General features: G+C 42.0%; 1 protein-coding gene and 1 pseudogene across 1 annotated transcript; one reads left to right on the top strand and one right to left on the bottom strand.

Annotated features, from left to right (window-relative positions):
* Positions 1-7582: 7582 nt before the first annotated feature.
* On the bottom strand, positions 7583-31832 carry LOC147893148 (monooxygenase 2-like). The gene is made up of 6 exons (XM_087387601.1): positions 31560-31832; positions 31162-31308; positions 29253-29315; positions 28937-29102; positions 25695-25920; positions 7583-8341 (listed from the first exon to the last, which is right to left on the bottom strand). The coding sequence occupies exons 1-6, from the start codon at positions 31805-31807 to the stop codon at positions 7770-7772; spliced, it is 1422 nt and encodes a 473-aa protein (XP_087243727.1). The 5' UTR covers positions 31808-31832; the 3' UTR covers positions 7583-7769.
* A 36841-nt stretch (positions 31833-68673) lies between these two features.
* LOC147893149 (UDP-glycosyltransferase 85A1-like) lies at positions 68674-70192 on the top strand (annotated as a pseudogene).
* The last annotated feature ends 1897 nt before the right edge of the window (positions 70193-72089 follow it).

Genomic DNA, 72089 nt, shown 5'->3' on the forward strand with positions numbered 1-72089 from the left:
AAATTTTTTACATTCAAAGCAAGCCCCTGCAAATAATCTCCATTTCAATTTATAAAAAGCACTTCCCATGTCAACATTGTTCACCGTGACTGAATAAGACTCTGGTGTTGGATTATCAGTATCCCAGAGAATACAAAATCGATTTGAGTTGCCATTAGGCCGTGGTGGGCAAACCACTTTGCCTAAAGTCGCTACAATTTTAGACAAGAGTGAAGCCATACATTGCGGGAAGTCTACAACTTCAAGCCAGACCGGACAGCGGTGTCGGATCAAAGCCTGAAAATCCCTCATGGGAGACCATGGCAAAACGTGCACCATTTGCTGTCCATAAAAGAGTGGCAAATTTTCAAAAAGCATTTGCCTGTGAATCTCATCTACCATAATGACCTCAAAAAAACCTCTGGCTGCATAGTGTACCTTCCAAACAAACGAGCCAGCCAGTGTGCGGGTCAACCAATTGCCTACCTCTGCAGCAGGTGGCATCCGCCGACCTGGGAAAAATAAAATAACTGCATTTTTGGCATATTCTCTAATTGGATCCACAATTTCATCCACTTCAACCATGAGACCAATCGAGGGACAGAGTCTTTTCACTCTTTCCTTGTGTCTGCAAATCCTTCATGCATGACATCATAAACCAGTTGTGCTTCAACAGAATCATGCACTGGGTCATGCTGACCTTCAGCCTGCTTTTGCTTTTAACATTGAACTGATCGATCCTTTTGAAAAGTTTTTTCATAAGAGTATTCAGCCATGTCTTCGGAAGAGGATGGAACCCAAAAAGAGGGTACCTGTAAAGTGATAATAGAGGAAAAACAGTCCCAAACAAAAAATTGCCCATAGAGAAGAAAAAAATAGTGTATTTGCAAGGAGAATAAGGGGAAAGAGAGAGGTAGAAGACAAGTTCTGTAGAAGAAAAAGAGAAAAAAACCAGTAAAAGTTCCCAGATGAACTATATTTCAGAAAAAGAGGGGAGAATCTAGCGATGGAAAGAGTACACACGACCCAGAAACCCAAGAGGAGAGAAAGGGGATCAGAGAGTCTTGAGAAACCAGCGTGTAAATGCAGTCCGTGAGCAAAACCCAGCTGTTAGAGGCAGCCCGTAAGTAAACCTGGTAGAATCAGCGACCCAAGAGCAAGAAAAAAGCCGGCAGCAGCAGCTTGGAGAAGGCGGACTGGGCCGTACAGGTCCGTACACCTGTACGGAACTGTGGCGGGCTGTACGACTGTTAATAAATGCTCCAAAACACCGCATTTTTGACACTAATGAGGCACAGCAGGTAGCTGAAGCAAAAGGGCTGGTCTGGAAACGCTAGGGAGCTGATGGGAGGGCTGGAGCAAGGTCTCTCTCTCTCTCTCTCTCTCTCTCTCACGTCTCTCCTCTCTCTCACACACCTACACACACATCACACACACACACCAAGTAGAATCAACAATCTCCTACCACACACTTTTTTTTTTTTTTTCGGTGAAACCAGTAGCTATAAAATTAACATGAAATCAATGTACATGACATTAGACTCCAAAAGAGAGCCTAATGGAAGAACTCAAAAACAGTGAGAAAACACTTCAAGGCTAGTAGCATCCAAGTCCCTCGTAGCATAACTATCATATAAAGATTGCTTGAGGGACATTCTGAAGAAAGCATATGCATGAGGAAATTGTTGTTCCATCCTAAAATGCAATCTCTGTGTCCAAATAGTCCATAGTACCCAAAAACGAGCCGAGTGAAAGAAAAGGAGGAATGGAGACATTTGAGACGAGAAGCATCCAAACATCTAGAAGAGTTTCCCGAATCTGATAGAGGGAAACCAAAGCCGTAGCAAATGAGAGACATGAGTGATCAATATCCGAGAGTGCGGGCAAGACCATAACAAATGGGGAACTGTCTCGCTGTGATGAGAGCAATGAGGGCAGGATGGGGAAGCAATACGACATGCTTTCAATTTCACCCCAATGGAAAAAGCTCCCACTATACATCTCCAAAAGAAAAGCCTTTGTTTCAATGGCAGTTTAGCTTTCCAAATTTTCTTGAGTTTTGATTGCCACCAAGATAAAGGCCTGTCCAAATTCCAAAGAGTGTTGGCATGCTTATCAATCCATGGTGGTGGAAGAAGAAATCTGTAGACCATCGAGGATGTCAAATTATGCATTGAAAGTGAACAGGTAGCAGGAGACAAGGAAGTCAGATTCCAGTCCAGTAATCTGTCCTGTACAAACAGCGGAGGGACAGGAACAAATGGCTGCAACATAGTTGTAAGTATTCTCCAAATGGGCTTATGATGCAGACCCAAGGGGAATGTCCTGCAAGCTTGTGGAAATGAAAGCACATAACCATGTTGATCCACCACATCTCCGACCAATCTTATGCCCAATTTCATAAGATTATATGCTTTAATAGGTGCCTTTAAAGCAAGAGGTGATTCAAACACCTTGCTCCAATGGATGCTTTCCAAACGAAGAGAATTACCATGATGGGAGGAAGCACCTGACCATTTAGCATAAGAGAGAATTCTCTTCCAATCATGAATAAAAGCAGTAGAAACAGGACAGCCAGGAATTTTCCCCTGAAATGTGGACATGACTGCTTCCCAGTGATCTGTAATCCAATGCCCATATGCGTGGGACTTCATGTTTCCACACATAGCTGCTAACATAATAGCCCATGGCTGTTTTTGCTGAAAGAAATCAGCAAGCATAGTGCTCTTTCTTGCCAACATATGAAACTGAAGATTGAGAATATTCAGTCCCCCATGAGTCTTAGGAGAACAAACAGACTGCATGGGAAGTAGTCGCAAAGCCTTTTTGTGAGATTTACTTTTCCAAAATATCTCCATAGCCTGGGACATATAGGAGGCCAAATGCTTAAAAGACCAGTGAAGAAGAGGCAAATAAAATTGCACATATGCCATAATGATAGACTGTACTATCCGAAGTCGAACATGTAGAGGCCAAGTTGACAAGTCCCAGTATTCCAGCTTCTTGTTAATCTTTTGAAGCACCCATTTAAGCTGTTGTTGAGGGGTAACATTCCAGCCAATGGGATACCCTAAATGCCTCACAATGGTATGGGAAGAAATAATGTGGCCTGGCCAGAGAAGTGCATGCCAATCAGCTTCTTTCAATGCTAGAAGATTCGATTTCTGAAAGTTGATATGCAATCCGGTAGCTATGCCAAAATCGTTCAAAGTATGCATCAAATGAGAGAGGTCACTTTGAACATTCCTGGGCATGAAATATGAATCATCAGCATATGCCTGTGCAAGAAATGGCTGTGCCCCTGGAATTTGCAAGCCATGAAGCTGCCCTGTATCTGCAAGATGGTCCATATGCAACAATAACGGATGAGTAGCAATGGCATACAATAGCGAACTAAGAGGGCATCCCTGTCTCACTGAACGGGTCATAGTCCATGTCCTTGACAACCCACTACCAAGGAGACACTGCGCAGTGGCATGAGAATACAACCAGTAAATAACATGGACCAGCCGAGGGCCAAATCCCAATTTATGCATAGTCTGAGAAATAAAATCCCAATGGACAGTGTCAAATGCTTTCGCAATGTCCACTTGCAGAATGAGAACATCTTGTTTAGAATATTTGGCATACTCAATTGCAAGCAAAACATTGGAGATATTGTCAGTAATCTGCCTTCTGGGAACAAACCCATACTGCCTGGGATGAAGTCCTGCTTGCAAGATAAATCGAACCCTCAGGACAATCATCTTGGCAATGAGTTTGTAAATGACTGGCATAAGAGATATGGGCCGCCAATCAGCGATTGTCTCGTATAACCTTTTTTTGGGGATCAATTTGACAAGGCCATGTTTCCAAGAAGGAGGAAGAGATTGTTCTGCCCAAGCATGATTGATCATGAGAAGAAGAGTGTGCTTGAGCTCACCCCAAAATGCACGGAAAAATTCAACAGTCAATCCATCCCAACCAAGAGAGCTACCTTTACGTAAATGACTCAAAGCATCATCCAGTTCATTAAGCATAAATGGCTGCTCCAATGCATGAGCCTGTTCCGGAGACAATATAGGCTGAACATGCATGAGAAATTGAGACCTAGCTGCATTCACTTGCATCGAATTATCAGGCTGAGGAGAAAAGAGATGCTGGAAATGACTAGAGCATTGCGATTCCAATTCTGATTTGGAGTTGGTCCAGGTGCCATCATCCTGCCTGATCCTACAAATATCCTCCTTTCGCCTATCCGCATGCACGCTTTTAAAGAAGGCCTTGGAGGAGCAACCCTTATCCAAGAGGGGTTTCATGCGAGCTCGGATTTGCCACTTTTTTAATTTGCGAAGATCATTTTGATGGATGATATGAACCGCATAAGTGCAAGAATCCTGTTCAGAGGAGGTGAGCTGCCTATAAGAGCTGATTACATCCATTTGTTGCTTGTGAGATTGAGCCCATTTCAGCTTAAGCCTGAGGTTTTCCATGTGACTCCGTCCATAATCTTGAATAACAGCCTGCAAGCAATGGGCAAGACTGATCCAAGCAAAATCCATGTCCTCCTGAGCATGTAAGAGGAGGGGGCGGACAGCCACTCTCACCATGTTCTGAAATTGTTGATGACGCAAATAAGCACTATTGATATGGAGTAGACGACGACCGAAAAAAGGCATATCATCTGTCAAATGTGCTATGGATAATGTCAAGCATACTGGAAAGTGATTAGACAGCAAGAGGGAATGATCAACCCATAATGCACATGTGAAACTAGCATATTGGTGAGCATGCAACAAATACCATCTGTCAAGTCGAGCCCAGTAATGAGTGAATGCATTGTGACGCTATGTATAACCCATATCTCTATCCCTTGTTGAGAGCCATAAATCTTCTGCATGTAAGAAAGAAAGCATATCCTCCCATTGTCGAAGCTCAGTGGGGATCATGTGAGATCGATGAGTGGTGTTGTCTTGCATGGCAGGCGAGTTATTAAAGTCTCCACACAAAAAAGCATTGGACAGCCATGGATATTGCTTGAGGGAGGCCCACATTTGAGCTCTTGTCGCAGAAGTTTGAGAGGCATAAACTGATGCTATTTCATAAAGATCGGCATGACAGATGCATCTGATTACCATCCATCGACCCTGAGGGTCATTGTGAGCAACCGCGGGCTGCATATCATGTTTCACCAGCATGCATACCCGAGAAAAGTGCATTGAACCAGCATAAAATATGTCATAACCAGCAAGGTGGCCTTGCTGGCCAGCCAAGAAGTGTTGATTGTGTTCCTGTAAGGAAATTACATCGGGGTGCATTCTATGTACATAGTGCCAAAAAAGTCTCCACTTATTGACATTGCAAAGACCTTGGACATTGTATGTAATGTAAGTAATTGAAGCAGACATAGAAGATATGTACAGTCAAACCGAGAAACATAGTAAAGGTATAAGCTGTCAGGCCTCAGCCATGACATCAACGTCCACCTGGCCCCCTGGATCAATAGCTCTATCATCCTCATCATTGTCACATACAGGAATGCCCTTCTTGAGCACATCAACCCACAGTCGAGAAGTCAGGCTATCAGCAGGGGTAGAGGCCTGACCAGGGGTGGAAGTAGAGGCATCCCAATGCCGAGATTGTAACGGTCGTGGCTTAAGCGCAAATACCTTTTTGGGTTGCTGCCAGGCACCCTGGGGAGAGGCATTGGATTCTGAAATTTTGCCCTTTCCTTATCCTTTTGCTTGGCTGAAACATGGACCACACTTTCTTTGGGATCTCCTACCACACACACACACACACACACATACTCATATATATATGTGTGTGTGTATGTATGTATACACTATTTTTGGGTGAAATCCATTTGTCATTATATCACAAAAGGCAGTCCCTAAAAGGGACAGCCAGTTACAAGCATCAAAAGATATCATTATATACAAGAAGGCATGCACACACACACACACACACACACACACACATACACACACTCACACACACACATCTCAAGGTTGTTGCCACAGGACATTGAGAATTCAATGGGTCTTCGCTTGGGGTATAGTAAACACAATTTTTTTTGGGGTGAAATTGGGCTATAGTACACACACACACACACACACACACACACACATACACACATACACACATATCAAGATTATTAAGGATTCGACCAGCTTCACCTGGGGTCTGGTAGCAAGGCTGCCAAAGCGGGGTGGCTTTCTCCATAGAGATAATCTCTTTGACCTTTTTGATAGATGGAGATTCTGTCATCATCCAAGATATCCATGATTTCTAGCTCGATGGCACCTAGAGCTTTCATGGAGGGCAATGTCTAGGAGTTGCATGCCAGCATTATGGCCTAGAATATCTGGGTCACACGTTGCAGCCTAGTGATGGGGGGGGGGGGGGAACAGGTTTGGCCTACAACTACCCTCGTCAATTTCAGGCATGACATTATTTATCCCCTTGAGCTATTGGGAAGTAGGGCACTGAGGGTTATAGAAAGACCGTCGAAAGGCATTTCTACAAGGCATGGCCTGTAGATATATCGTACATTTTCATATATTGATCCATCCCTGTTGGTTGTTTCTCCCTCCACACTGCCACTGAATTCCGAGGTACCCTAGGTGCTCAGTTGGTGAAGCAGGCTGCAGGACTTTTTCATTCAGCACCTCATGGACAGCTGCACATTTGTAATGTTTTTCAAGCTTCTAATAAGTGGTACTAGAAAAACAAAAACAGGCACCTTGTGGAGATAGGTGACTCTTGGAATAAAGGTGGTAGTGTGAAACAGATGGCGGACGATTTATTGAGAAAGTAAAGGATTTCTGCCCAGTTATATCTTCTTCTTTTACTAACCATACCCCCTTGACAGTGTCTGTATGAGAGTCGGCTACTTTCTTTATTGGTAGTTAGTTTATGTATTTGCTAGAATACCTAATAGATAGCTGTTCTGTTATAACAATTCCATTGCCCGGCATAATATTTGTCAGCATTTTTTTGTTTTGAGAGCTGGCTTTCTGTGTAGGCACTTACACCCACTAGAGCATTGAGCAATACCAAATAGATAGGTGTTCTGTTATCACAATTCCATTGCCTGTCATAATATTTGTCAGCATTTTTTTGTTTTGAGAGCCGGCTTTCTGTATAGGCACTTACACCCACTAGAGCATTCAGCACTGACATATTATCAATCAGTCTTACTCTGTTGATCAGTTGAAGAAACATGTAACCCCTCACATTCTTCAAAAACAAGAAAGCTTTATTTGTGGTGTGAACTGATATGATTGGAAGGCAGAAGAAATACCAACTAAAGTACTTTTTTAACCAAAAAGGTTTTGTTATGCAAAAGATTGAATATCAAAGAATCCTTAATAGCTTTCTCAATTTAAGAAGGCTTCAGAAAATTGTTAATGAGAGTATAGCTACAAACGAGGTAAGGAAATACTGTTACTGCCTCCTTAACCAATAGAGATTCGTTACCAGCAGATGCTCAGGCACAACCCGATACCAGGATGTTGTGGAAGATATTACGAAAAACAAGTGGGGTGGGGACTAGCTATTTTTTCTCTTGTGATAGCCATTGATTTGGCTGGTTTCCATGCCCAGCTGTTTTGGTACTGTATATAACAATTAGTTTCCAAGGTAGCTAATAAGTTTTCTTTCGAAATGCAGAAAAAGAAATTTGCCAATCAAAATATGGAAAACCAAATCTTCCCAATATTGTAAATGACTCCTTCAGAAATGTATGTAGCAGCACAAACATTAAACAACTTGAAATCATGCCAGATAGCTCTCTAAAACATGGGGCATCACAATGTCCCACAGTCATATATGGTATAGCTAGTGAAGCTTTCCAATCTTAAAACTTTAGGGAGGATCACATCACGTAATGAACAGAAAAGCTGGAAGTCCACCTGTAAGACTGCACCAATGGCATATGCTTGAACAGCAAGAGGAAACATCCGCTGTTGTCTCTCACTTGCATAGGATTCTAAAGCTAACCGAATTCTTTCTCTCTCTACTGATGTGTCTGTTTCCCTGTTTAAATGGCTATCGACCAAGGCATTATTGCTCTTAATGCGAGGTTCCCTTTTCAGAGCTTTAGACAACAAGCGACCAAGGACCACAGCATCTTCAAGAGCAGAACACCCCCCTTGAGCAAGGTTTGGTGTTACTGGGTGCATTGCATCACCTGCTAGTGTGATTCCGTCACTAGATATTTTGGGGCCCACAAAGGGCCATAACCATCGATCAGAGATTGCGGCTCGGCTCAAACTATCCAAGGGGGAATTCATTATTATCTCTGTGAGTACCTCTGACCAGCCTTGAACGAGGCTTAATGCCTCGTCTTTGATGAGCTTAGGATCGCTCACTTTTGTACCTATAAGAAAACACTTTTTAAATAACTCTTAAAAAAATGAGCAGTAACTTAAAAAAGGATTAAAATTTATTTCCCTATCTCAACTACAAATTGAAAAATATTTTAATGTCTCGTGAGCTAGTGACAGAAGAGTAGCTTAGCATGTGTGTCAATGTGATTTATAAAAGATTCATGCATGGAGGTTTTTCTCCCCACCTAGTCTACCCCACCCCTTCCAATCCCAACATTAACTCCTTTCATTGCTTTCTTTTGTTATAACACATATAATTTGACTTTTGTTATAACACATATAATTTGATGTCGTATCATACTACTGATAAAGATACTTATATTTTTAAATTGCGTAGACATCCCCACATGATATCAATGTACAATAATATACACATTATTTCATCAATTACTTGCATGGTGAATCTTTTGCAAGCCATAGTTTAGCAATGGCAAGCACACATCATCATGCAAAATATCACAGCTACTGCAAGCTGTCCAGCTGGCCATGGGCTACATGGTGGGTAGGCATATAGCATGGAGGTGGCAGGCAGAGTATGAGTTAGAGAGAAACCAGCTGTGGTCTGGTATGGCATGGATATTTGTGGAGGGGGGGGGGGGGGGGGGGGGCAGGGTTAATAATTTGGGGGGTGAAGGAGACACTAGAGTGGGAGAGCAATAGGATAGGAGACTAGGGTGACTATGTGGAGTTCAGTTCTGACTTATAGTGGTACCTAGATTGTTAACCACTTGCCTCTATTTCCTACTGAAGATCACGGGAGAAGCACCGAGCTATTCCACCCAGCCAATTCTGCCAAGACTTCCAAGCGAGAGAGCGAGATCTGCATTCGAAATCACGTAAATCACATCCTTCCCTTCTCTCACTAGCCTTAGCAAACCCCAAATCCCTAGATAGATCTAGATGCCACATGTCATCCATATAGGGCCTTCCTAATGCAACATTTCACCCCTCTCTTGGGATGCATTTAATTCCTTGCCCCTAGGCACAATCTTTGCACTAGGCCCTTGGTCTCAGATCTATCTAGTCTGGTGCTATCAGCCCTCACCTAGGACCTGACATTAAATCCCTCCCGATCATTTACATGAAGCGCAAACATATATTTTACAGAGATAGATCCTTTAAGGGAAATGTCGACTGATTCTTCCGAGGTCATGCTACCTCGGCTAGAGCGTAACATTCCTTCCCTCTTCAGACATCAGCGTCCTCGATGATAAAGTCTGGGAACACTCTCCGCAACTGATATACGGATTCCCAGGTAGCTTCGGATAGAGGCTGACCATGCCATGCAACCAACACCGTGGGTATCTTCCGATTTCGTATTTGCATTGTTCCTCGGTCCAGGATTCTTGTTGGTTTGCGCCTTGCAATATCCTCTATCTCCTGAAACAAAACCACACCTTCGATTAGTGAGTCACCAGTATGTAAAAATTTCTTTAAACGTGAAACATGAAAAACCGGGTGCACCTTACACCCCTGTGGCAATTCTAATTTATAGGCTACACTGCCTATTCTCTTTAGAATTAACCACGGCCCACAGTATCGAGGTGATAACTTAGCACACTCTCCTGAAGTCAACGACTTCGAGTGCGAAGGAATTCTGAGAAAAACTTTTTCTCCTTCAAATACTCTTATAGACCGATTTTCATCCGCATACACCTTGGCTCTATCCATAGCCTGACGGATATTAGCTCTCGCAAGTGCTAGCATCTCCCGCATCTGAACTACAAAGTTCGCGGCACTAGGCACTTTCTGAGGTACTCCAACTATAGTTGGATTGGCTGGTCTATAACCATAGTTCAGCTCAAACGGACTGAACCCAGTAGATGAATGCTTCCTATCATTGTAGGCAAACTCCAACAATGGCAACCACTTGTCCCATGTATGTTGCCTCAATGACACATATGCCCTCAGCATATCCTCTAAAGTCTGGTTGACTCGCTCCGTCTGACCATCCGTCTTAGGATGATCCCCACTACTCATTCCCAACTCAGTCCTTAGTGTCTCAAATACCGCGGTCCAAAAGTGACCGGTAAACCTGACATCTCTGTCTGACACTATGGATCTAGGCAATCCATGCAGACGAAATATATGTCTAATAAACAAATCCGCTACTTGCGGGGCACTAATAGACTCTCTAGTCGGAATGAAGTGAGCCATCTTGGTTAGACGATCAACCACCACAAGGATAGAATTATATCCCCCTTGTGTTGTAGGTAGCCCTACAATAAAATCCATGGAAATGCTCTCCCACTTACTTAGTGGTATTTCCAAGGGCTGTAAAATCCGGGTGGCTTCACCCGCTCGGCCTTACTTACCTGACACGAGAAACACCGTGTCACATATTCATGAATATGCTTTTTCATCTTTGGCCAAAAGAAATCTCGCTTCACGAGATCATATGTCTTCTCGACTCCTGGATGTCCCGCACACGGGCTACCATGGCATTGTCGAATGACTCTCTGCCTGAGATCATTCTGACCAGGTACCACAACCTTGCCATTTCTAACTAGCATACCATCCCTTATGGTATATCTTGCATAAGTTTGGCCTTTTCTGGATGCCAGGTCATCCTTTTCATTTTCCCCGGGTTTTAACACATGAGCCTTAGGCCATAAGCTCTGGACAAACTCGTCCACCTTTTGAGTTTCTCTTATCTCGGTCATTAGAGCACTCTCTAATACCGTGAAACTCAGGTTGTGCATAATGCGAGACAACGCATCAGCTACCTTATTGTCTTTTCCTCTTCGGTACCGAATCGTTAGATTAAACTCCTGCATGAGCTCTGCCCACCTAGCTTGGCGGCCCCTCAAGTCAGGCTGTTTACAGAAATGTTTCAGAGTATCATGATCCACATCTACATAAAACTCTGAACCATACAGATAATGCCTCCATGTTTTCAAAGCATGGATAACAGCATACAACTCCAATTCATGAGTTGGCCAATTCCTTTGAGAGGGAGAAAGCTTCTTGCTTTCAAAGGCTACTGGCCTTCCCTCTTGAAGGAGGACTGCTCCTACCGCAATGCCACTTGCATCGGTTTCTAGGAACAATGGTTTCTGGGGATCAACAATTTTTAACACCGGTCCTGAGACCACAGCTTGTTTTAGGGTGTTAAAACTTTCCTGTTGATTCTGTCCCCAAACAAAAGGTACTTTATCTGAGGTCAGATCAGTCAATGGCGATACTATTCCGGAATATCCTTTGATATGCCTTCTATAAAACTGGACAAATCCCAAGAATGATCGCAACAAAACGCGGTCAGACTCTGAGGGATTGGCCAAGTTAGTATCGCAGCCACTTTCTTCGGATCCATTTCTACCCCCTGTGGAGTAATTATGAACCCTAAATACTCAAGCCTAACCATACACAGTATAGTTTTCTTTTTATTCACGTAAAGACTGGCTTTCCTCAAAGTACTGAACACTATCCTTAAGTGTTCACGATGCTCAGTAATACTTTTACTGAATATCAAGATATCGTCAATAAAATGTACTACGAACTTTCCGATATACGGACGTAGTAAATCGTTCATAAGCATGACGAAGGTCGCTGGAGCATTGGTAAGTCCGAAGGGCATTACCAAAAATTCATAATGACCAAACCTGCTTCTAAAAGCGGTTTTATGCACATCCTCGGCTCTAATCTGGATCTGATGATAGCCGCACTTAAGATCTATCTTGCTGAAAATCACGGCTCCATGTAATGCATCTAGCAAATCATCAATCCGAGCCATCAGATACCTGTGCTTAACAGTGATATTATTTAATGCTCTGTAATCTATACAGAGGCGAAACGTATCATCCTTTTTCCTCTTTAATATCACTGGTGAAGCAAAAGGTGAGAAACTTGGTTGAATCTGCCCCAACTTGAGGTATTCTTCCAATTGTCTACGCACCTCCGCCTCTTCAGTAAAACTCATTCTATAGGGAGGTCTATTTACAGGTTCTGCCACCGGGATCAGTTCAATTTTATGTTGAACTTTCCGCTCTGGAGGTAACCCATAAGGTAGTTCATCCCTAAAACATTCAGAGAACTCCTCTGTTATAAGATTAGCCAGCTTGGCCATCTCGCCACTTTGCGTAACATCAGTGCTAGTCGAAGAATCATCCATCGACTCTACCGATGCTGTGCAAAGGTACAAAAACTCTACTTGAGCTTTTCTGATTTCCATTACAGAAACCAACGGTCCCTGAGGTGTATCTTTTTCACCTCGCAAAACATAAAGCACATCATTCATCTTGAATTGATATACGTGCTTTTTCCAATCAATGGCTGGATTCTTCCTAGAATGCCACGCCATTCCCAGGGCTATATCCGCATGAGCAAGCTTGGTTATTTCAAAATTAAGCTTCTCAGCATAGTCCTGAATCCGAAGCTCTAACTGGGTAACCCTTTGGTCCCATACTTCAGTTGAACTTCCATCGGCCATCCTGACTGTATACGCGTAGTCAGATGGACTTGTCTTTAATTTCAGCCTCTTCACGAGCTTGGAGTTAATCACATTGTGAGTTGACGCTGAGTCAAACAACACAATGACATCATGACTGGCCACTTGCCCTTTCATTTTGATTAACTCCGTATCATTGAAGGCTGTATACCCCGTTGCTGCGGGCTTAGATAGGATGTTATCAGGTGCATTCGTCACTAACTTAGTAACAGACACACAGAACAAACAAGGTACTAACCTCTGAGAAGATCCCGCTAGCTGAATCTGCATCTCTTCCGCTCTGGGACTTCCCTGCATCTCCACGTCGCACTCTGAGATCACCATCTCAGCCATCCGATGATCTTTATTACGTGGACAATCTCTCCACTGATGAGGTTGAAGGCAACCAAAGCATAAGCCTTCTCTCCTCGCTTTTTCCCTTTGTTCTGGGTTCAAGGGAGACTTAGACCAAGCCCGAGCTGCCATTGGAGTTACTTTCCTCTTCACTCCAATGGTGGTACTTGGTTTAGGAGTTTCAGCCGGTCTCGCCTGCTTGGCTTGACCACTCGGCTGCGAACCACTCCCTCTACTAGCCCACTTCTTCTTAAACCCAGATTTCTTCGGATACCCATACTGGGTTCCGACCTGTGCAAACCCACTTGGCTTGCTGCCCTTGGCATCCTCGTAGTTCAGGGCTATAGCTATTGCATCATCTAGCGTGTTCGCGTACTTAGCCCGAACTTCCATTTTTATTCGATCATTCAATCCAAATATGAAATCTTTCACTTGGATTGATTGAGGCAGGGGTTCATCCACTTTCATTACACTCTCTCGAAACTTATCAGTGTATTCTGCCATTGATAAATTTCTCTGACGAAGGTTCCTATATTGATCCCAAGCTCGGGATGCTTCGTCAGGAGGTAAGAAGTGTTTCCTGAACTCTCTTTTAAACCCCTCCCAGGTAGTGGATGCTATGCCATCCTTTTGTTGTTTAATCCACCACCGATCCGCTGCTTCACTAAACATATGGGTGGCCTCGCGGATCTTTTTGATGTCATTTCTGATCTCACAAATGGCGAACGCCTCGTCCCATTTATGTAGCCAGGTCTCAATGACATCGGAGCTACGGTCGTTCATCCGACCAGAATACTTCTCCGGTCTGTAATTTGCAATATTCGGCACTTTAGCCTTCCTAGGCTCGACCGTAGAACGCTGGACTCCGGTTCCATTGGAGCCTTTCCCTTCTCCTCTCGAGAAGGTCTGGCAGACATACTATGTATCACTCTCCTAAGTTCAGATTGCCCTGCGTTGGCTTGTAATTGCTGCGCTAACAACTGTTGCAAGGCATCCTCCAACAATGCAATCCTGCCAAATAAAGTGTGAGCTACTGGACGCGATCCCTGCTGGGTCGGCCGGACTCCTGATTCACCAGGGTCCCTCCTGGAAGCCCCTTCTTCTGCTTCCATTTAGTTCAATAGGTGTTTTGTTTTGGGGTTTTTTTTTAATTTTAAATAACACCCCAAGAACACTGTAATCACAAGCTGACACAATTCAGTGTACTGACACTCTGAACACAATTCCCTATACTAGGGAATTCCTGTAATCCCACATTCACACTGATCAAGCATTTAATACAGGCATATATCACAGATGGCGCTCTTCCCTATACTAGGGAAATTCCTGCAGTCTAATTCCAACTGAAGCACACAGGCATATCCTCAAGCATAATCTGTCCTTGCTATAGCATCATAAACTGCGACCTCTGCTAAAACCACAAAAGTCTAACTGCTTCTGACAAAACAGGAATAACAAAAACCAAAAGGGAAAATAGATAAAGTGCTCCCTGGAAACTCCCCGCAATTCGAATCCCACAGCTTGCAGCCCAAGCAATTTGCTCCTGCACACCGTTCACGAGCTGCTGCTGCTCCTTGGAGATATACCAGTAATCACCTATGACGTTGCAGGCCTTCCCGTTCACGAGCCACTTGCGTACGTCGATCTACCAAAGGAATCGATCCTTATTCCGTATTCCGTCAGGTCAGCCCGTCGGGTGGAGGTCTTGTGCGTCACCCAGCTTACGTGCCACGTTAAAACCTGCCGCAATTCTGCTTCCTGCCTGTCGACCGTCGTCACGGTTCGTTCACGACCAGTCTACGCTTCATGTTCCATTCAATTTTTGCGCTCCTCGTCGAATCACTTGTGTAAGCCCATCCACATGTCAACGCGCTGGACAGCGTGACCAGACGACCGCCCGTGTTCCCCTGCGCTCCACCAATTGTAGGCCCGTCACGTCGTTGCAGGGACCCAAGTCCTCTCGCAGGCCCTTCACAAACCACGTCGGCAGCGCTGGACCTCCACCGACGCCAATCTTACGTAGAGCGGAGCTGTTGCTTTTTTTTTTTTTTTCGTCCAATCAACGTCGAGTAGCCTTACGGGACGTCTTCTATCACCGACTCCTGCCGTTCGTCATCACAGCACCCCGGCATCTCGACGATCCTTTTCTTTCTTGCGCTCTCTGATAGCTACGTAAACCAGTGTTCATCCCTTCTCTAATTCCAAGCCTGAGCTCTGATACCAAATGTTAACCACTTGCCTCTATTTCCTACTGAAGATCACGGGAGAAGCACCGAGCTATTCCACCCAGCCAATTCTGCCAAGACTTCCAAGCGAGAGAGCGAGATCTGCATTCGAAATCACGTAAATCACATCCTTCCCTTCTCTCACTAGCCTTAGCAAACCCCAAATCCCTAGATAGATCTAGATGCCACATGTCATCCATATAGGGCCTTCCTAATGCAACATTTCACCCCTCTCTTGGGATGCATTTAATTCCTTGCCCCTAGGCACAATCTTTGCACTAGGCCCTTGGTCTCAGATCTATCTAGTCTGGTGCTATCAGCCCTCACCTAGGACCTTGACATTAAATCCCTCCCGATCATTTACATGAAGCGCAAACATATATTTTACAGAGATAGATCCTTTAAGGGAAATGTCGACTGATTCTTCCGAGGTCATGCTACCTCGGCTAGAGCGTAACATAGATCCTGACCCTCTTCTCATTTCCCTTCGATCATGGAGGTTATGGCTTTATGGAGGTGTCCCCATAGAGTTCTTGCAGTGGGACCCAGGAGACAAAGGGCACTGAGAGAAAAGCCTCCCCGTCTTTCATTATACTGTCAGTAATGTCAGGAGGTTTCAGCTCAGTTGTAGAGGTTGGAGGCCTTCTCGAGCTCTTTATTGGGATAGTTTTCATATTTTTGCTGATTTGCAAAAAAACTTTTGGAGGAGACTCTAGGAGAATAGAAAACTCGCTCTCTTCATCTGGCTTTCCATTCATGGTGGGATTGCAGGGAACCTATGGAGATCCAGGTTTGCGGCCGACCCCTACCTGTCCTTGTCTGTGGAGACGATTCAGCATTGCTTATGGGATTGCAGCCAGACAAGGATTATTTGGAAGGGGATTGCTAGGATCCCTTGTTCGTGACTTGGGGCTTAGTTGCTTGGTTCTCTCTTTCGGGTCTCAGGTCTTTTTTGAGAGACATGACTCATCTTGGGCCTTAGTGATCAGACGACACTTGGCCGAGTCATGTTCTCTTGATGATGTTCTTGTCTTACGCTTTAGGGCTGTTTATGGCTCAGTGGACTCTTCTTGGGAGATACTGGGACGCAATGTGGAGCTTTGCATCTCAGAGTTCTCAATGTGCTCATGTGGGTCGAGTTTACTCTAGAATCTATGATAGGTCAAGGCATAGGGAGATGGCATTGAGGTTATGGAGGCGTAGGAGGGCTTCTTGTTGGCTGGGTCGTAGCAAAAAGCTTAGTTTTGGGGAACTCCATCTAGTGGCCTATGCTGAAGGATCCCCTTTGCTAAGGCTAATCCCCAAGTTGGGCCAAGGGTTCAGCCCAGCCCCGGGTGGGTTTGCTCCTGCTGAAAGACTACTAGAGGCGGTGGTGACCTAGAAATGGTGGGACTAGGGTTCATGCGGCGGTGGTGACCTAGAAATGGCGGGACTAGGGTTCATGCAATGGTGAAGACCTCCTCGAGGGCAATCTCCAGCGGTGAAGATGACCTAGAAACAACGGCGGGATTTTTGTGCTCGATGACCTCCTCGATGGTGACCTCCTACTCCTCGAACTTTTGTTTGGCGACGAACTCTTTGACGGCTTGCTCGGCGTGAACAGGATGAGCGGGGGCTTGACGGCTGTACAGACTGAGGATAAGAGAGAGAGAGAGAGAGAGAGAAGAAGAAGAAGAAGAAGAATATATTATCGTCCTCTGAAGACCAAAACCGGCCTATGGGACCTGAGCAATACAATATCACAAGTACATGAAAGCTCCTCCCGAAGATGGGAGGGTGGAAAGAGAAACCACCTTCTAGGATTCAGGTGGATTCCTATGCTTGAAGAGCTTATACACAAATGTTCCTAAAGCTGAAGGTGACCCTTTATGCAGCAAATCAGCCAGTTTGTTATGTCCCTCAAGGAGGTGATTGAACTCTTCCCTAATGTGTGCATAGTGAGGGCATATCATTACCATGTGTTCTTCTGTTTCAACCATACCTTGATCACATAGTTGGCATATTCTACTCTCCCTTGGCATCTTTTTCCATCCCCCTGTTTCTATTTGCAGCTGGTGTGATCGGGTGCGAAGTGAGGCTAAAGCCCTCCGTTTATGCACTGCTATAGGTGTACATATGTACTTCTGCGTTGTTGTCTCCCTTCCTGTATAAATTGACCAATATTCGGGGTTGATATATGTGCGATAGTACTCAAATTTATCTTTGTTTTCTGCTGTTTGCCATTTCCTGTGTAGTGCATTCAGCAGGTCATAATGAAAAGCCTCTTCATCAATCTCCTCTGAAGAGTAGTTTAAATACTCTTCTACTTCCCACTTCTTGAACCATTTTTTTAGGTCCTGTGCCCATCCGGATGTCAAAATCTTGCCCTTGTTTGTCTTTTGAAGCTTCTGACTTTCATTCCATGCTCTCTTTGGTAGCCTTTCATTATCCATGCACTTGACCTTTGTGATGTATCTGAGTACTCTCTTCAGAGCATGTAGCTCTATGGGTATACATCCTGTCTCTAGGAGTAACAAAGAGTATGGTGTAGTAGCCTTGATGCCCAGGTGCCTCCTAATGAAAGACTTTTGCATTTTCTCTATCTCATTCCACGTTGATGGAGATATACTCCCACCCCATACCTCTACTCCGTAGAGTACTGTCTGTATCACATATGCCCCAAAGATCATATTTCGTACTTGCCACCTTCTCGTATTGCTATTGTTGCACTCATTTTCAAATTGGAAGTATTTTGCCCATCCTGCATCAAGTCTCCGTTGCACACAGCTGTTCCATCTATTATTGGCGGGGATTTCAATACCCAAGTATTTGAATGAGTGCACTGTCTCAATGGGTTGTCCTTTATATAAGATTTGGAGGGGGCTGCTTGGCTGTATAGTCTTGACTATCATGAGAGAGAGAGAGAGAGAGAGAGAGAGAGAGAGTTGTATTAACGTCTTCAAGAGGCCTCACAGGCCTATGGGACAAAGTACAAACAATAGAACAACTCATACAAGCCATCATAGACTGAAGCAAAGGGCTCGCTAAGGCCCTAGTTGAGTGCTATGCTAAGCTAATGATCTCAAAAACTCAAAGCTCGAAGAAGTGGATCAAATGGGAGAGTGGGCCGAATCCGTGCCCATCTTGAAAGAAGCAGTGATAGTGCCCTCGGATCTCATAGTAAGAAGGGCAAACACATAGAAAGTGCTCCTCTGTCTCCACTGCTGCCAGTGTACAAGTCTGCAAGTCCACTGCTCTCTAGGTATACATGCGGCCCTCTTTGCCTCAATCCTCAACTGGTGAGACGAGACCATGGGTAACCCGTCTGTCCTATAGATACTGAGGCCTAATGATCAATCCATGCTCTGATACTCTCAAGAAGCGATTCCGGTAAAACTGGATCTTGGTGGGGATCTCTTGGTCTCCCCCCCAAGCTCGTGTATGTGTATAACTGAAGTAGGTCCAACCGTATGATACGGTTGATCCCATTGCATGGCATCTGAAGGGATGGGGAGTCCAAGCTGTACTTGAAGAGTGGGAGGCGATTCATTTGAATGCCCTGAGACCGAAACCATTTGGAGATGCGTGTGTAAGGTGGCTTTGCTATCCCCGTGCTTAGCTTGCTGTCGAGATGATTCTAGTGCCAATCTAGATAGGGTCCATACTTTGTGTAGATGTGTCACTGTCTGAAAGATGGCATCAATCTGCAACGGTGTCATAGCGAACTCAGCCTGTATGATCTGTTGAGGGACTGACAGCTTACTTCTGATCATCCTAGATCCCATGGTAACTAGTAGCCTCTCAAACTTCCACTACTCATATAGTGGCAGGTCACATCCCCAAAAGGGTGTTGCATACATGGCTGTCGGTCTCGCTAGTGTATCAAAGAGCCACCCCTTTGCGAGGGGACCCTGAAAGTGTGCTTGGAAGCACTATCTCTCCAACCGCGCCAGAGCCCCCTGCCCTCGTGTGCGTCGCCCCTGAGCTGCGCGTGTCATCGTAAAGATAGGCCCCACAAAAACTGCTCCAAGATAGGTGCATGACTGTACTATCTCCGAGAGAGAGAGAGAGAGAGAGAGAGAGAGAGAGAGAGAGAGAGAGAGAGAGAGTTTATTAAAGTCTTTGGAAGACGATGGGTCTATGAGACTGTGCGAAACCTGATACAACCTGGCTACAAGGGTGGAGCTACTAATCGAGCATCCACACCCATACAAAAGCAAAAACTGTGTCCTACACAGTCATATTAAAATAGTAGTAGTTCTCTACAGCATCACTATCATCAACATCATCATTAGAGCGATTGTTATCATAATACAAAGTGAATTGTGCTACAAGGCCACTGTGGTTCCTCCCTCATCAAGAGGGAGTGATAGCATGAAATCAAAAATAGGGTGCTGCCGGCTCCCTGTGGTGCAATCCTACGTTGTCTCCTGGTCATAGCTCTACGTCTAACAAGGGCAGCAGTCACCCCAGTCGATCGCTCTCCCACTTTGAACATGGAAGGAATGTCTCCGAGTGTATTCTGTGCATCCACTCTTTTCCTGAGCTGCTGGGTCACTGGCTCTGGGTCCCGATCATGCCTAGGGCATGTAGGAGGGAAGTCCATGTGGTACGGCTGGAAGAACTCCATGATCATGCTCTGAGAGGAGTCTGCAGGGGTACCCACTTGTCTCTGAGATTGGAGTAGGCGCTCACGATGCCTAACTACCTCATGAATGAAAGCAGCCAGACACCTCTGATCTGGAAAAGAGAGAAACTCGGGATAACAACCCAGAACTATCTCTGAATAAACAATAGAATCATCCTTTGATCTCATAGTAAACTGGGCATCTGAAGATGAAATGCTCCTCTGACTCAACCTTCTATAGGCCACACAAAATGCAAAAGCGTCGCTCCCTAGGTAGACCTTTTGTCTGACCACTCTCAATACGGAGTCTATGTGAAGAGACACGGAATTGCCCAATAGAGATCCTCAATGAATGGAGTAGATGAACCCGTGTATATCCTGGTGGATCAATAAATCCCTCATCCGAGATATGCAGGCAGTGATCTCTGTAGAAGCTGAGCTTCACTGCTAGCTCAGTCGGTTCCAACTAGGTCTGGAATGTGTGTAGCTGCAGGAGATCCTCACGATGTATGTAGTTGACCTCATGATATCGGAGTGGGAAAAACGGCGCATCAATGCTATACTAGAAGGGGGGAAGTCTATCCATATGTAACCCAGTCGCTCAAACCATCTCAATGTGTATGCATCTTTGGTCACCTGTCTCTAATAGCATCATGGAAGAGAATAATACCAACCATGGTAATCTACTGTGTCCAGAGGTGTGATCTTCGTATGCCCTGACTCGATATAGGTAGGTAATGACATGAAATGTTGCATCAAACTGTAGTGGTGGAGATCCAAAATCAGCCTGAATGATCTGGTGAGGAACTGATGGCTTATTGTGAATCATCAGTGAGAGCATAAGAACCTGTAGTCACTCCACACAAGCCCCCTCAGTATCTTATTAGTCTGGCCCCCAACAAGGGCTTCCATACATCCCTGCTGCTTGAACCAAGGAGTCAAAGAGCATGCATTTGGTCCGAGGGTCTTGAAAATATGAACGGAAATACTGCCTCTCCAATGTGGCCAACGAGGCATATCCCCGGCTCAAGCGAGCTTGCATCACCGATCTCATGGTGAAAACAAGTCCGGAAAAGATAACCCCCAAGTAGGTATATGATGAAACAATCTCGACCGGTGACCCGTCAAAAGTAAACTACTCCCGATGCACCATGACTCGAGATGTACTGAAGATCATGACCTTGGTTTTGCCAAGGTTGACCTTAAGATCATGCGACTCACAGAGACTGTAGCGCATCTAAGTGGCTCAAGAGCCCCTCTACTGAGGATGATAGGAGTACCACATCATCTGCATAAAGCAATATCCGAATCAAAGTGCCAAGCACCCAGCCCCCCCTAGTGTCTGCATGAATGCCTCAAGCTCATTGGTGTAGAGGCCAAACAAGGTGGGTGATTAAGGACATCCTTGTTTGGTCCCAATCCTACTCAAAATCTCATCTGTCCCCTGTCCGAATTCTGCCTGAGACACTCTCGTAAAGTGCCATGACCGTCCAGATAATCTTGATCATAGTGCAAGTCCTGCAAGCGCCTGATGAGGCTGGCTCTAGGAATTGTATCAAAGGCTTTGTGGAAATCCACAAAGAAACAATAAACCCTCTGTTTCCAGGCCCTCGCCTCCTCAATAATACATTTGAGTGTGAGAATGTGATCCATAGTCCATGATCATGTCAGAATCCTCCCTATCCATATGCTCTAAGGCCCCGCATCACTGCAAATCAACTAACATCCGAATCAAGCACTGATGCATAAATCTTGGACATAACATGCCCAATCATAACGGTCCTGTGGTTCCTCGGGCTCATGGGATCCCCTGCCTTGTGGATGGGTGAGATAGTGTTAAGGGTCCAAGTGCGTGGGAAGCCAAGGCAAACCACTTCATTAAAGAGCTTTGCTGGGATCGGGGGCACGAATGTTAGTCCCATATGCAATGAATTCAGTACATAGACCCTCATGATCTTTCTCTTGTCCATTATGAAAGCTTCATTATAGCGTCCTTAACACCCCCTTTAGTGAAGAGTGTACAGGAAGTAGGACGAGGTATGTGTGAGAGGTCAAGAAGTGTTCATTTGGGATGCCATATAATGTGCGTGCACAATCATACCAAACTTGAGTGTTGGTGAGAGGTGAAGGGGACCGTCTCTCTAGAAATGTCTGCCAAAAGTCTTTGGAGTTGTTACTAAACAGAGTGTTCAATAATTCCTCCTCGCTTATGCGGACAAATTCCTGTTTCTTCCTACGAACCAATCGACGATACTCGCGTATCGTGTCAGATTCGGTCGGAAGGATGCATTTGGTTTTGAATCTAAGTTGATGGCACAAAGCCTTGCACTCATCATCGTACCATCTATTGGAAGGGATGGTCCCAAATGGTGGACGGGTAGAGCGAGTAGTGTGAGGGAAGGCGTGAAGTGCAGCCTCATGGAGCGAGCGGGCGATCAGGGCAGCACGATCCTCTAGTAGGGGAATAAAGTCAATATACATGAGGAGTGTATAAAGGTGTGCTCAGTACCTAGGTGAGAGACTGCGATCAAAATGTATGTCCTAATAAGTGCTGTGAATGATCGGAGGAGCGAAGGGTACTGCGAGGCAAGGTATGGAGATACGGAACAAGAGGTGGGTGTGGTCAGCCCCAGGAGGGAGTGGTGCGACAGAGAAGTTAGTTATACGAGAGGCAAAGGCAGGGGATAATCGGCGACGTCGGAGCATCCTCCGTGAGGGAAGTAAAGCCACCGAACGAAGGCCATCTATCAAGACCATTATAAATAATGAGATCATGCATCCTGCCAAGAGACTTAGAGAAGAAAGGAGATCCTCTCCAAGCTTTGAAAAAAGTAACTCTCCTAGCAGTGGCTGAGAGGGGTGAACTTGGGTACCCTCCATCGCCTGTGTACACCTGCCTCTCCAAACATGCCACCTTCAGGTGGCTTTCCCCAAGAATAGACTAGGAATTGGGTTTCTAGTGCCTATAACTTGCTTGAATGTGGATGTAAAACTTCGCAATGTCACTCAGTGGCCATTGAAGCAGTGTTCCCAGATTTGAGTTTGGTATGTTGGCATATGTACCATCTTCAAAGTTGGCTCTGAGCCATTGAAATGAGGTTTACAAAATGATTGAAACTCATATGAACATTTTCCTCCTGTGTTCTTGCTGTAGATCTATTTGGTTTCCTAAGAAGAGGGCTCCCTTCTTGAGCAATTTTCTTCTACATGAGCCGAAATGTCTTAGTAGGTCTATCATTTTACCAACACACTATAGATCTTGGATTGCTCCACCTTTAGTCATCTCGTTGTCTTTAACTATTGTTTAGTATAAGAAGTTAACCTGAGCATCCACACATCCATCCCTAGCTTGGATCTCCAGCCTTGAAATTTTTATCAATGCATTCCTTCTCCTAGCTCTAATAGCTCCAACATCTTTCTTGGCCTGTTGTAAAAATGTATGACTGTTTTCAATGTTAATTGCCCAACGGTCTCAATGTATGAGTGTTAACCTACGTAAAACCCATCTTCCATTTGCATCACAACTCTAATTACTAATATCAAGGGAAAAACTATTTAAGAGGCCAATATTGGCACCACCTTTCCTTCGGAACCTAGGGTATTCACTTGGTCTGGTGAGTCCTCTTTTGCCACCCTTCTTTTGTTTTGAAGAACATTAGCAGCCTTCCAACGAGTGACATTAGAGTCTTTTGTGTAGCAGATAACTTGTAACTGAGCGTCATCTAGAATTTTTAGTTATGAATCAATTGTCTATGACAGCTGTAGCTGCTAAGTTAACATCCTCCTGAAACTCATGGCTCCACCTTTGTGTATGTCGTACATGAGGAGGCTAGTTTTCTTGAATAATACCCTCTCACTTGATCTTAATATTGTTAGGTATCAAGGGTATTCAACACCAATTCTTGTGCTTCAGGAGTAACCTGACTTATCTCCATTGAATTTGTCAGAAATCTCTTCTTGAGTTTCCTTAACCACATCCGCATCTTCTTCTGAAAGGTCTAAGTTTATGGACTTGTTTCCTCCAGTTTCTTGTAGGTACCCATATACTTTAAAACTGAAGATTTCCCTCGGGGGTTAAGAAGCTCTTCGTTTTCCTCTCCAATAACTATCCTTTAAACATTTACACAGATTAGTTGCTTGGTTGCACATAGCAAGGGGGAGTTTAGGGAGTTCCATTGAAATAGGAGCTATGGTCAACCTAGGGAAGTTAGGAGAGAAGTCCCAGGACAAGCTTTTCTGCCTTTATGTTGAAGACTAATCTACGTTTAGCAGAAAGGGGTGGATAGATCCTGCAATCTATATCCCTGCCCCACTGTGAGTCCTCAAACTCTCCTCTAGTTCATCAATATACAGACCAAATAGAGTTGGGAAGAGGGGAACATCTTTGTTTGAGACTGATTTCACTGAATATATTGGCTATTTCATTTGAATCTGATCCATCTATTGTGGTCTTACTAGGTCAGCCAATACTGTCTCATATAGTCTACATGTAAGTTATCTTAGGTCCTAGGGCACTTTAAAGTTTGTTATTTGTGCCCACAACTTTTCCCTAAGTATTCTGTCAGGTGCCTTCTTCAAATCTATAAAGCAGCAGTAGAGATCATTGTGTTTTCCCCTTCTACTACTGATCGTCATGACTGTATGGTCAGATGCGGAATGCTTTGGTCTGAAAACTGTTTGTGACAGTGATATAGTGCCATTGTTTTCAACCCTATGCTGATTTTCTGCTCTCACATTGTGCCATACAGTTTGGTAATCAAGTTTCTCACCAGAATCCTGTAATTCTTTGTAGCTCTGTTATCTCCTTTGAATATGGCAACTCTTTTGAGTTTGCCATTTCTTTGGGAAACATTATTCTACTTCTTGTTCATTATTATTGGGAGGACTCACTGTCAACCATAGCTATGGTCTCATCTTTGACTTCGATACTGATTTTCCTATGTTCTGTCCCTTCACTCGCATCGAGACTGTTGATCCGTGTCTTTCCAATTTGCTCCCAAAATATGAAATTTCTTTGTAAGAAGGATTTTGAGGAATGTTCTTGGGTCTTCTTGAGCTGCTTGTATTGCTCTCTCTTTGTTGTTTCTAAATGATGCCTTGTATTTCTTTTCCAATTCCAGTGTTCGTTGCTAGTTTCCAAGCATACATAAAGCTTTTGCACTCTATATCATACGAACTGCTGCATGGAATCCCTTTGCTCCTGCCTTTATTCCTCTTGAAACAAGTGAAGGTTGTTTCCACTAAGCCTGATGTTCATCTCCATCCATTTGCCTTGCTCTTCACATGCTTAAAACCTCCTCCAGATTTTGCTCATGCATGTTAGACTTGGCATACTCCAGCTTTACCCTTGGGGGCACTTTATCAATGTGTGACAAACTTAGCATCAAAGTCGCATTAGGTATTCGTTGCTAGGCATGGTGAGTTGACAGCTTATAGCCTTTTGGTCACTAATGTGAGGTTAACAGCTATCCTTAATTTTATTCTGGGCTTGTTCCTCTGCGCACACACAAGCATGTATGCATCCATACACCTTATTCAAGAATGTCATTCCCATGACGATTCATAGCAGTAAACAAGATTCAATCCCAATTACATGAATGGAAGGACCAATGACATTTTTTATTTACTTGAATGAAAGAATTAATCAGATTTTTAATGCACCTAGTGTGCCTTGTCTGTCATCTCAGCATGCAATTTTATTTAAATACTAGAAGAGAGTAAACTGCACAAACCTGGAGGTTGATTGAACACAAGAAACCAATATACTCTATTGGGATCCAAGGGTAGGAATCCCATTCGAACACCTTGCCCTACTATTTGACTTAACACATTGTTGACACTATGCCCCTCTGGGAATAATCCGAGTCCTCTTATTCCAACATAGCCAGCGTAATGAGCCTCCCCAAATCCCATATGTCTTGCCACAATTGACCCTATGCCATCACATCCAACAAGGACCTATATGATCAAGCAAACAAGAAATTCAAGTGAGCCATAAGAACTTCAAACCTCCCTACAAAGTCACAGCATGAATACAAAAAAACATATACATGCATGGTGCATCCTGCACAAATATTTAAATGATTTTGACATTCAAGGGTTGGTCCTAGATAGCAACCATACAAACATCATGAAGAATTTCATGAGATATGGATGTATGAGGTGAAGGATTCGATAAGCATAATTTAAGAATTTGAAGCCAACACAAAGGGAGGCTAGAGCATTCGTATGAGATGACATTATTCAACTCTACAATAGGCCCAAGTAGGCCCGAAAAATGGAACATTTAATTCTGGAAAACTTTCAAAACTAAGGTCCTTTTAATAACTCTCTCTTTGCATCATGCCATTGTTTGAGACCAGCCCTCCTTTCATTCCTCTCGAATCCTCTGAGTCCTATTCTTCCACTTTCTCCCTCTCCATGGATATTTGGAGAACCGTGCATTAACATTAGATCAAGTAGGTGTCATTGCAACATAGACAATGTGTCCAATGGAGGTAAAGAGTATATAAGCACTATTTGCATGAAGCTATTCTTGATATCTTAGCCATTTCCGTGACTAATTATCATAACATATGTACATTTGCAGTCAATTATAGAAGATTGTAGAAGGAATCCATTACAAATGATGGATCTCAACTCGCAGGACCTATATGCTCTTACCATCATTAGGCAATATGAGAGAGAAAGGAAGAGGAAACAACAGGAGGAGAAGAAAAGGATGAAGTGTGATGGTGGGGTGTAGTCACTCAATGATGAAGAAAAGCACAAATTTGCCTATGAGGTTGTGAAACTTTTCAAGGACAGGATTGACGGCATTGTCACAGAAGAAGCCCCCGCTACTCCTTTGGCCAACGGCAGCATGATGACTACTTGAGAGGCTAGACAAAATTTACGTGGAGGATTGGGCAATGTATAGAGACAAAGTCACTGGCATTTTGGTAGGGACTATAATGTCAAATCATTCCATGATCATGCTTTAATTGGAGCAGCCCCGTAGACTCCCTTGGAAGGAGGTGCCGATCCTTGATGCCTTATTATGAAAGGAAGAGGTCTAGTAGGCCATAGCAGAGATTTGGCAGTAGGCAGATATCTCCCACAAGGCCGTTGGGCCAACTGGTTAGCAAATGCAATCCAGAGTACTAGTGTTGAGCTACAGTTGCAGGCACTCCAGAGAGTGCATGCTCTTCAGGAGTGGGAGAGAGCACTGTGACAAGAACTGGCCTCCATAAAGAGACTTAAGGAGTAGGACTTCCATAAAGAGGCTTGCAGAAAAATGCAACTCTTTTGCATGTTGATTTCCAGGCCATAGAGTCCCGTAGGGAAGAATTCTCTTGTCACTCCTCCAAGGCATGCTAGGTCCAACAAGGGGATAGGATGACCAGATAGCATCCACTTGGATCCTCGGGAGATTCTTGAGATGACCACCTTCTTCTATTGACAGTTGTTTCTGTCGGAGGAGTTTCAGCAGGTTCTTGTAGCCCAGGAGTGGCCTCCCTATGCATTAGCAGGTAGGCGGACGCCCCATTCACAAATGAGGGGCTCTTTGAGGCCCTCAAGGCCCTCCCTCTGCAGAAGTGCCCATGCGAGGATGGCCCGACACTGTCCTTCCGGTGCTTGTGGGAGTGCATTCATGCTCCCCCACAGTTGGCCCTCTAGGAGATCTTCGACCTCGGATTGCTCCCCCAATCGCTCAGTCATGGCTGGATTTGTTTGATCTTGAAAGGGAGAGACCAATAAGATATTCGGCAATTGCACCTGATCACTCTTCTAGACACCACCTACAATATCTTAGCTAGGTCTTCAGTTTGCCGTTATGTCTTCATCTCGTTGACATTATTCATGATACTTAATAGGTTTTGGCCCATAAGACAGGATCATGGACAACATCTTCTCCTTTTGGGAGGCAATCGATTGGGCCCTAGAGGAGTCTCAGCCTATTGCAGTCCTTCTCTATGACATCGTGGACTGGGCTTTCTTGGAGGGCACCATGCAAAAATGGGCTTCTCGGATCGGTGGATTCGGGGTGTCTCTTCCCTGTATGCCAGTTAGATGCTTATTGGGGATCACCTGGGGGAGGCTTCTCTCTTTCCTACTCAGAGTGCAAGGGCTTCCCTCTTACTCCTCTTCATGGCAGAGGCCCTGGGCTATTTCCTACACTCTCAATCGGCAGGCCTTACAAGGATGCGCCTCCAGATTATAAAATCAACATGCATATAATCAACGTATTTGAGCAGAAGTAAATAAGGATTGTTCAGTGTTTTCTTTGTCAAGTGACTAGGGAGTAGCAAGAGTCTCAGAGGCTTCTTTGTATGTTTTAGTGATTCTGAGGGCCAAAGATTTTGTGCTGCTGTTGCTCTCTATTAAGCATACAGCCTGATATATTTCATATATCGTCTCGTTGCAGGTGCTTAGAATCTGTGCCGAAGTATGTTATATATTCTTTTGAGCCAGGCCATAGCTCCTCAAATTTGTGTCTATATCAAATGCCAAGTTGAGTATCTAAAAGGAACAGCTTGTGATGTTTCATATTTAAAGAGTGGATCTAGAATACGTTGATGTCTGATTAAATATCAAATTCCGAATACATTGCTCTCAAGGCAAGCTGAAACACACTCTCTGAAGCTGGTTATTAGTTACTCTCTCTGAAGCTGAAGTTACATTGCACACAAGGGTAAATGGTTTAAAAGACCATAGCGGATGCATTCCCATCTATTAATTTGCACAGCAGATAAAATTTAATGAGCAATTAGTTTTGTTACAAAACACTCATGTGTGCGGATGGATGAGCGATTACACGTCACATCCATTCCCATCTAGAGAATTGGCATGGCATTAGTCCTAAAGTTCAGTGAACAAATACTTTCATTGGAGCACAAAATTCATTAGAATAAACATTAGGGAGAGAGAGAGAGAGAGAGAGAGAGAGAGAGAGAGAGAGAGAGATGTATGGCATTGCCAGAGAGACACAGACCCGTGTTCTGATTGTGGAACCATTCTGAAGCTCAACTCGGGTGTAGACTTCATCAATTTTGTGGACTTTGACCACTCGAGCATTGTAACGCACAGTCTCAGATGGCAGGGACTCTACAAGATTTTCAAGCAACATCTTTCTCTCTACCCCTCGCATCTCAACATCCCTGCTAAAAACCAATGTAAATATGAAGCTTCTAAAATTTTAGCATGCTTTGCCATGTGCATGGCTTCTTAAAGTTGCTTCTTTCAGTCTGTTTCTTCATGTTACCTACAAAGTTTATACTTCAACCTGGATGTATCATGATATTACTGACCTGTGCTTTTCTGTAAAGAGCAATTTTGCTAGGCATTTACCCGTAGTTGCATAGAACTCAAATCTGCAGGAAGAGTACAATTTCCAATCTCAATCAGCTCTCAAAGTGACACAAAGTCTAGACACAACTTTATGATACCACATGAAATGACGTATCTTCCAACGTTATGCAGAAAAAAATACCTCTCCTTGTCCTTATATAATTCTTATTCTTGCTAGCATCTTAGTAGGAGGGAAGTTTATTCGTAACAACCTGTGTTATTACTTTTGCAGATGGTGCAAGTACCCAAAATAATTTTGGGTTTCGTAAAGCGTCACAGACCTTCAAGAAATTGCCTGGCCAACTAATGATCAAGAAATTACCTGGCCAAAATCAACCTCAACTAATGATAGATTCTTCTCCCTCTATTGTTCGATGTATTACTCAATGATGAAGACAGTAGCACAAGTGTTTCACCAAAACTTTGTCCAGGCTTTAAATAATCTAAATCTACTGGGCAGCGCAGTTAGTTCAATCTAGTGAAATTCGGAGGGATAATTGGAGTCAATTCAAGTATTGGATGCGATTTGCCTTGGTGTGCATGTGCTATGGGAAGATTAACAATGAGACCAAGATATTAAAGTTCCAGATGCACCTATTTTAGCACGGAGAAAATGCCTTCAATGGGTAAGGTATACAGTCTGGCTTATAACGAGGTAACTGCTACTACACGGTTACAGAAGTAGTCCATAAAGAGAGGATGCCAAGGAGGAAACGAATGGCCGTGTCGATGCTCTGTTGGTGCTTAGAATTGTCAACGGAAGAGGTGCAAGAGTTTTAGTGCATGGATTATCAGTTATGGTCTTTGCCTTGCCAAATTGGGAGTTGTGCATATTTTTGTAACTGATGAATTGTAGTGGCAGAGGATATCAAGGCTTCTTTGAATGTACTTCTGGTTATCCAAGAAGATGCTAGATGGAAGGCCAAGTCCTGGCTCTATAGTATGGTGAAACCATCTGCGTGGTTTGGTGTTTGATGGTGGCATTTGACCTGCAATTTTTATCCCAGTATAGTCAAGCTTAGCTCTAAGCCATTGCGCCATTATTTCCAGATTCAAATATCCGAAAGAGGCCTTTCATTACTCTTGCTGCTATTTCGTACGCTATAGCATTTCCCATCGTGGGCAACCTTGAAGTAGTTGACAGAAGGTCCGAACAGTCTCAAAATGTCAAGATGGGAAATTAATCACGAGAGACGTTAACTGGATCATCGATAGTTGTAGGAACGAAGTGTATGAATCTGATCATAATGCATATATATGGCATGGGAAACCGTGACAATGGCATTATCATCAAATATTCCGGTAACACAGTGACGGCCCCCATCACTTTCCCGTATCGATAGTTAAAGGTAAAAGTTTGACCTCTCGCGTGGAGACAGCGTTGAGAATCGAAGTAAAACCTTGTGCGAAGCGAACCTATTTTCGAACTTTTCATCATGATCGTTGCCTAGTCATGATCGATAGCCTTTCCTTTTTCCTCGGATTTCGAACTTTTCATCCTATGTAATTTTACCTTTTAAGTCGCAAATTCCTCCGTCATGATTCGTTTCATGGAGGATGTGTCTGAGACGTTGATGTAAGACGAGTCAAATATGCAACTAGTAGTGCATAAACACAAAAAGACGATAGTTCCTCCCACTTAGCGGGTAAACGATAGAGCTCCTGGAGAGCGAGAGCGAGAAGTACGTGCGTCAAAGTCAATTCAAACGTTGAGCTTTGCTGTCATTGCAGTATTATGTATCTGACATGGGGATGACGCGTTGAGTGACTTATGTACGACGATCAATTGAAAAGATGCTTTGAGACGAACGATGGCAGCCAGAAACAGACGGGAAACGCAACGGAAACGTAACGTAGAAGTTGGCTTACCCGGCAAGGCGTATGAATTTATCCTTTAAACCTTCTGCAATTCCAAGCGCTTCAAGCGCGCGCCATGCGTTCGTCCAAACGACAAGGCTCGTTCCCGTTATCCTGAGCTTCGGGGCCTGCTCGAGCACTATCGACTTCACGCCCGTTCTGCATGAAACACAGACAGCATTCAGGACGCGCGAGTAGTCGTGGCTATGCAGGCCGATTCCTACACATGAGTGATATACGTTCAAGCTCGACTTCAAGTGTGGCATGACAGCAGAAACGAGCAAGCGAGCGATGCTAATTTGCCGAGTCGTTGATCGATCATGTGGAGCGGTATAATGCAACGCGATCAAGCAGAGTAAATCGTCACAGGAGGCGTAATATGGCGATGAGTGCAAGGGAAGAGGGGTAACCTGTGAAGAGCCAAAGCGGTGGCCATGCCGGCAATGCCGCCACCAGCGATGACGACGTCGTGAGACTCCTCCTGGGCGAGCTGAGGAGCGGGAGAGGTGGGAGTGGAAGAAGGGAGGTCGGCATGTAAGCTGGAAGAGGGGGAGGTGCGATGGAGGTGGCGAGGAGGGCGAGGGGAAAGGAAATGCAATGGAGGAGGGGAGAAGCGATAGCAGAGCAAAGGAGGGGATTGCGTCAACACGAGGGCCATTTCTGTGAACAAGTCTTTCTTTCTTTCTGTCTCAAGCCTTTATCCTTCCTCCTCTTTCTTTCTTATTGTATCGTTGTATCCCACATACATTGCATCTTTTCCATTCCTTATAATTTCCCATCTCTCTCTCTCTCTCTTTCTTTATTTCATCCCCTCCATCACACCTTCATATTTTATGCATCGCATCTTTCTCACATTCGCATTTTTTTTTCCTATTCCCATATTTTATTATGCATCTGCATCTTTTGCCGTTCCCATATTTTGTACATCTGCATCTTGTTTCCACGTGCCACATTCCACATTGACCTCTCCCTTGGGTCTCGAGAAAATATATTAATCTCCACCTTTTGATTCCACAACCGTCATACCTAGTCTGCCTCCACACAATGTCGCTGGCCAAATAACCCGAATTTTATACATGGCATCTCCCCAGGAAAGGTGGGGGAATCCCACGTTCCCACTCAAAAAATGGCTCACAGGCTACCACCTGCTCGCCATTTTCTTACTCCTTCACACCTCCTCCCCCTCCCCCTCCCCTTTCCCTGCTTATAATCAATTCCTTTTTCTTATTTAAGGAAAAATTCAGGCGACATATTCACCATGCTTTCCTCTGTTTTCCTCAAGCTATCAATACACAAATATTATAAGCATGGGGTTAATTTCCAAGAATGGAGTCTCAGCAATTAACATACTTGCCAATGGGACATCTATGATCTAACCAAAGATTCACTAGCTGCTGGCAGCTACATGACTACATTCAATGGCCATCTATTCAATAAGATTCGATATTGCCTAGTTTGAAACTACTAAGAAGTACATTGTGTTTATAAGGTTGCTCTTTAGGGGCCAAAGGGTAGGAAAGTTCAAGCTTTGGCCCACTTAATGTTTGACTAAAGGAAAAGTGGCTCTTGCTTCTAAGCCTTTCATGGAATCTCTTTCTTAATTGATGCAAGTGTAGAGAGACAAAGACAAGTCACCAGTAAGACATAGCTCATAGTGACATTGCCTAGATTTCATGGCATCTACATTTGATGTCTTTCTTAACTGTTACATGTGTGGAGAGATAAACACAAGTCACCAATAGGAGATTTATTTTACATGTGCTATACATTTAATAGCACTAATAAGTTCATAACATACCCACTATTTGCCAATTCATCTTCACATATTTGAGTAGCAAGCCCTCCTTTATGGTATGTCCACTATGTTTTTCCTTCGGATCCTCCTCAATCTTGTTAATGCAATTGGAACACATGATCTTAGTGTCATCATGGCCATCCTTGTATTAATGAACTCAAACATATTGATCATTTATGCTGATTGTATACTCGATGTAGTCACTATTGGGCCAGCTTCAAGAGTTGATGTGGTGCTAATTAGGCATTGCAGAATTAGCATGAGATGATGCATGGGTAGCACAGACCAATTGTGTAGCTAATTTGAAAGCTAGTCGATAAAGGAGACACTCATGAAGCTCAAGAAGGTACATGCTCTATAACTTGGATTAGTTTCTCTCTAGCTTATCTTTCTCAAGTCTTTGATTGTTTCACCCCCTTCCCTCCCCCTTCCAAACAAAAAAGGTTTGAAATGCTCAAATGAGCATTGTTGTATTTCGATGTCTAGATGGATATGATTTCTTGAGTTCCAAAAAGTTCAAACTACTTAGTGTGTCAGCAAAAGGTTTAAGTTTTCACTAAAAATGTGATCAAATTACAAACTAAAAAGGATCTTAGAAACAACAACGCATTGTTCACCACATCAACTAATGCATTTATTACCACTATCTGTAACTAGTAGGACCAGCACTAAGTAGCACTCACAAGCAAGATGTGGAACTAACAAGCACTATCAACAAGTAGCATTAATAGGAAACATGTAGCAGTAACTTGCTCTACCTAACACTAACTAGCATTATTCACTAGCACTAGCAAGCACTAACAAGCACTATGTGGCCCTTATGTGGCACCACAAAACACTAATAAGCATTATTTACTAGCACTAGCAAGCACTAATAAGCTCACTAACAAGCATTATGTGGGACCACCTAGTACTTTCAAGAACTAATCAGAACTATCAAGTAGCACTAACTAGAACTATCAACTAGCACTAACTAGCACGAACAAGCACTAGTAATCCCTAACTCGCATTAATGAGCAAGCACTAGTTTGCCACCTAATTACTTAGTGCTAGTACTGGCTAGTGCTAATAGTGGTTATTTTAGTTTGTGACACAAGTTAGTGCTAAGATAGCACTTGCTAGTTAGTGCTAGTGCTATATTAGTTAGTGCTTAAGCCCTATAGTGGTAGTGGTAGTGGTAGTGCTACTTAGTGCTAACTTACCAACAAGCACTAACAGCCAGTAAGTAGGACTAGCAAGCACTTAGTCTACCTGTACTATCCACTAACAAGCACTAACTATCATTAACAAGCACTATCCACTAAACCTTCACTTTTAGGGGCCTTGAGTAAGTTCCTCACAACCGCCATACCGAGCCATAAGTTCAACAACACTTAGAAAAGGCACCTTGTTTAATTGACCTGCAGAGGCAAACAGGTACAAACTTCCCCATCCTAATGCTTCTAGAATAAGGTTTAGCATCCAGGCCTAGTGACTTATCTTTCTTCATTGTCTTAAGCCGTCTGCATCTTGCACTCTGTCATTCGTTTCCCGAATATGTTTCTTTTTAGTAGTTTGAAAGAACTCAGCCACACCTGCCTGCTTCGAATTCTCGCTCGCTCAACTCACATGATCTCTTGGGTCTGCTAATAGAGCCAAGCTAAGACTTTCACAAAGCAATGGCAATGACAGAGGCTTCATTCACCAGCCCTTACCATTTCGTTCTTCCCGCTCAAGGTTGGATAGTCGAATTGTTGTCTGGCCTGATGGATGCCTGGAAGAGTTGCATGCATACCCTAGACTGGAAAGGTAGAGAGGCCAGTTTAAGAGGGGACTCTAGCCTCCACGAAAACATCTGTTGGGGCTAGCAGCGGTGGTGGAAGGGAAACTGTTGGCTCTTCTTAATCTTAGGAGAGCTCGCTTGTTACATAAGAAGGGTGTGAGGTGCTAGTTGGATCTGTGGGACCTGAAACAGGCGATCTGGAGGCCACTAAACTTAGTGGTTCTAGAGTTTGGTCTTACAACTGGAGAAGCTCAGTTTCTCTCACATGTTGTACCTGCTTTTCCTCAATCCTGGCCTACGAATACCTGTCCCTCTCTCCTATGGAGGGAGAACCAGTAGAGAATAGGTAGGACGGTTCTCAGAAAGGTCTAAGTCAAAATCCGCTATCGGGTGTTGCTAAAGTATTAGATGGAGGTTCATGATCTGAATGCCCTGTGGAGTGTTTGCAAATCCCGATCTGGTGGCGGTTGCATTTTGAGGAAATTTGGAAGAGCACTTTTCAGGCAAATTCAAATTCTTCCTATGGAAGGTGATGCACAGGTGGCTCCCGATGAGGGGGAAATTGATGAAGTGGCTGTCTGTGTCTCTGTAATGTCTGCTCTGTGGGGCTGCTGTGGAGAAGCTCCTTCACCTATTGTGGGGCTGCTCGATGTCCATGAGCTGTGGGTGAAGCTCAAGGTCTCACTTCGAGCTAGTGGTCTGATGATGAACTTCTCGGTTGCTGTCAACTGGCATATGGCACTGCTAGGAGAGTTGAGTAGGCTTCCTTCGACATTGGCCTGTGGTTGGCCATTGTTTAGGGCTACTGTTTTGTGGGCGATTTGGTCGGTTAGGAATCGGCTAGTCTTTTGAGACTCTATTCCTATGGTCTCTAGACTTTCAGCTCTAGCTTATGAGTGTAATGAAAATTTGGTTGTGTTGGGGGCGATAACCATGAAGAAAGACCCTATAGTTGGAAATCTTTTGCAGAGCATTCATGCTAGCTTTTAGTCTCTTCTCCTTACTGCTTCGGCAGGGTAGGCCACGGATGTTTGTCCCTTTATGGTGGCCAAATTTTTTGTACTTGGTCCCTTTTTTCCGGGCATGACCTCCCCTGTTAATATAACTCGAAAATTTCTTTAAAAAAGAAAAAAAAAGAAGACAAGCACTATCCACTAACACAAACAAGCACTATGCACCACTAGGTAGTACCTTTGTACATATAGGTAGCATTTCTAAGCATAACAAAATGAAACTATTTGCATAGGTACAACTAGTTAGTGTTAGGATACCAGTAGCAAATGGTACTTTCCATAAAGTGGAATACACCATAGTGACTTACTTGATAGAAGGTAGTGGTAAATAATCTTCAAGGCTTAGCAATAGCTTGATGGTAGCTTAGCAATAGCTGGATACCATCAGCTTCATGCCGACACTAGATCATCTTGTATTTATCTTTGAGTAGCCCCTTACTACTGTGTTTGCTAATACAAACATTTTGTTAAGAACATAATAACTCAATTGACATCAGTGTTATTTCAAACTATAATAATTTTTGCAATATAACATCATGCTAACCATAGCTGCCAAATGACATTTCATTGAACCCATTTCAGCATTTCAAGAATTTTGAAGCTCTGTATAAAAAATTTGCCACTGCCATGTAAATTTTTTTAATTTTATGTATGCATGCATGCATGTATGTATACATACATACATGTATACATATATACATACATACATGTACATATGTATATGTATGTGTACATACATACATACATACATACATGTACATATGTTTATGTATGTATCTCTATGTATCTACATGTATGTATGTATCATTAGCACTAGTTGGTAGAAGGACATAAAATGTCCTAGGACATTTTTATGTCATGTTAACTTGGCCACTTCCTAGAATTATTCAAAAGCATCGATAAGGTATTTTGGGGTTTTGATTATTTTCCATAATAGCTTATATGCATATGTATGTATGTCTATGTATCTACATGTATGTACATATCATTAGCACTAGTTTGGTAGAAGGACATAAAATGTCCTAGGATATTTTTATGTCCTATTAACTTAGCCACTTCCTAGAATTATTCAAAAGAATCGATAAGGTATTTTGGGGTTTTGATTATTTTCCATAATAGCTTATATGCTAAAAAAAACTTGGACCTATTACTTTGAGTTCTACCTAAAGTTTTAAGGCCAACCTAACACCAACATTTCAAGCTATTTCTCAGGTTTTAGATAAATGGCCATAATTAGAATGAGTTTTCTTAAAGTTTTTAAGTCATAGAGCCTAAGGATGACCATAACACATATGTTTATATTTCCTTGGAGCTAGATAATCATACTCATTATGATCTGTGGCCTAAAATGTAATTTTAGTGAATGTTGATGGTGAGGCAAAAGTTGATCTTTTGCAAATTCTTTGACATGTCTAACAAGTTCCAAACTCAACCATACTTCGTATATGTCTTCAATAGGACATTATGGAGGAGCATGAGTTTTAAGGGGACCTAATATCATGTAGAACACCAGATTCAAATCATATATTGATTGTTCTTGTATGCTATAATTCACACTAAATTCAAGATTCAAGGGTTAAAGGATATCAAATAACCTTCATACGTTTAAATTATACTTATAGATTGCCTTTAATCATGAGTGAGTGATACCAATTTAAAAAAATTATATGCATAACACTTATATACGTGAGAATTCAATGAGATTTAATGCAGACTTGTTTTGGTAGTTGATATTAGGAGCACTTAATCTCTTAGTTTTAGCCTTTATTGTGATGTGGTGACTTTCCCTTATGATATAATATTGTTATAGTTAAGATATGACACTTTGTGGTTATTATGTGTACTATATAAAGATGCTTATTTATGAAATGTGACTTATACTGCAATGTGCTAGGCTAACCACTCTTATTAATTGATAAATCAATCTTGCCAAAATGATTTTTAAACAAAATTTTGTCACTCTTAGGTGTTTGATATACTTACAAACACTTCATTAAAGGTTATCCTTCAGTGACACGTGGTGACTCGCCACCCACAGAAGATCGAGTCACGTCATCACTGTGACTCATCCATGTAAGCATGCCACGTAATTGCCACATCTTTTGTGACTACCACGTGCAACCTTGACTTGCCATGGGGTAGCCCTACATGGCCTTATCTACCGCGTAGGCTTACTTTTCATGTCAACAACAAGGCTCTCCATAAGCCACATCATTATACCTTATCTTATCCAGCCACATCAATAAGGCTCCTCAGATACCACATCATCAACACTGACAGAGTGACACCATGCGCTAGTTGCCATGGTAGCCACATTAGCTCAACTACCCCATCACCCACCATGTCATCTTGGCCACGTATGCTGCCACATCAAGAGTGGCCATTTAGTGCCATGTCATTGTTGATAGGTTGGTGACATCATCATGCCACATCATCACTCCACTTGGTAGCCCATAATGCCATGTCACTGCAGTCCAGTCAGCATGCATAGTCACCATGTGCCATCTAAGCACACAAGCACACCTTGCAAGTAGTATGTGATCACCATTGCCATGTCACACTGGCACATCACCATGTGCCACATCATCATTTTGATCACCCTCTTGGGATCAAATTTGGCCATTCTTTCGGGAGCCATAACTTTTGATCTAGGTGGGATTATCTTAGTGATATATAGCATGATGTTCCAACCACCAGGTTGGTTTAGGATGATTAATACATAAGTCCAAGGTAGCCCGGTTTGAAAATTGACTAATATATGCCCCAAACCATCCCGAAAATTAAACTTAAATAATTTAACTACTAGGAAACACAACAATTTCAACCAACCACTGAGTTGGTCATCAATTATTTTTGTTTGTGTAATTTATTTCTATTTCAACCACGCTTGTTTAGGACAATCACAACTCCTGTTTGTTGCCTGAGTTTCTCACATAAAGTGAGAAATCTACCTTGGAAATTTGAAAGCCAATAGTGATAAGATATTGTCCTATCTTGTCACACCATGCTCTGGGTGCTTGCTTCAAGCCATACAAGGCTTTCTTCAACTTGCAAACAAACTAAGGATGAACATCATGAACATAACCTGGTGGCTGCTCCATATAGACCTCTTCTTGCAAATCACCATGCAAGAAGGCATTCTTTACATCCATTTGATGTGAAGACCATCCCTTTGATGCAGCCATAGCAATGACTGCTCTTACGGTTGCCATCCTTGCAACTGGACTGAATGTTTCTTCATAATCAATGCCATACATCTGTGCATACCCCTTGACAACTAATCTTGCCTTGTATCTATTCACAAAACCATCTGCATTGTGCTTCACCTTATAAACCCACTTGTAGCCAATTGCATTCTTGTCTTTAGGCAAAGGCACTAATTCTCATGTAGCATTTGCTTCCAAGGCATCCATTTCTTCATCCATGGCTTTCTCCCATTTTTCTTTTCCCATGGCTTGCTCAAAAGAAGTGGGTTCTGGTCCATGTATCACTTTGACCATATAGGCATAGTGAATGGCTGTGAATCCATCATATTTCAGCCTATCCAGAGGATACCTTGCTGTGGTAGACCTGCGCAAAATAGGCTCACTACCAGGTGCTCTCAAAACATCCCTTGTCTTCCTTACTCCAGGTGTAACAATAGAAGGAATACCCAACTCATCATCAAGGCTCTGTTTTGAGCCACTGGATTCACCATCCACATAAGAGTGACCTGCATTCACATCAACCATGGGCTGATCAACCATGGGCTGATCTACATTCTCTTTTCCTTTTCGTGATACTTGCATAACACTATCTGCATTGGTTTGAGGAGATCCTCCTGATCTCAATGTGCCTGGTCCATGGCGAAGTATGTGAACCACTGCTAGAGGACACCACAAGTGCACTAATATTTTGTGACTGCTACTGTGAATTCTGTGCACCATTACCATTTTGTGCATCTACATCATCAATCAGATTTACTGGTTTATACCAACTGATCATCTCATAAAAAACAACATCTTTGCTCACTATAAACTTACGAGTAGAAGGGTTATAGCATCTATACCCTTTCTGCTGCAGAGAATAACCAATAAAGATGCACTTCTCAGCTTTTGGATCCAACTTGGATCTCAACTCATCTGGCACATGAACATAAGCAATGCAACCAAAAACTTTCAAATGAGAAATATCTGGTTTCCTACCAGTATACCTCTCCTTTGGCATCATGCCATGTATTGCTGCAGTGGGAGTCCTGTTCATTATGTAGACTATTGTAGCAACTGCTTCAGCCCAATAATAATCTGGCAGGTCTTTTTCGTTAAGCATGGCACGAGATACCTCTCCAATATGCATGTTTTTCCTTTTTGCAAGTCCATTTTGTTGTGGGGTATGACTGCATGAATATTGCTGCTTTATGCCATGCTCCTACAGGAAACTTGCAAACTCATTTGAGAGGTACTCTCCCCCTCCATCTGACCTTGGGCATTTTATTTGCAGGCCTGTTTCTTTTTCAACCATAGCTTTAAAAGCTTTGAAATGCCCAAACACTTCACTTTTCTTTTTCATAAAATACACCCAAACTTTTCTATTGTAGTCATTAATAAAAGTGAAAAAATAATGTCAACCTCCAATAGATGCAGCTTTAGTAGTCCACACATCAGAGTGGATTAATTCCAATGGCCTCTTACTCTCTTGAACATGTCTAGAAAATGGTTGCCTTGCCTGTTTTCCAAATTGACAGGCTTCACATACCTTATGCATTTCTACAACCTTGAACTTAGGCAATCCTGCAACAATATTTTGGGCCTGCATTAATTTAAGTCGCTGTACATTAACATGACCAATGCGTTTATGCCAGATATCAATATCTGCAACTACACCGGTCCCATGTGCAAACATTGCTGCACTATCATTCTGTTTTTTATAGCAGTCTTTAACCATATGACGCATTTTACCACAGTAGTAGCATTCAACATTGTTGTTTGCATTTTGGCCTCTCTACGATCCCCCACCACAACCTCTTTGGCTCCCCTTGCCTTTAAAGTTACCACATCCTCCTCCATAGGACTAGTTTTCTTGAGTTTGCTGCATATTCTGATTTCTACCACATCCTCCAAATCGACTTGCTCTACCTTTGCCTCTACCTCTTCCAGTATTTGAGTAGAAGACAGCTTCTTTTGAAGTTCCTCTTGAAGAAGATGCACCACCGTTTCTCTGCTCTTCAGAAATTAGAAGGGAAATCAACTCCTCAAAATCAGGAAAATTCTCATGGACGGCAATGGATGTCTAGAATTGTGCATAATCCTTTCCTAGACCATTCAAGGTCATAGAAACTAAATCATCATCTTTTGTTTAGCTCTAGTAATGAACTCCCAATAGCCTTTTCCCTTAAGGAAATTCGTCATTCTAAACTTGCATGCTTGGAAGTTGTTCTTGTCAAGCTTTTCAGTGACAATCTATGAAAGAGCATTAGACGCCATTACAGAACACTGCAAAATATTTTGTCACTGCAAAAAAAAAAGAACTTCTGCCTCACAAGGGCAAATCTGCAAAACTGATGAAAGTGGTGTTTGACCACACAGTCACTTCCTAGTGACGATTATGCATCAATAGGTAATAAGATTGATTCTGCCACTCCCAATATCTTTGCGCACAGGCATACGATGTAATTTCTATGATAACTTTTCACCGACCTATAGAACAGTGGTGGCCCAGCAAAAACAGGGCACTTTCTTGAGTGCCTGTGGAAAACTTCCGCCACCAAAACGAGCCTCAAAATGGCCCAGTAGCATATACTGCCCTTTTGCCACACCGCGAAGGGCATCCCACTTTGAGACAGTGCACTCTTGCACTTTCTGGGTGTGCTACCTGTAGAGATTTGCTCCCAAACTTGAAAAAAAAAGGAAAGCAACACTGATCCTCTTACTAGGACACCGCGAACTTGGTTTGCTTTCTTGAGCTCCTTACCATGAACTGAGCTCTGATACCATGCAAAGAGAGTGGGAGAGAAGGAAGGATCTCACTTGCAGCTTTCTCACATACACAATGGGGGAATATACACAAAGGTGGAGGCTGAAAACAATTTTCCTCTCTTCTTAGTTATGAAAGGCAAAAGAACCCTATATGTGGGTCTCAAACCAAACTTAGCTAACTAAGGTGGCATACTAACTGAGCCACTAACTAGAGTACATAAAGATAGCTATCATCCAGCTATTATTCATCGGCGGTGTACCAACTGCATCTGTAGCTAACAAGTCGGTGACATAAATGCACAATGGTCACCCTGGCATATCATGAGTGGAGCTCGATATCTCAACAAAGAGAACACTCTCTCAAACTGAAGCTAAATAATTCTCTCAAGAAACAACTTTCTCATGAGGAGCTTTCAAAAGCTCTCGCAAACTCTCAAACTCACAAGATCACGAAGATGGAAGGAACTCTCTCTCTCAGAAGAAGATCTCTCACAATCTCTCAAGAACACCAAGATGGGAAATGCCTCAAGGGAGGGCTTATCGCCTTGATTGGCTCTGATACCATGACAAAGTGCAGATTGTACTAGTCTAATCTATCACGTAGTGAGCATAAAGATCACAGAGGATCAAACCAAATACAGAAAGCCATGGGGAGAGAGATAGGAAGTATGAAACACTCAATTTATTCCAAAATGTGCTATATCAACAATACATGATAGGCCTCTTATATAGAGAGTGCCCTTTGAATAGTCAACACTTGTGGGATCCTCTCATCCACATCTCTCCTTGTGGATATTCTCAATCCACATCTCCACATCATGTAGTCCACATCATTGGGTGGCTGCTTTAATACATTCCTTATCACATACCTTTGCCCTTTAATCTATGTGCTCATGGCACTATATCTCAACAATAGCTGCTTAGGAATCCATTTCGACTGGCTTCTTTGCTTTTTGCCTTTTGATGCATGTCTTCTTGCCCAATATTGCCATGGATTGGCAGCTTGTAGTTGAATCAGTGTGGAGAGTAAAGGTGGAAGTGAAGCTGCATGTTGAGATTGATTCTCCAAAGATTGTAGAGTACGCACTCCTTTTGGAATCCAGTAGGCTTTCTTCCATTTATAGGAAGAGGCAGGGGGGTCTATTGATCTGGAAGGTACAGCTACTACTGGTAGCCCCTTTACTTGTCCTCTTAATGTCATGATGAACACACTATTCAAAATTTTTGGACTTGTGTAAAGTCCAATTTGAGAAATGGACTAAAAAACAGTCCAAAAATTTTGAATATACTAGTAATGTTGTTTTTTGAACTAGATTTGACAATTCAAAACAAAAGATTTGATGATTAATTACTAAGAACATCAATGCATAACCAAATCTCTTACAAAGGTGGTCTAGATAAACATCTTCATAACTTCTTGTGAATTGAGCTGCTATCACCTAATAACATCAATAGATGACCAATAATAGATGACTAATTCTCTTAGAAAGGTGGTGTAAATAAACACCTTTATGTATAAGTGGTGTGCACACACCTTTATGACCATTTCTTTTAGAAAGGTGGTGTACATAAACCCCTTAGAAAGGTAGTGTAGATAAATCCTTCTATGTGTAAGTTCTGTACATATACACCTCACTTGGTATTAAAAAACACCCTTAACTATAAAAATACATTTGACATAAAGTTTAAAATACACCATTAAGTATAAAATGGACCTCATAAACAATCTTTATACACAATAATGAGTGTAAAGAAATAAAAAAAGTAGTAAACTTTTTATTAGATATTCGCTTTATATAGAAGTTCAAAACCTGTGATTATAAAGCCGTCAGCCATCATGTTACTCAGTACCAATGTCCTCAATGCTAGGCCCTTGACTACCAGGGTCCTAACTAATAGGCTGCTCTAAGACTGGAGTCTCAGTAGCAAGGTCCTCAGTAGTTTGCTCTTTAGTTCCAAGCACTTGACTACTAGGCTGCTGCTCTAGAGTCTCATGACCAAGTTCTTGGTGAGTAGGGCTACTAGGTTCCTAACTAGTAGGCTGCTCTAGAGTCTGTAAGGTCATGGTTGAAGAACCATCTATGCCTCTTGGTAACTCCTCCTGGTCATGCTTTGCCTCGTCCATACCTTGTTTGAGTAAGGCTTCCTTGCTTCATCCAGTTGCATGTCCTTCACCCAAGATCAAGGGTGCCTTCCTCACTTTTAATTTCAAGGGAAGTGCTTCCACCTCTTTAGCCTTACCTTTTCCTGTGATGTACTGTACTACTACTTCTTGCTACCACGAGCCTTCCTGTATGATGAGTGGAACCTCCTTGACTCTAGTTGACAATTGATCACCCTTATTCTTTGTGCAAATTTCTTCTTGGCGTAAGTCATTAGGTGCAGAGCTTTCATCCTCATCAGCACCTGAGCTAGAATTATCACCCTCAGACTCACTACCCTCTTCTTTGACATTTTCCTCTTCAAAGAAGGTAGTGCAACTATAATATGTGTCAAAGAACTCAATTTGATGGGGGCTATCAATGACATTTACATTTCTACTTTGGTGTAGCAATTTCTCAGCAGCAAAACCCATTCGATACAATGCTACTTCCCACCCATCATTCAGTAAATTCTTTGTCATCTCTAGTATCACATCAGGATCCATCAGCTTTCTGTAATCCACCATTGCCACATCAAGCTTAACCTTATTGTCCTCAAAGTAATGAACCTCGAGAGTCCTTAAAGGAAATTTGATTAGATTGCCACCACCCCTGGATAAGAAGCACATCAAGAAAGGCTGCAAGACTTGAATGGCAATGCCTTCCAAGACAATCATATGATTACGTAGGACTATACCATGGTATAATTTTGAAAGTAAATACCCAAATGCAGATGTCAAACTCGCATACAAGGCATCCCTTTGTGATTCTATCACAAACAGGACCAACGTTGATCTTTTCTTATCTGCCATAGGACCTTCTACGATAAACCGCACAAGTTCAACTATCCATGACACTGCAAGGTCTCGCAATTCATCTATGAAAAATATGCATGGCTTCTCCCAAGCATGACCGCTCATTGTTATGAAATGCTCTGTATCAATGCCATTGATGTGTGCAAATTTTGTATCATTCTCTGATAGCAAGATATCATAGGAGAAGCTGAATGGAGAACCATCATCTAAACCACCAATTGCTCTACCTTGGGCAGTGGACTGCAAGGCCTTTTTCTTGATGTCCATATATTCTGTCTCAACAACCTTTGGCATTTTAGCTCTTAGATCCTTTGTTGGTGTGGCATCTGCATCCATTGAAGCCAACCACTTTCTAGCCCATGTCTTATCAAGGAGTTGACCTAGGCTAAGTGCTTTCTTCTTATCCACATCAGCTAACTCATCATCAGATTTCAATAAAAATAATAATGTCGAGAGAGCAGCCTCACTTTGAATCATTCGGGTGACCACTTCATCCAAGTTGCTATGCTTGCTCTTCTTTCCAAAGAAGGAGTCACCCCTTAGGATCTTCTTGCATACTTCTTCTGTTATTGCATCTGGAACAAACCTTAATGCTCTCCACCAAACAATAGACATCGGTTTCTTTATTTCTTTTCTCTGAGTTGTAGTGTGCTCTGGTGCCTCAAAGGATATCTTCCCTGTTTCATATGCCTGACAAACATCCACGATGCTCTGAAACACTGAGTCCTCGTGGAAGACAATGCAAGTAACATCCCTGTATCTTGCAACGGCAGTGTTCAAATCCTTTGCCTCAACCTCATTACTTGGTATGCCTTGCATATTGCTTACAACACCTTTCAAGCATCTATAGAACCGAGTCCTCTTTGCCATGTACTCAGATGTAGGTCTCCTGCCCTTCACTGTTTGTGGCTTTCCACAGCCCATCCATAACTCCCTTGCCTTTATCAAGATCTCAGAAAGAGGAGAGCTTTTTTTCAACCTAAATGGAGTAGAATTTAGCCTTTTTGATTCTAGAACGTACTTCGAGTCATCGTTAAATATGCATGTACGACAAATGACCCGTTGAAACTTTTCCATCCACTCAATCTATGGCAAGTTTCCTCTTTCCTCATCAAGGGCGATCCTGCAAGCTTCACAAAAGTGTTACCCATCAATGTGCTCAAACTTGCATCTTTCCAAGAATCTATTCTTTGCCACCATGCATCTCTTCTCAATGTCAGTCCCATATCGACTTTGGTACAAAGCCTCTCCACGAACAAAGTCACTCCTTCTAAAGTTCTCAAAAGCATCAAGAAAGTCCACGTGCTTTTGAAATGTGACATCAGGCAATGTAGAATCATCTTCTTGAAGTCTCTCAAATGCCATAGGATGAAGAGTGATATTAGTGGCAACTGGAGTTCTTGTTTTCCTCGTATCTTCATACAATTTGTGTGCAAATGTCTTATCTAGCTTTCTTTGATTTGTGAACAACGAAGCTCGATCAATAAGCATTGTGGCCACGCTGAATTGTGAAAATCCCCAAATGTACCTCTCATCCTATGGAGGATGTAAGTATGCCACACTTATAGAAAAGTCTTCGAGACTTGTATCTTCTTCTTTGGATCCTCTTGTTCATCGCTATCCAATTTTTTGCCTGGTTTTAAATAACCTGCACTTGAACGATCTGCACATGGAGTAGGATTTATTTTTGCTCTCTTTCTAGGAATAGCTATAGAACTTGAATCTACTCCACGATCACTCCTTCTTGTTCCTGTAGTTGTAGCAGTCAATGGTGTAGGTACAGTTGGAGATATTGTAGTTACTGCTGCAGATATTTTAGTTACTCTTGCCGGAGTTACTGTAGTTATCGCCACAAATATTGGCGGTACTTAAGGATTACATGTTATAGATGGCGTACTTACTACTGCACTTACTGCTGCTGAAGGTACAACACCACCACTTGGAAATGCATCCCACATTTTCTTCAATGCTTCTAAGGCACTAAGTAGTTCTTGGGATCCCTCAATTGAATCTGGTAAGGGCTTCAAGAAGTGCTTGTGAGTAACTCGTAACTTGTAAACCACCTCATCATTCTTTCCTTTGCACACAACTTCTATCAAATTGTTTTCTTTAATGTTGATGTTTGAGACCATGCCACCATTTCTTACTGCCTCTGGAGAATATTTCACGCTTGATACATTCTCTGCAGTGATCACCAAAAAATACTTTGATTTACGCTCTATAAAATACCAAGCATGTTCAAGGTATTTGAAAGATACCTTGGAACTAAAACTGGAAGACATAGTTTTCTGAAAAACAATCAAAAATAAAAAATGAGAATTACAATGATTTTTAAACTCAAAATATTAAATAAATTTCTACTTAAATATTATTTTAAGTTTTATTTATTTTTAATTTTTAAAATAAAATAAAATAATTTATTTTTTGTCTTTTTTTAATTATTTTATTTTAAATAATTAATTTATTTTTATATTCAAAATTTAATTTAATTTTTTAAAATTTTTTTAAGTTTTATTTATTTTAACTTTTTTTATTTTTTTAAAATAAATTAAGTTAATTAATTTTTTCGCCTTTTTTTTCTTTTTAAAATTAAATTAAATTAAATTTTTTGTCTTTAAAAATAAAATAAAAATTTAAAGCCCTTTGGGGGCTTAAGGTAGGGGAGGGATTAACACCCAACCTATTGTGTGCGCAATAGGTTGGGGGTTAATCCCCTCCTCTCCTCCCGCCTCCCCCCATTCTATCTCTCCCTTTCTCTTTCTTTGCCTCCCCTCCCGTCTGTGCCCTTCCGTCGACCCCCTCTCCTCCCTCCCGCCTTCTCCTCTCGTTTGTACCCTCCCCGCCCTCTCGCCTCCTTGCCTGCCTCCTCTCCCTCCTCCCTCTCGCCTCCCCGCCTACCTCCTCTCCTCCTCCCTCCTGCCTCCCCGCCTCCCTCCTCCCTCCTCCCTCTCGACTGCCCTCTCCTCTCCCTCCTCCCTCGCCTCCCGTCCTCCTCACCGCTCCCCGCCTTAAAAAAGAGGGAGAAGAGGGGGGAAGCGAGAGGAGAGGGGAAGGGAGCAGAGGGAGGAAGGGAGGGGGCCGACAGGAGGGGAGGCGAGGAAGGGGGAGGGGGCGACAGGAGGGCGGGAGGAGAGGAGGGAGGGGGTTAACGGCTGAGGAAGGGGGAGGGGAGGCGGGGAAGGTAGGGCGAGGAGGGGGTGAGAGGGAGGGGAGGCGAGGAAGGGAGGGCGGGGAGGGGGTGAGAGGGGAGGGTTTACCCCCACCTGTTGTCCCCCCTCCCCCCACTCTCCCGCCTCCTATCCCCCTTCCCCGCTTCGCCCCCCCCACCCCCCCTTCCCCCCCACCCACCTGTTGTGTGTGCTACAGGTGGGTGGAGAGGGTTAACCCCCCCTGTGCCCTCCCCCTCCCCGCTTTCCCTTCCCGCGCCCTCCCCCTTCCCTGCCTCCCCTCCCCCTCCCCCTCCCCCGCCCCCGCCCCTTCCCCACGCACCTCCCCCGACCCCTCCCCCTCCCTCGCCCGCGCCCCTTTCCCGCACCCCTCCAGCGCCCCCTCCCCTCCCCCTCCTCGCCTCCCCTCCTCGCGCCCTCCCCCTTCCTTGCCTCCCCTCCCCCTCCCCCTCCCCTGCCCCCGCCCCTTCCCCACGCCCCTCCCCTGCCCCCCCTCCCTCCCCCCCCCTCCCACCTGTTGCGTGCACAATAGGTGGGTGGGGGAGGCGAGGCGGGGAGGGGGAGGGCGCGGGGAGGGGGGGTTAATCCCCCCCCACCTGTTGTGCATGCAACAAGTGGGTGGGGGGGGGGAAATGGGAGGGGAGGAGAGGGGAGGAGAGGGGGTTAACCCCCCCAACCTGTTGCGGATGCAATAGGTGGGGGGGGGAACTCCCCTCCCCGCCTCCCCTCCCCCTCCCCCTCCCTTGCTCCTCCTCCCCCTCCCCCTCCCTTGCCCCTTCCCCCGCCCCTCCCCTCCCCCTTCCCCTGCCCCTCCCCCGCGCCCCTTCCTTATGCCCCTCCCCCTTCCCCTTCCCCTGCCCCTTCCCCTCCCCCTTCCCCTGCCCCTCCCCCGTGCCCCTCCCCCTTTCCCTTCCCTGTGCCCCTCGCCCTCCCCCTTCCCTACGCCCCTCCCCCTTCCCCACCTCCTCGCCTCCCCTCCCCCTTCACTGGCAGGGAGGGGGGGGAGGGGAGGGGAAGGGAGGGATGGCGGGGAAGGGGAGGGAGGGGCTGTGGGGAGGGGGAGGGGGAGGGAGAGGAGGGGAAGGGAGGGGGAAGGGCCAGCGGGGAGGGGAGGGGGAGGGAGAGGAGGGGAAGGGAGGGGAAGGTGGGGAAGGGGAGGGGAAGGGAAGGCAGGGAGGAGAGGGGAAGGGAGGGGGAGGGGAGGGGAGGGAGGAGAGGGGAAGGGAGGGGAGAGAGGAAGTGGGAGGAGAGGGGATGGGAAGCAGGAGGGGAGGGACGAGAGGGAGGGAGGGAGTACCTGGGTGGAGAGGTGGTGGAGCTCCAGGAAAGTTGTGAGAGAGAATGAGGAGAAGTAGAGTTTTATAGGAAATGGGTAGGTTTTAGGTCAAGTCAGCTTTTTTTAGTTTTTAAGATTTTTTTAGTTCTTTTAGGTTCACTATAAGTAGAACATTCTTCATTCTCTCTTTCATTCAAAGATCATTCGTTTACACTCCACGCTTCTCTCCTCTCATCAACCTGTTATAGGATTCTAAAAAATTTTCAAAATGTTGCAAGAGGTGAGTTCATTTCTATCCTATTACGTACGCAAGAACTTCTAAGAATCAAGTTTTTATAAATTTGAATTTTTTTTCAAATCCGATTCTTTTCTAAAAAACTTGTGTGTACGTAACAACTTCAAAAAACCATTTTTGCATTAAAGCTTTTTTCCCACAAATTTTCCTCTGTACCTCAAACTCTCACAACCTATTTTCAGAAATTTCTCTCCTAACCTATTGGGCATGCAACAAATTTTCTAAAAAAAAAAAATCTATTACAAATTTCTCTCTCAACCTCAAAACCACTCAAACCTCCCTACCTATTGCGTATGCAACAACTTCAAAACAAAATTTAATCATAAATCTCTCCAAAAAACTCCTCAATAAAAAAAAACAATCTATTACAAATTTCTCTCTCAACCTCAAAACCACTCAAACCCTACCTATTGCGTGCACAACAACTTCAAAACAAAATTTAATCATAAATCTCTCCAAAAAACTCCTGAACAAAAAAAAATAATCTATTACAAATTTCTCTCTCAACCCCAAAACCATCAAACCTCCCTACCTATTGCGTACGCAACAACTTCAAAACAAAATTTAATCATAAATCTCTCCAAAAAACTCCTTTAAAAAAAAAAACAATCTATTACACATTTCTCTCTCAACCTCAAAACCACTCAAATCTCCCTACCTATTGCGTACGCAACAACTTTAAAACAAAATTTAATCATAAATCTCTCTAAAAAACTCTTCTCACGACACTTTATTACAAATTTCTCTCTCAACCTCAAAACCACTCAAACCTCCCTACCTATTGCGTACGCAACAACTTCAAAACAAAATTTACTCATAAATCTTTCCAAAAAACTCTTCTCACGACACTTTATTAATCTATTTATAATATTGTTACTCCATAATATAATAAATTTTCATTAACTAATGTTAAAATATGATTTTGCTAAAAATATATATTATTAATCTATAAATTAATATAAATATTATATAAATAAATATATAAATACATTAATTAAAAAAATATAACTTGAAAGGGAGGTCTTCTAGCATATGTGCTTTATATAATACTTATTCTTAAAACAATGAAGAATTAGTGAATATATTGCTATTCTATACATTATTAACTTAAAAACTAATATAGATATAAATTAAATATTATATAAATTTAAATAAATATATAAATAATTAATATTATACATTAATAACATTTAAAATTATGTAGATTATATACTAATAACCTTTCAATTTTAAAAAGTAGTCAATTAAGAAATTGAATTAATTTAAAAAATAAGAAAATATTAAAATTTACACACTTACTTTTAGCATGTATGCTTTTCTTCCATGTGTATAATACTTGTTAGTTAGTCGAAGAATGAAAAATAAGATAATGTATTTGTAAGGTAGGTATTTAAAACCATAGAATCTAGAAGAGGTTTAGCATACTTACTTATCTTCATTACTATGTGTAATACTTTGCAAAACCTTTAAATAAAGTTTAAGGCTTTGCACAAAAATACAGTATCATTGCATCCATATCAGTTTTTTACTTTAGCAACCACCAGATATCCATGGTATCCATGATATGGAATACATATTTCTTTTGAATATTCCTTATCACATACTTTTTCATTTCTTCTGATACACCATGCAGCATGAATATAAGAAAATATGAATCGGTGTGCTTTTAGCCTATGTACTTGTCCCTAATCAGTAGGATACTTTGACTAGGTAGACTTATAATTACTTAAAGTAAAGACTTTGCAAAGGTCGTACCTTCTGATACACCATGCAGCATGAATGTAAGAAAATATGAATCAGTGTGCTTTTAGCCTATGTGCTTATCCCTAATCAGTAGGATACTTTGACTAGGTAGACTTATACTTACTTAAAGTAAAGCCTTTGCAAAGGATCGTACCTATAAACAAAACACTTTGGAAAGCATATAACATATAGTCTATATATATATAAACTAAATACTTTGGAATGCATATTTTATATAGTCTATATACCTTAAATCTTACACCCTAAATCTTAAATCCTAAAGTTCCTTAAATCTTAGGTTATACAATCTAAGCTCTTAAACTTATATAACAGTTATAATCCCTAAACCTTAAACCCTAACCCCTATAACTTAAATTCTAAAACCTAATTTTCAATTCTAAACCCTAGATTCTAGACTCTAAGCTCATGATCTTATATACTAAACCCTAAACCCTAAAACCTAAAACCTAAAACCTAAATCCTAAATCCTAAACCCTAAAATAATAATCATAAACCCTAAATGCTAAATCTTAAACCCTAGATTTTAAACCCTAAATCCTAAACCCAAAAAACATAATCATAAACACAAAACCCTAAACACTAAATCTTAAATCCTAAGCCCTAAATCCTTAACCCTAAATACTAAACCCTAAACCCTAACCCTAAAATACAATCAAAATTTAATGATTTTTTTCAATTTGTGCAATAGGTTTGATATATCCCCCAAACTGTTGCAAGTGGAATAGGTTAATGGTGCACTCAACCTATTGCAAAAATCAAGGAATTTTCTTGATTTGTACAACAGGTTGGATATACCCCCCAACCTGTTGCTCAAGCAATAGGTTGGGGGGTATATCCAACCTGTTGCACAAATCGAGAATTTTCTTGATTTGTGCAACAGATTGGATATACCCCCTAACCTGTTGCTCAAGCAATAGGTTGGGGGATATATCCAACAACAGGCCTCAGTTGGGGTGACTCGGGGGTATATCCAACATGTTGCACAAGTCAAGAATTTTCTTGACTTGTGCAACATGTTGGATATACCCCAGAACCTGTTGCTCGAGAGGTTGGGGGGTATATCCAACATGTTGCACAAGTTAAGAAAATTATTGACTTGTGCAGCATGTTGGATATACCCCCCAACCTGTTGCTCGAGCAACAGGTTGGGGGGTATATCCAACATGTTGCACAAGTCAATAATTTTCTTAACTTGTGCAACATGTTGGATATACCCCCCAACCTGGGGGGTATATCCAACCTATTACACAAATCAAGAATTTTTCTTATTTATGCAACAATTTGATATACAGTTGGGGAATATATCCAACCTACAACTCAAGAATTTTCTTGATTTGTGCAAGGTTGGATATACCCCCATGGATATACCCCCAACTTGTTGCTCGAGCAATAGGTTGGGGGATATATCCAACCTGTTGCACAAATTAAAAAAACTCATTAAATTTTGGTTGTATTTTAGGGTTAAGGTTTAGGGTTTAGGGTTTAGGATTTAAGATTTAGGGTTTAGGATTTAGAGTTTAGGGTTTAAGTTTTAGGATTTATTGTTTAGGAGTTTAGGATTTAGGGTTTAGGGTTTAGGAATTAAATGTTTAAAGTTTAAGATTTATGGTGGTTAAGATGTTTTGGTATTAATTATTTAAAGTTTAGGTTGTAGGGTTTAGGTTTAATGCCTTCTCTGCTAGTTTTGATATAGAAGTTATTAAGTAATAATAAGCTCAATGATTATTTATTATGTTCATTTTTAGTTGCTAATCTATTTTTGTACATAAAATAGGTATTCACCCTAACAGAGGGTATGGATGTGGTGTTATATAAGAAGAATGAAGTGGTGGCTTTTGGACAAATTCATAGTCTTGATCCTATGAATGTGTGTCATTTCCAACATTGTGGTGATAGAAGATGTGTAGTGATAATCACCAACGTTGTAAATTTTGAAGTACATTTAAAATATCCACATGGAGACTTTGAAACATTGGGAGATATCTTACAATGTGACATATTTGATATGCAAGCACACAGAACACTCTGGGACCAAGACAAAATTGTTCGAAAGACATACTTTCAAGATATCAAGAAAACTTATTTTGAGGGGGAAAAAATAGAGATGTTATCTTGCTCCAGAGAAGTTTTAGCAATTGGCAACTTTAAGGGCTATGCTCAGAGTTTTCTCTGAATAGTGGAGATAATTAAGTTGACTAGTATAGGTGTCATTCAAAATGCAATGGATAGTACTTCACATTTAGATGTCCATAATACTACGTCTCAACTATAAGTTCATAGTACTTGTAAATGGGGGTTAGCTTTCTTGAAATCAAGTTTGCCCAAGACAGTTTCCTTCAATGTCATGGAAGACACAACAAAATATTATCAGAAGAAAAAGACTATAACACAAATGGGATCCAAATTGATAAGAAGCTATAGTAGTAATCAAGAGTATCATAGTGGCATGCTCACAGGTATTGAGGACATTACAGTAACATATGTTGATGTAGAAAAGGTTTCTTGTGTTGTAAGTGACTCAAATATACTCACTGGTATAGAAGACTTTTCTTGTGTTGCAAGTGACTCGAATAGGCTCACTAGTATAGAAAGACTTGTCATGTGTTGCTAGTGACTCGAACAGGCTCACTGGTATAGAAGACTTGTTCTCTGTTGCAAGTGACTCGAACAGGCTCATTAGTATAGAAGACTTGTCTTGTGTTGCAAGTGACTCAAACATGCTTACTGATATAGAATACTTGTCTTGTGTTGAGAATAATAAGATGGGACCACAAAGAAAAATACACGCAAAGATCGATGGGATAAGTGATGCAATAACAGGAATTGATGATATTAGTGACAATGATCATGATGTTACCACTCGAACACAAGGAAAAAGGGGCAGAGAATCTGAGACTTGTCATGTTGTTCATAATATTATTGCTAGCATGCCAGAGAATATAGATGGGAGAATCTTGAGTTACGAAGGAGAAACAGTTCAACCACAAAATTTAAGAGGCATTGGCAACAAATTGACATCAATGAACATGTCTACCAGATTGCCATTTCTAAGATATTATAAGGTATCAAATAATTCTCAAGCCCACACAGCATTTGATTATAAAGATGAAGATTCAAGGGAAATGGATTCGAGATTTGATGGTCTTACAACTAGAAAATGCAAGACATTATTTACAAAAAGAAAGTATGTGAGTGTGAAGAGGTGAAGAATCATGGCATCAATTCCAGAGCCAAAGAGACATGTGATGCTATCCGAGGAGAATATGGAAAGGATGCTTATGCGAGTTTGTTGCAAGAGACTTTGCATTAGAAAAGTTGGGAAAGATGATTGTGCAGCCATACGCCTTGGTATTTGGAGTAAGACAGCGCCTAATAGACATAACTATCTTCTTCAAGAGTTTTCATGCTTTCTTCATCAAGGCACTAATCAAGATTTGAGCACAAGATACTGTAAACTTAGATTGAAACCCATGGTTAATGGGAGACCCATTTGCAATTGAGGATATCAATGGTTAGTTGGACTATCACATGGCACATACTGGTGGACCATCTGGGCAGAGGTGAAAGAAAAAGTTGTTCATACAATTCATGGAAATACCTACAAGCTTAAATGCCATGGAAGCGCTATAAATGCAACTACAACATTAAAGCAAGTTCTCGAAGACCATGCATTACCGTATCCTCATCTTCAACAATCATCTTCAACAAACAATGCTAGATGGACATGTCGAATGCCAACAACATCTTCCTTTGGGAATGACAAAGAAGGTCGTCCTAGAAGCTGTCAATAAAACTTTACAAGATAGAGACGAGAGCATGATTTCACGATCAACCTTGTACAAAATTTGCGGTAGACATTTTTGCCGTGTCAAGACACCATCAAAGCAAAGGATGCCAAAATGGAAGACATGTGATGAATTAAAAAAATTCCATTGAACATAGTAAATGTGAGCAGTAGCAAGGAAGATATATTAAATGGCGATCAATCCATTTACGTCATATGTAGGATGCTCGAAAGTTGTATGCTTCTTGGAAAGAGGAAGCTATTTCACATGTCGATAAGTCCATGTGCATCACCATTGATGGCATGGACCAGAATACAACCACTTTTTAGTACATGGATACCGAATCTTTTGTGATGTATGGATTGATAGTTTGTATGACCATGATAGTAATCAGGTTATTACATCAATCATGAAAGCAATAAGAAAGGTCAGAGATGCTCATAGATGTTTGCCTAACACATTGCGAATACAAGCTGATAATTGTTGGAGAGAGAACAAGAATAAATATATATTTGCTTTATGCTCTATGCTGGTTGGTTTGAAAATATTTAAAGAAGTCGAAGTTGGCTTTCTTCTTGTCGGCCATACACATGAAGACATAGATCTTATCTTCAGTGTTATCTCTAGTGAGTTGAAGGCAATGGATGTTTTGACAATGGAGGATATGCTATTTCGAATTGGGAAAAAAATTTGAGGTTCTTGCAAGGAAGAATCAGAAGTGGCTATCTTAGAGAGGATGGTAGATTGGAGAGCATTCATAGAGCCACATTTACAAACAGAGATGATGCCCTAATAGGACACACAAATCCACACTACTTTCAGTTTCACATGCATAACAATATTCCAGTGATGCAATGGAAGCACTACTCAGTAGATGGAGATCATTTATGGAGTGAGTCATATGCTTTATTGCAACAAATAATTCCATTGGAGGAAACTAGATTTGTTCTTGCAAAAAACAAATCACTTGACATAGATGAAATGAAAGGCTTGAAAGCCTTCATTAAACATCTTCAAAGTATGATGCAAAAATATCATGAGCAATCAACTAAGAATTTGGAGACAATTAAATCAACTGAAGCACTTATCCAATCTTTAGAAAGACAAGAAAACTTAATGAGCATTGAATACTGTGAATCCTTTTGTCTGGAACAAGCTAGGTCACCAAGCTTTCCTTTGGATATAAACATGTTAGTAGATATGGAGGAAGCAAAGGAATGCCTTTTACCTCGAAAATATTGTGGCAGGAAGGGAGACAAACCCTTATCAGAGTTTACACCATCTAATGAGATTGAAGAGGGTCTATTTGTTGCAGTTTGGGCATCTGATCCAGTTTCAGAGTTGAATGACCAAGGTGGCCCAATTTGGGTTGCAAAGGTTGCTAAGATAGAAAGGCATGATATAACATTTACAGCTTTATGGTATGAACCAAAGCCATTGAAAAATCTCCCGAGAAGATATATAATAAAACAACTCTATGAGGGATGCTTGCAAAAGAAATGTGAATGGGTTCGAAATAATGAGGGATTAACAGAGGTGGAAGTCAGTAGCACTATTCATTGCTGGAAATCAAGGACACGAAGTTTTAAAAAGAAGCATGGATACAATGTTGAAAAATGTATCACAATCCCTGATCCAAGTCGTGTCCATATTAAACATCATTTGGCAAGACTTGACCCATCAAGCGCAAATATAAATTACGTGAATCTGATGACTTTGAAGGAGATTCAGATGCATAAGATAATGTTTTGTATGGCTTTTTCCATACAAATGGTGTATTAATACACCACCAATAAGATAATTTATTGTATGGTTTGTTTTTCAAAAAAAGGGTGTATCTATACACCACTTATATATTGAATTCAACAAACTCTTTTTTTTCAAAAAAATGGTGTATCTACACCACTTATATGTTGAATTCAACAAACTCTTTGCATATGGTGTCATATTTTCACTTCATAGTGTTAAAACTGAACTAGAGTTAGGAGACTACTACTGTTATTATTATTATAGTTATTGGATGGGGGCACCATGCACGAGTTTGGGAATTATAGCTTCACTGAGCCATTTTTAAAAAAATTAGAGGTCACCACTTGACTTTTTAGCTTAATAAGGCCATATTTGTATATAAGTGACCCATTTAGTGCTCTATTGAGTGGAGAGGATATGCTCCAAAAAAAATTCCAGACCAAGAGAGAAAGTCCAAAAATTTTGAATAGTGTGTTGATGGTATTTTTACTAGCAGTTGCAGGCATTGCCCTGACATCAGCAGAGGCAAGAGGGGTCTATTGATCTGGAAGAGGTAGGGGGGGAATATTTTTATAGAAAGAAGCAGGGGATCTATTGATCTGGAAGGTACAACTACTACTGGTGGCCCCTTTACTTGTCCTCTTAATGTCATGATGGTATTTTTACTAGTAGTTACTAGCACTGCCTTGATATCAGTAGAGGTGGATGAGGAATATTTGGTTGTATTTCATTTGAGCCAATGGATATGATCAAGATGCATCCATCATTCGCCAGTGTTGTTGTGCACTCATGCTAGTGGTTTGGCAATTGACCTCCAAGCACTTTTACCAAGGATGAGCTATTTGTCCATGGCACTTGCAGGCATCACATAAGGTCAATGCACCATGCTATGGTTATTTATTGATATGGTTAATTCCAGAGAACCGATGACGGGTGAGATGTCATCGTTTACTACATGTACCATGACAGGGGTGGCATCAAGTGCACACCTCGTATGATATCAAGTTGTGGCTGCCCCAAGATTAATGAAGGCTTCTATAGAGCAAATAGTTTCCTTGCACAACTAAAAGTGCACTTGCACCCTTGCCGATGCAGTAATGGTTAAATCATCCATGGGGTTCAACCCTTCCACATATGCCTTGCAAATTGTCACTAGCCTTAAGTGTTTTGCCTCGGCCTGCTAGGCCCTAGCTTCCTTTCATACAAGTGACTTTGTTCTTTATCTCTTTCTCCCAATGGATGGCCTGCAATGTTTGAAGCATTAGGAGGCCATAATAGTGCTTGACTTTACTACTGTTAATGTAACCATCCACCTCAACTCTGTCAAGGGTTGCTATATGGAATGACCCTTTTGGGGTGATTTTTGCAACCCTATAAGGACCCATACCATGATATTTCAACTTGTGTTTACTGTCTCTTACATTGTATAACAATGCAAGGTCATCTTCCTTAAGATCCTTATTTTGGAGATTATGGTCATACCACTTCTTGTGGTGGAGTTTCTCAACCTTAATGCCATATGCTACTCTACATCGTGTCTCGTCAAGGTTCTCAAGCTCTACTGGCCTCTCAAGAATAGCCTCCTTTGTAATCTATCTCTAACGGCAACTATGAGGCTTGGGACTATGAATTCTCAGTAGGCATGCCTGCCTTGACCCCAAACATGATGCTAGAGGGTGTGTATTTGTGGCTACCTTGTACGCTGTTTGATATGCCCACAGTGTTCCCAATTGTTGTGACTGGCATCTACCATGCATGACATTATGTGGCACAAGTTCTTATTTGAGATTTTGGATTGGTCTAATAGGGTGTGGATTTTCTATGGATGATGAGGAACTCACTCATTAAAATGTAGATTGTGTGATTGATAAAATGTGTTCCTTGGTTGCTCACAATCTCAAGTGGGAGGCCGAAGTGTGATATGACATTCTTGTACGAGAACATAGCGGTTGTCCTCACATCCTCTTTCCTAGTGGCCTTGGCTTCTGCCCACTTTGTAAAACAATGTGTGGCCACGATAGTATATCTTGCCTAAGCCCCGTTAGCTGTTGGATTGATTGGTCCTAAAAAATCGATACCCCATTTTTTCAAAGGGTTGATATGTAAGGACTCCTATTGAAGACATATAATCTTGGTTGTGGGGTATGCAAGCTTTTGGTTAGGGGTCTCAACATTTAACAAACTTAGTAGCATTCACAAAGAGAGTCGGCCACCATAATCCTACTTGTAATACCTTATGGTTAGTAATCTCTCTTGCAAAATGACCATCTGCGATGCCCAAATGGGATTCATTCACAACACATCCATAAATTCATCTTCTTGGATGTACCGGTGCATTACACTATCCTTGCCAATACAATAGAGCTAGCCAGCTACTATTAATTGGTATGGTTCGATGTTCCTAATGGATTTTTTGGCCTGGTCCTTATTAAGGGCCCTGTCTTGAGGGAACCCATCCACTAAGAAGTGCCTGATCTCTTGAGCCCATTCTAGAATTAAATCCACAAGGAATAGTGGGGCATTTGGAAGATTGTCCTCCACTCTTGTCACTAGTTTGGCATTGGAAATACAGGACATGTGGCTAGCCATAAAGTGGGTGCGTTCGATTGTATACATTGACAATGAAATAAAACTCGATGACCCCATGTTTAAACCAGAATTGGCATTTAAGAGGGTTGAGGGAAATCTTGTAGAGATGGCATCTTTCAAACACAAGCCTCAAGTATTTACAGTGATCATCCCATTTGGAATGAACACACAGATCATCTCAAAACACCTCTAGGAAATCCCTCAGATATTCCTTGAAAGCCATGATCATTAGCCTTTGGAATGTTGTAGAAGTGTTGGCGAGGTTGAAGACCATCACCTCAGCATCACCTTGGAAGCATAAACTCCCCATTCCATGGAAAATGCAATTTTGTGTTGATCCTCTAGTGCTATAGACATTTGATTGTATCCAGAGAATCCATCTTTGAAGCTATAAGCCTTGTTTCTAGTGACTCTTAAAGTTTCCAGAACATGCTTTGTAAAGGGTAGTGGGTAGTGGTCCATCCAAGTCATGGTATTTACCTTTTTTAGATCTATGCATACTCTGAACTTGCCATTCTATTTTAACACTATGATGATGGGGGATACACAGTTTGTATGATCGATCTTGTAGATGAATCCTTCATCGGTTAATTTTTGTATATCTTCCATTACAATCGTCTCATACTTCAGATTCATCGGGTAGGGTCCCTGTTGCACCGGTCTAACATCATCCATCATAGGGATGGTGTGTTGTACAACCTCAGGTGGCATGCCCTTCATATCAGTGTACTTCCAAGAAAATAAATCTCGATACTCATGCAGGAGGGAAATTAAGGCCTATTCTTGCTTAGTGGTGAAGTCATCGACTATATAGACTTTGCCCGGTCTTATCTTCTAATGCAAGGTTCACTTCCTTGACCTCAATTGGACCATCATATGCCTATTGTTCCCCTCCCTCTACTGTCTTTTGAGCTTGCTCAAGAAATAGTTTGTGGTCCTAGACTGTGTAATCCTTAAACTGACGTAAATTAGTCTCCTCTTCCTCGTGGTCCTCCAAGGCCTTTGGGATAGGCTACTTCTCCTTAGGAGAAGTCTTGGTATTTTTGGCCTTTGGAGCCTATTTTTGCAAGGGTTTAGCTTCTGATTGGGCCTTAGCCATGGCTAGAGGGATGTTTTTTTGCCTTAAGGGATCCTAGGGGAGCCTTGGTTCTATCTAGCGTGGCCCCCTAATTAGAAGAGAATTCATGGTGTGCCATAATGGCACCACATATCTCAATTAGTGTAGATCTGACTTAATCTTTTGTACCCCTTGGCCATCCTTTTGTGCCCTTAACATATTGATCATGTTTAGGGGAACTATAGTTTTAGGCACATTGGAATCATAGGCTGCTATTTTTGTCCCTATCAACTGCATCTATCGTCCCATGAGGACGTGCATCCATTTTTGCGAGAACTTGGGTTCTGGCCACAGAGCATACCAATGTTCATCCTTGTCCCCTCCTACATACTTCTTGTTGCACACCTGGAAAACATTTAGGGAGGAAATATATTATGTGGCATTGGACCCGGCTATGAATAAATTGCCAGGTGATCGGGTGGGCTTTCCATGTATGGAGGTCAACTCTCATGATTCGTTCATTCTTGTGGCACAGATAGGTTCTATTTGAGGAGCTTTGTCCAATCCAAATTACTATGCCCATTTAATGTTGATGGCCAGGGATGCATTGAACCATGTTTTTCCCACTTATCATGAACAAGAGTCCAAAAACACAGTGTCTTATTCAAACGTGCAAATCTCTGATAAGAAGGATAATTTGCACGTGTCTCCATGTCATCTACCTTAAGGCCCATGAAAATTATAATGCCCATCAGATATGTTTACATGGCTAGGGATGTATTAAACAATGTTTTTGCACCACCCGTCATGCACAACAACAGTCAAAAAACAGATTCAGGGTTACTTATTATAACGTGAAAGTATTTGATGAGAATGATACTTTCGACACACCTCCATGTTACATATCATAAGTGTGGTGACCATCAAATACGGTTTGCATGGTCGGTAATGCACTATACCATGTTTTTCACCATCCATCATGCACAAGGTCGAAAAACACGCTTTTGGGTGTATTATTCACATGTGCAAGTTTTTGATGGGAATGATGCTTTGCACACACCTCCATGTCACCTAGATTAAGGCATGTGAAAATTATTGTGCCCATCGGATATGGTTTGCATGGTCGGGGATGCATTATACCATGTTTTTCACCACCGATCATGCACAAGGGTTGAAAACACACTTTGGGGTGCCTTATTTGAACATTTAAGTCTCTGATGGGCATGATACTTTGCACATATCTTATGGTATCCCAAAAAGCCCCTTGTGATACCCCCAAAAGTTCCTTATGGTACCTCAATAATTCCTTGTGGTACTCTATAGACTCCCTTATCGTACCCCAAAAAGTCCCTTGTGGAGCCCCAAAAGTTCCCTTCTGGTACCCCAAAAAGTCCCTTGTGGTAATCTACAAATGAGCTCTTGGTACCTCTTCAAGGTACTGGATTGTACCTTTTGAAGAACCTTATAAAATCAAAGTACCTGAACATACCATCTAAAGTACATTAATAGAAGTCAAAGTATCCCAAGGTATGTTGAACTGAAAGTACCACATTGTACCTTTTGAAGTACCTTTATGAAACTCAAAGTACCCCAAGGTACTATCCAGACTACCCTCAGGCATGGCATTAGCTGGTCAACCGGTCATCTGAACTAAATTCCCAAATTTATAGGGAATTTTATTTAAAAAAATGTTTTAATAGTTTTTATTTTCCAAATTAATTCCTATCAATTTAATTCCATGGCCAATCCTTGATTGAACATTCTTCTTACTTTAGCCAAACCGGTGGAGGACGAGCATCAAAGTGAAGTGTGAAACTTTTGCTCCAACTACAGACAAATTTGGATGCATTGCAAAACTTGAGAATACTGATCAACTTAGAACCACTCCCTAGATCTTCCAAAGAAGCTGCTAAGATTTTGTGGATAGTTGCGAGCAGAATCACTTGCCAAATGGAAGGATCAACCCATGAAGAGTTCCTACTTTGATCAAGGGAATTGTGTCGACAACAAAAAGGAGGGCCCCCTAGAGGGCACCCCTACCTGATAGAATGACTCAAACAAAATCTACTAGGCAGACCTCCCTTGAGGCATAAGATTGCAGAGGTGTGCCTGAACAAACAGGAAAACTTCTGGCAAAATCTAGAGCCAAACCCTAATCTACTCAGTACCTCCAACAAGAAATCCATTATTCGAATGAGCTTGGTCATGTGCCTTACCAAGATTAAAGATGAAAAAGACAACCCGTTGACCTGAACTACAAGCAAAATCCATTTGCGGTAGTCGCATATAGATGTTTTCGAAGGTGTCATGAACCTTAACAAAATTGAACTTTTGCTCCTTGTCCACTACGACCATGCGTACTTCCTTAGCTCGAATTGCCAATGCTTTAGCGATGATCTTGTAGGAGACATTCAACATCGTGATTGGTCTCCAATCACCTACCTTGATCCTGCTGTGCCTTTTAGGGAAGAGCTTGACTAAACCAACATTGACATCCTGTGTGAGTGAACCTCTGGAAATTGTCTCATTGGCCATTGTAGCCAAATGAACTCTCAAAAGAACTCCACAGTTAACCCATTCGATCCAGGGAGCGGTATTTCTTCATGAACTTCAGGGCTTCTTCCAGTCCATCACTAAAAAAACCCTAGCCAACATGCCTGCTGCACCTCAGACACCCTTGGTTCCAACTCGATCAGTACTTTGTTCAAACACTCGAACCATTTCGTCATCCTGAACTGCCTCTGAACCCACGATTGCACTCAGCTCCATTTTAAAGGTTATAACAAGTTTCCACGATTCAACTCTTTAAATTTTAAGTGCATTGGTTGAATAATTAAAGCCTAGTTGGCACACGCATTTGATTGGTCTCTATTTAAATCCCGCCATGCCTTCCTAATAGCTACACAAAACCCTTTTGAATTCAAAGTTTGTTGTTGCATCTCTTCTTTCATCTTATTGTAGTATGCATTAAAGATGTTGTTATGAATGACATTATAACTTGGCATTGTAAATCTAGGACCAGGATTTACTACAAAAGCCATGGCCTTTTTCCAATGTGGATTTTGCACCATACTCAAAGGATAAGCGATGCAACAAATTGCATCAACAACATCGATTGGTGTCTTTTCTATGTGTTGTGCTCTAAAATACATTCTAGTGAGACTGTTTCTATACTCGTGCAGTGGAAGTGGATAAGACACATTAGTTCATCGTTCAGCTTCCATGAATATGTTTGAGCAACTCCATTTGTGTCATCGAACCTAGACATTGATACAAGTTGGCACATTTTGTGAAGAACAATCTATGCTTACGGATGCTTGTCATGGGATTCTAGATGTGCATGTATAACATCTGTCATAGCTTGGGACAATTGGCATTCTATTATGTCATTCAACACGTTATCTAACATCCATCGTAGCTTGGGATACTTGGCCTTCTATTATGTCATCCACCATGCTGTCTGCACTTCTAGGTACCTCTCTAGTTAGGATGGCAATAACTCTCACAACCCCTATCCCTTAATGCATTTTCCAATTTGCCTTTGAGGATGGCCTAAGAAGTGGTTGCATATTCTTGTTCTTGACCTAGCGTACTCTTTATGGGAAAGGTTGCAAATCCACTTTGTACTACTCATGAATGTAATATAGTCTCTGAGTCATGCATTTACAAGAGTTTGACCTCATTTCTCTGGATGCATGGTTTACATCACGAAACTAGAATATAAACCGTATGTGAGCGTATGGAATGACTTCGAGTAGGTACTAGTCCAAAATTTTGGGCATGGTTTAGATTGGCAACTTGGGAAATTCAAAGTGTCCCCTCTATGGCGATCTAGTCTACTCTGATCTAGATCTATACCAATCGTCGATCGATGAAAGAACAGCAAATCATTCCTTTTCTTTTGTTCTTTTTAAGTGCTGGGTCAGATGCATCGATGTAGAGGCAAATGTGCATGAAGGAAGTGGTTTTGACGGCGAGGCTCAAATGTGAGTGTAACTTGCACTGAAATGTACGTGTGATGTGATGAGGATGTGATGAGCACATAGAGAATGAAAAAATGAGCGACTTTTCTTTTTGGAGCGCCCTCAAATTCTTCTTGGATCAAGAGATACAACTTGATCTAGGTGGAGGGGCAAAAGGAGTGCAAATGATGCTCAATGATGATGTGTCACTATGGGTCACATGCAATGTGATGTGGCACTATGCCTAGCAAGAGGTGTGCCTGTGAAGCCCTATGCTGAGGTGGCAGGAGTGGTCACATGAAGTGACTGTGGAGCATTGTGTGTGCCTGCAGAGGTCAATGCTGGCTGGACAGTTGAGGTGGCACAAATATAATATATGTCTTCACTCTTGCATTTTGTTGCCAGAAGTTGATGTAGATGCTGAAGACTTTGAATATAAAAATCTATCAACAATCTTGTCTTTTCTGAATAGGTGTGGACTTTGGAGCTATTGTAAAATTTGAAACCTAAAACACTTGTCTATTAAATGCTTGCAGCTTATAATATGTAATTCTATAGAGTATGAATTTGGAAACACTATGTTCTATCAAGTGTAGTTTTTTTAAAACATATGTGTAGAGATTTGTAGAGTATTTAGCGATTGCGAGTTACAGAATCGGCTAGACTTTGAACAAGTTCTTATTGGTGGGCATAAGTGAACCACAACCGATTCAAAGTCAAGTATTCCCTAAGTGTCACTAAGTGTACTTTATGTTTTATAACCATGTGCAAGTTATTCTTGATCGACATTCATCGATAACCATGTGCGAGTTATTACAGATCGATGAATGTCGATCAAGAATAACTTGCACATGGTTATAAAACATAAAGTACATATATATATATATGTAATCAGTGTGTGAGTCGTTACAGACCTGACATAAATGACCCCTAAACTGACATAAAGATTTTATACAAAATTAATAAATTCCTATAATCTATTATAAATAATAAGAGACATTTGATTGCCACTTTTTTCAATAGAAAGACTTCAAATGCAAACATGTACTAAAAGAGATCTGTCTATGTCTTCCTATGATGAACTATATAAAGTGAAAAAATCATCAAAATCAAGAATGGAAGCGACATGCAACTTGAATCCTAGTGTGAGTAGATAATGGCCCAACAAAAGCAAGCCCACCACAAGCACACCACCTATGCCATATACTTTAAAAAAGATTAAAAGCTTACAATTGGTTTGAAAGCTTTCTTTTTCCTTTTTAAAAATTCATTCTTGGCTTTCTCGAGACAGTAGTGAACACTAGAATCTTGGGGATGTGAGCAGTACGGCGGCATTGGTTGTTTTATATAGGAAGAATACATTGTGCAGCATGTCAACCATACCACGTGGTATCATGTAAATATACCATGCGGTGTTACCAGAAACTATGTCAACCATACCACATGGTATCATGTAACTATACCACGCGGTGTTCCCAGAAACTATGTAGTGTATATATACCACATGGTGTCATGATCTGTCGCATAATATATTTACAAAATATTGTGCAGTGAGTTTAGATACCGCGTGAGAATCGCCTATAGCTAGTCCTAGTAAAAAGCACAACTAGGCCATTTTAAATTGCTCTAGGACCAATTTAAAAACATTTCAAATGTTTTAAAATGTCATTTTGAAGTGACCATTTCAAAATCCTGATAGATACACATAGATGCATGTCGCATGTATTTGATTAAGTTGATAAAATGAATCTCAGCATGCATCCACTCTCTAATTTCTTGCATGCCTTTTATAATCTAAAAGGTGTATTTATTCTTATGGTCTCTTCTTGATACACCTCAAGTCATTCAAGCATAACCTTCCTCATAGGTGCAAATGCCCATGAGGTACGGGGCTTGATTTTTGTTGAAGTTTAGGATAGTCTTTCAGAAGGCGATTTTGTAATGATCCACATAGAAGATTGGTCTCACCTATTATCCTAAACAAGAAAAGCACATTTCCTACATAATATTATGTAATGATACATTGTTCAAAAACTAAAATTGATAGATATAATTTAACGTTGAATGTATGCTCCAAGCTTTGGTTGTGGATCCCATTTGATCCTCATTTGGTCTACCTACCTACTAATCAAAGAAAAGAATAAGGGGTGGACATTACCTGGCCTATGTGAAATCTAGAGCCTTCTTAAAAATTCTTGGACGAATATTTACAGGTTCAAATTTCATAAAATTTCCCAAAGAGTTAATATAGCTTTCTCGTACCAGTTTTGAATTCAACCCTCCTAGTACTCAAATCAATCAGAGACCTATTTATAAGGTATTTTACAAATTCTAAAAATTCAAAAATGAAATTTAAGTATACTTAAACCCAAATTGAAGCCTTGAAAATGGTAGCATGGCCTAATATTTGTAACTCTTTATTGGTAAAGGTTTCACATAATGGCACCTATAGAAGTAGGCGGTGTTCTTGAAACATTTGTCGATGACCTATACTTCCACAACCATGTTTTCCTCTTATATTTCACTTTGCTACTCATGTCTACAGTATTGTAGAAGATAGGTTTTGCAAGTCCTCTAATAAAATTTGAATTTTAGCATTCTTTAAAAATAATAAATAGGGTGTTTTATATGTTTTTTGTTTTGAATAGATTTTTTCATATTTACAGAAAGTGAAAGAAATCTATGTGGTTAGTACATGCAAGCTATTCATTTCTTGAATTGCAATATGGGAATATCTTATCACTTCGGGTCCAATCTTTTTAGCTCAAGACTTCTACAAGACTCTATTGGACTCTAATATGTGCAACGCTCTCAAACGTGATGCCCAAGGAATTGCCTATTATCTTAGAGTATAATTCTTTGGTGTGGTCACTATGATTACATATTTTATTCATATTTTATTATATTTTAGATTGCTTGTTCATACAAAATGTGGAACACTTTTTTGGCCTTGATATAATTAATTTATTTTTATTCTTACAACATTCCTCTCTTTTGATGCATGTTCTCGATGTGAGGGAACATTTGGAATCAGCAGAGATAACCAAGGTGGATGGAAGATCGAACGATAAAAACACCTTCATTCAGACGGTTGTAGTCCACATTAGTATATTATGTAGACTTTGAATGAGGATAAATTGTGAGCTCTTGTGAGCATAGCCTTATTCATGTATTTCTTGGGCTTCAATATCTCAAATCTTTGGGCATTAACAAGTTAGTATTAAAGCACCACCCCTAATATTTACAAGGAGGATTGGGACCCAATCTCGTGTCTAATGTCCATATTTTTACTTATGAATCTTTTATAATTTTGATAAAGTAGTGAATTCAAGTTTAATTTCAAGTTACTAGTTACATGCTCTATGACAAAAATGGAACTTTGGAAGATAGGAAACGATGACTAAATGAATGAATGAATGATTGTGAAATATACGGAGTGATCAATGAATGGATGATTGCCAAGGACTAAGAAGCAAAGTGATGATGCGTCGATTTAATTCTGACTTGTTTTTTATGGCATTTTGCTCATTTAAAGGATTTTTACACCTAATCACTCCTCTACCCAAAACTATTAATTGATTATCTATCACCTCCCCCTCTCAATTAAGATAAGCTTATTGTTTTAATCAATCTAATCAAACGAGTTAGCCTAGCTCTTTGCCCTCGTCGTCACCTTCGACCTCACCGCCTCGTCCCTTCTCTGCCCTGTCTCTTCACTAAAAACCTCTCCACTCACTACCATACCTCTCCGCTCTCCCCCAGAGAACCTCTTCCTCCATGCCCTCCCCTCTCCGTCCGATCTCTCCTCTCCCTCTCCCTACGCTCAGCTCCTCCCCTGCCTCCCTTTACTCCCTCACTCAACCTCCCTCCACCCCTCTACCCTCCACTCATGAGTCTCTCTCCCTCAACTCTATCTCTACCTCCCCCTCCATCCACTCTCCCTACACCTACCACCCCCCTCCCTCATATATTGGTTGAGGGTGGCTCGCTCAAAATGTTCGGGAATGAAAATTCCAAAACAAAGGTTCTTGAACTTATGCTTACCTCACGTTAATCACAAGCGCTTAATTTTTTCAAAAGGCCTTAGCTTAATTCTTGTGTGCCCCCAAAAACACATGGACAAATTAACTAATAGCGAGGTGGGGGGGTTATTTTGTTGGGATTATATTATTGAGTTTTTTCTAGTGGGATTTTATTTTATTATGGGGATTATATTATTGTTGGGATCATATTATTCAGTTTTTTCTATTGCGATTATATTATTGTGTGTTTTGGAGTTTCTTAACGATAAACAATGTGTAAAGGATGCGACTTTACGTGGGTGGCTGAGTTCCCAATCTTCCATTCGAAGGGGGAACAGGAAACCTCAGAACTCCTACAGTCCTAGCTCCTATCTTGCCATGGCAGCTCCCAAAGCTCACGCCCTGGCTGTCCCGCTGTCTGGTCAAGGCCACCTCAACCCCCTTATGCGCTATTGCAAACTCCTTGCCTCTCCCGACGTCCTCATCACCTTCGTAAACCTGGATGTTTTCCATGATCGCCAGCTCCAACAGAAGCAAAATTCCTCGAACGCCCCTGCCGCGGTGCAAGACGTAGCGCAGATGGATATTAGAAGAGCTCGCATACCCCTGGACTTGACGGCCATCTCCAAAATCTCGCCACAAACGTTTCTGGAGTCGCTTCAAAGCCTCAGCGCTCCACTCGAGCAGCTAATTGTCCGCCTGTCGCTGGAAGGTCCTCCCATCACATGCATCATTTCGGACGTCTTCATCTTAAGCGCAACGCAGCCGGTTGCTGAGACGTTGCGTCTTCCAACAGTTGTTCTGTATCCTTCTAGTCAAAGCTTCAATTTGCTCTTTCATTACTTCCTAAATGGACGCCTTTCTTTGGAGGCTGGTAAGCACACCATGAGCCCTTTAAGTTATCGCTATGTTAAAATGCATTGTGATCAGGTCCCCGGAATAACATTGCCTTCTTAGTTCCAGCTATAAATGCCAAGAATGCAAACCAGACAGAGTTCTTCCACGACGCACTTCCGGGTCTCCCGCCGTTGCGAAACGCAGACATGTTGCATTTCGAACCCCACGGGGACGACGCTAATTTTGTGTATCGCTACTTGTACCGTCAGAGTGAGATTGCCTACAGTAAAGCGAATGTGATCGTGGTGAATTCTTTTGATGACTTGGAACGTCCTGCTTTTGAGGCCATGTCCTGCAAGAAGGTTCCAGTTCCAGTGTACTCGATAGGGCCTCGCGTCGAAGAACTGAGTGACGAAATTAACACAAGCCTTTGGCCGGAACAACATGACTGTCTGCAATGGCTTGCCAAGCAACCAGTGGGTTCCGTCCTGTACATTTCCTTCGGCAGTGCCGTCCATTTGTCGGAACTACAACTTGAAGAGGTTCTGGTCGGCCTAGAGTCTAGCAACCAGAGGTTCTTGTGGTCATTCCGTCCCAACCTGGTGGAGGGTGCGTCGTACAGCGAGCTTCCAGGCTGGTTTCTGACACAGACTAAAGACCGAGGGTGCGTGGTTTCGTGGGCACCACAGGTACGGGTGCTTGGGCATGCAGCAGTGGGTGGGTTTTTGACGCACTGCGGCTGGAATTCAACCATGGAAGCGGTGGCGAGCGGGGTGCCGATGATGTGTTGGCCATGTGCGTCGATCAGTTTCTGAATTGCAAGTATGTGGTGGAGGAATGGAAAGTAGGGATGAGGGTGGAAGGAGGGGAGGGGGGGGTGGTGGGAAGGGGGGAGGTGGAGAGGGTGGCGAGGGCGTTGATGGAAGGGGAGGGGCTGCGAAGGCGTTCCGCCAGTCTCGGCCAGGCTGCGCGAGGAAGCCTCCACCCCGGCGGCTCTTCCCACGCTCATCTGCAATCCGTCATCGAACTCCTCCACTCACACTTTGGACTACCTCACTAATATTTGGAAGGTCACAGCATATTTGGTGACGCTTTGCTCTCATCCCCATCCAACGGAAATAAAAACAAAGAAATGTCAAATAGAGCTCCCTCATGATTCGTCCCAACGGAAAATGGGACAAAGAAATGTCACATTACACCATTCAATAATTTAGAGCTCCCTTCATCTAATGTCACTATGTGCATGTCATAAGGGGGAAATTTGCATCACATTCTTTCACTCCCCATGGAATCTACATTTGGAAATTAAAAATTATCCCTAAAAAATCTCCCTACAATCTACAATACATTGCATGACAAACCAATTAGTGTTAGGTCTTCGATGATGATGATTAGCATGTTATTGTCTAATTTTATTAGAATGGCATTAGAGTATCAACAAAGTTTGTCATGCTTATTTTGGGTGATTTATATGTTCCAACTATTTGCATTTTGTCCTATGTTTCATTCTGAAGGTGGCACTTATTAATCTATGCCATTCTTCGCTATGGTCATGCTTGTCACTAGATCTTGTGTTCTCTTATATGGAAGTAAAAGACCATAGTTGTCAAAACAGGATATTTCATTAAAGTTTGGTCAGAGGCCTTTGGTCAATGGTTTGCTCTTTGTTTCTAGAGGCATAGGATGTCAACAACCATGAGGTTATTGACTTCTAGCATATCTTTCAGGAGTCACTAAATGATTATATGAAAGTTGGTGTATGTTGGTAAGTCCTTTCCCATCTTGTTACTGGTTGCAACCGTGTAATTTCTTTAAGGACATAATTATCAACGTTGATGTGCTTTCTTTCTAGCTAATAGATTGTTTGTGCATGAAATTCAAGAAAGAGCTGTGTATGCTAGGCTCTAGCCCATGAGTTCAGATGTTTTTTTGGTCTAATGCTTTGCATGTCATTGTTAGTCATTGTGATCTATGTCTTGCTTGGTCTTGCGTCGGATAGTTGTCTTGAGAATTGTTTTCGTATAATTATGTTTCGAGAAATTTTTCCTACTTATAATTCTTTTCTAATTTGTCATAGTGGTGTCCATGCTGGTGATATTGTTTTGTCCTCAGGGGTCACTCAATAATGTATATGACAATCACTTGAGTTCAACATAAGGCGAAGAAGACTGCATAGTCGGTGTGGGTAGAGTAATCCAAGAGCTGAGAATCTGGGGCCAAGGTGCAGGTGTGATACACTGTTGTGCTGATGAAGAATAGGCCCGTAAAGCTGATAAGGTATAGGAACATGTCTAGCTCATAAGCTCAACTGTCATGAGCTGAAGGTCATCTAATGTGTGCATAGCTAAACATGCATCGGCATGGGAGGCAATATCTATCAAAGGCTCATTGAGAAGGAGCTGATAGTATAAAGGTCTAGAAGCATGAAATACAATTGAAAAAGCATAAAATGTACCCAAGGCATATGCGATGCCGAATGCTGATGTAGGGACCGATCTGAAGTTGTGGATCCAACCATTGATCTACATCATCTAAGGACTGTATAATGCAGCCATAAGTGCATGCTGAAACATTGAGTCTCCCCAGGTTGCGCTATGGCTGAACTTGATGTACATTGAGGCAAGACCGCACTGATGCATAGGTATCCTCATGCTGAGGAATGATTTGTTGATCGAAGGAGGTGGGGATCCAAGGTGGTGCAATGTGGCATGAATGAGCCGATGCTGAAATGCCTTGAAGACTAATGTACTAATATATGGTGCTCATGGAAATTATGTCCAAGGTATACTCTGTGTTAGAGGTGAAAGCATCAATGATGGATGCTGGAATGGAATCACATGAAGAGATGAATGCGCTAGGGCATAAATCTCCACATGCGGTTGGAGATGTGTGTGCCTCATACTGAGGACTTACCTATTGAATAACTGCATGATCACTAGTGAAATCTCGCTAAGTAT

Source organism: Dipteris shenzhenensis, chromosome 16 (genome assembly GCF_047967505.1).
Source record: "Dipteris shenzhenensis isolate YYH24624 ecotype China chromosome 16, Dip_SZ_1.0, whole genome shotgun sequence".
In the NCBI taxonomy this organism is placed as follows: Eukaryota; Viridiplantae; Streptophyta; class Polypodiopsida; order Gleicheniales; family Dipteridaceae; genus Dipteris; species Dipteris shenzhenensis.

Excerpts from the sequence above, each read along its gene's own strand:
- LOC147893148 (XM_087387601.1), bottom strand. The coding sequence starts at position 31,807 with ATGGCCCTCGTGTTGACGCAATCCCCTCCTTTGCTCTGCTATCGCTTC. Across the intron at positions 29,316-31,161 it reads AAATTCATACGCCTTGCCGG|ATTTGAGTTCTATGCAACTA; the intron begins GTAAGCCAACTT and ends CTCTTCCTGCAG. Across the intron at positions 8,342-25,694 it reads TGTGTTCAATCAACCTCCAG|GTACAAAAGTGAGCGATCCT; the intron begins GTTTGTGCAGTT and ends GTTTTCTTATAG.